Genomic DNA, 51,741 nt, shown 5'->3' on the forward strand with positions numbered 1-51,741 from the left:
GGGACAACATTTTCAGGCAGAAGGTGGTGTGTGTGTGTGGAATGAGCTGCCAGAGGAAGTGGTCGAGGCTGGTACAATTACATCATTTCAAAGGCATCTGGATGGGTATACGTATAGGAAGAGTTTGGAGGGAGATGGGCCGGGTGCTGGCAGGTGGGACTAGATTGGGTCGGGATATCTGTTCGACCGAGGGTGTGTTTGTGTGCTGTACATCTCTATGACTCGATGACTGGAAGTGTCAGTCTGAGTCAATCCGTTGTCTAGCTACGGGCAAGGTGACTCCATTGGATGATGTGAACCCAGCTGATGACCCCTTTGGCCAAAGCTAGAGAACATTCTGGAAGATCAGGGAAAAGAAGGATATGAACACACACCTGGATGCCAGTCCCTTAGCGAAGCCTTGACTGCGATCTGCAGCAGAGCTCTGACCATGTGCTCCAAACTTGTTGATAAAAGCCCAGGGAGTGAGGGGGGCAAGCCATTCACCCCAGCAAGTCCACACTCAGCCTCTGATGAGCATCCCATCCAGGCCCAACCACTATCCTCTCAGCCTGCATTCCCCAAAGCCAATCCAGCGAACCTGCACATCTTTGGGCTGTGGGAGGAAAGCAAAGCACCCGCAGTAGCCCATGGAGAGAAGGTGCAAACTCGACACAAACAGAAAGCCAAGGGAGGAATCAAAGTCAGGTCCCCGATGCTGCGAGGCAGCAGTGCTACCCACTGAGCCACCATGCCAGCCCCAGGAGATTCTCAGCAGGTTTTCAGCCATTGTGTCTGTGCTGTCTGTTTCAGGGAATTCAGCTTTAATCCTGCAGATCCCCAAAAGAGCTGCGTAAGGCGACAGGGAACCCCTCACCCTATCAACTGAATGCAGATAAGCAGTTGTTGGCAAAGCAGATTAAGGACAGACAAGGAAGAGTCAGACACCCAGATGGGATTTGAACCCAGAACCCCTGGCTTAGGAGGCCAGTGCCTTATCCATTAGGCCACTGGAGCTGCACAGTTCCATGCAGCATGGCAGACTTTAAATACTGCGCCCTGACCTCTCATTGTGTGTTTTTGTGGATTTTCTCCTCTCAATGCACTGTGAGGATCCAAGATGGTGGTGATCTCGGACGATGGTGTTGCAGAGCTCGGCACCACAGCACAAGCGCCCAATCCGTTCCATCGCGATATCCTAGGAGTCTGAAAATGTTGTGGAGTCCCAGGACATTGTGAAAAATCAACTTTCCTGCGTTTCCTTCGTCCAGAGATGTTGAAGACGGATGGGGCAGTCAGTGTCCGAGGCCAGGCCCCCGGCCCAGCCTGCAGGATCCTTGGGCTCGATTGCCTACCAGGCCCTGGCCAAATCTCGCGCGATCTTGGTTAAGCAGATAGAGGAGAAGCTGGCCCCGATCTCTATCGTGCTGCAGAAGCATGAACAGCAGCTGGGAGACCTGGAAAAGAGGACGGATGAGGTTGGACACAGAGGCACAGCGGTGGAAGCTGATACCGCTTCCTCTAAGGATAGGATCCAAGCATCGGAGGCTGAGGGCTGACCATACAGAGGTTTATAAAATCATGAGGAACATGAATAGGGTAAACAGCCAAGGTCTTTTCCCTGGGGTGTGGGAGTCCAGAACTAGAGGGCTTAGGTTTAGGTGAGAGGGGAAAAGATATAAAGAGACCAAAGGGACAACATTTTCAGGCAGAAGGTGGTGTGTGTGTGTGGAATGAGCTGCCAGAGGAAGTGGTCGAGGCTGGTACAATTACATCATTTCAAAGGCATCTGGATGGGTATACGTATAGGAAGAGTTTGGAGGGAGATGGGCCGGGTGCTGGCAGGTGGGACTAGATTGGGTCGGGATATCTGTTCGACCGAGGGTGTGTTTGTGTGCTGTACATCTCTATGACTCGATGACTGGAAGTGTCAGTCTGAGTCAATCCGTTGTCTAGCTACGGGCAAGGTGACTCCATTGGATGATGTGTGAACCCAGCTGATGACCCCTTTGGCCAAAGCTAGAGAACATTCTGGAAGATCAGGGAAAAGAAGGATATGAACACACACCTGGATGCCAGTCCCTTAGCGAAGCCTTGACTGCGATCTGCAGCAGAGCTCTGACCATGTGCTCCAAACTTGTTGATAAAAGCCCGAGAGTGAGGGGGGCAAGCCATTCACCCCAGCAAGTCCACACTCAGCCTCTGATGAGCATCCCATCCAGGCCCAACCACTATCCTCTCAGCCTGCATTCCCCAAAGCCAATCCAGCGAACCTGCACATCTTTGGGCTGTGGGAGGAAAGCAAAGCACCCGCAGTAGCCCATGGAGAGAAGGTGCAAACTCGACACAAACAGAAAGCCAAGGGAGGAATCAAAGTCAGGTCCCCGATGCTGCGAGGCAGCAGTGCTACCCACTGAGCCACCATGCCAGCCCCAGGAGATTCTCAGCAGGTTTTCAGCCATTGTGTCTGTGCTGTCTGTTTCAGGGAATTCAGCTTTAATCCTGCAGATCCCCAAAAGAGCTGCGTAAGGCGACAGGGAACACCTCACCCTATCAACTGAATGCAGATAAGCAGTTGTTGGCAAAGCAGATTAAGGACAGACAAGGAAGAGTCAGACACCCCAGATGGGATTTGAACCCAGAACCCTGGCTTAGGAGGCCAGTGCCTTATCCATTAGGCCACTGGAGCTGCATAGTTACATGCAGCATGGCAGACTTTAAATACTGCGCCCTGACCTCTCATTGTGTGTTTTGTGGATTTTCTCCTCTCAATGCACTGTGAGGATCCAAGATGGTGGTGATCTCGGACGATGGTGTTGCAGAGCTCGGCACCACAGCACAAGCGCCCAATCCGTTCCATCGCGATATCCTAGGAGTCTGAAAATGTTGTGGAGTCCCAGGACATTGTGAAAAATCAACTTTCCTGCGTTTCCTTCGTCCAGAGATGTTGAAGACGGATGGGGCAGTGTCCGAGGCCAGGCCCCCGGCCCAGCCTGCAGGATCCTTGGGCTCGATTGCCTACCAGGCGCTGGCCAAATCTCGCGCGATCTTGGTTAAGCAGATAGAGGAGAAGCTGGCCCCGATCTCTATCGTGCTGCAGAAGCATGAACAGCAGCTGGGAGACCTGGAAAAGAGGACGGATGAGGTTGGACACAGAGGCACAGCGGTGGAAGCTGATACCGCTTCCTCTAAGGATAGGATCCAAGCATCGGAGGCTGAGGGCTGACCATACAGAGGTTTATAAAATCATGAGGAACATGAATAGGGTAAACAGCCAAGGTCTTTTCCCTGGGGTGTGGGAGTCCAGAACTAGAGGGCTTAGGTTTAGGGTGAGAGGGAAAAGATATAAAAGAGACCAAAGGGACAACATTTTCAGGCAGAAGGTGGTGTGTGTGTGTGTGGAATGAGCTGCCAGAGGAAGTGGTCGAGGCTGGTACAATTACATCATTTCAAAGGCATCTGGATGGGTATACGTATAGGAAGAGTTTGGAGGGAGATGGGCCGGGTGCTGGCAGGTGGGACTAGATTGGGTCGGGATATCTGTTCGACCGAGGGTGTGTTTGTGTGCTGTACATCTCTATGACTCGATGACTGGAAGTGTCAGTCTGAGTCAATCCGTTGTCTAGCTACGGGCAAGGTGACTCCATTGGATGATGTGAACCCAGCTGATGACCCCTTTGGCCAAAGCTAGAGAACATTCTGGAAGATCAGGGAAAAGAAGGATATGAACACACACCTGGATGCCAGTCCCTTAGCGAAGCCTTGACTGCGATCTGCAGCAGAGCTCTGACCATGTGCTCCAAACTTGTTGATAAAAGCCCGAGAGTGAGGGGGGCAAGCCATTCACCCAGCAAGTCCACACTCAGCCTCTGATGAGCATCCCATCCAGGCCCAACCACTATCCTCTCAGCCTGCATTCCCCAAAGCCAATCCAGCGAACCTGCACATCTTTGGGCTGTGGGAGGAAAGCAAAGCACCCGCAGTAGCCCATGGAGAGAAGGTGCAAACTCGACACAAACAGAAAGCCAAGGGAGGAATCAAAGTCAGGTCCCCGATGCTGCGAGGCAGCAGTGCTACCCACTGAGCCACCATGCCAGCCCCAGGAGATTCTCAGCAGGTTTTCAGCCATTGTGTCTGTGCTGTCTGTTTCAGGGAATTCAGCTTTAATCCTGCAGATCCCCAAAAGAGCTGCGTAAGGCGACAGGGAACCTCACCCTATAAACAATGAATGCAGATAAGCAGTTGTTGGCAAAGCAGATTAAGGACAGACAAGGAAGAGTCAGACACCCCAGATGGGATTTGAACCCAGAACCCCTGGCTTAGGAGGCCAGTGCCTTATCCATTAGGCCACTGGAGCTGCACAGTTCCATGCAGCATGGCAGACTTTAAAAATACTGCGCCCTGACCTCTCATTGTGTGTTTTTGTGGATTTTCTCCTCTCAATGCACTGTGAGGATCCAAGATGGTGGTGATCTCGGACGATGGTGTTGCAGAGCTCGGCACCACAGCACAAGCGCCCAATCCGTTCCATCGCGATATCCTAGGAGTCTGAAAATGTTGTGGAGTCCCAGGACATTGTGAAAAATCAACTTTCCTGCGTTTCCTTCGTCCAGAGATGTTGAAGACGGATGGGGCAGTGTCCGAGGCCAGGCCCCCGGCCAGCCTGCAGGATCCTTGGGCTCGATTGCCTACCAGGCCCTGGCCAAATCTCGCGCGATCTTGGTTAAGCAGATAGAGGAGAAGCTGGCCCCGATCTCTATCGTGCTGCAGAAGCATGAACAGCAGCTGGGAGACCTGGAAAAGAGGACGGATGAGGTTGGACACAGAGGCACAGCGGTGCGGTGGAAGCTGATACCGCTTCCTCTAAGGATAGGATCCAAGCATCGGAGGCTGAGGGCTGACCATACAGAGGTTTATAAAATCATGAGGAACATGAATAGGGTAAACAGCCAAGGTCTTTTCCCTGGGGTGTGGGAGTCCAGAACTAGAGGGCTTAGGTTTAGGGTGAGAGGGAAAAGATATAAAAGAGACCAAAGGGACAACATTTTCAGGCAGAAGGTGGGGTGTGTGTGTGGAATGAGCTGCCAGAGGAAGTGGTCGAGGCTGGTACAATTACATCATTTCAAAGGCATCTGGATGGGTATACGTATAGGAAGAGTTTGGAGGGAGATGGGCCGGGTGCTGGCAGGTGGGACTAGATTGGGTCGGGATATCTGTTCGACCGAGGGTGTGTTTTGTGTGCTGTACATCTCTATGACTCGATGACTGGAAGTGTCAGTCTGAGTCAATCCGTTGTCTAGCTACGGGCAAGGTGACTCCATTGGATGATGTGAACCCAGCTGATGACCCCTTTGGCCAAAGCTAGAGAACATTCTGGAAGATCAGGGAAAAGAAGGATATGAACACACACCTGGATGCCAGTCCCTTAGCGAAGCCTTGACTGCGATCTGCAGCAGAGCTCTGACCATGTGCTCCAAACTTGTTGATAAAAGCCCGAGAGTGAGGGGGGCAAGCCATTCACCCCAGCAAGTACACACTCAGCCTCTGATGAGCATCCCATCCAGGCCCAACCACTATCCTCTCAGCCTGCATTCCCCAAAGCCAATCCAGCGAACCTGCACATCTTTGGGCTGTGGGAGGAAAGCAAAGCACCCGCAGTAGCCCATGGAGAGAAGGTGCAAACTCGACACAAACAGAAAGCCAAGGGAGGAATCAAAGTCAGGTCCCCGATGCTGCGAGGCAGCAGTGCTACCCACTGAGCCACCATGCCAGCCCAGGAGATTCTCAGCAGGTTTTCAGCCATTGTGTCTGTGCTGTCTGTTTCAGGGAATTCAGCTTTAATCCTGCAGATCCCAAAAGAGCTGCGTAAGGCGACACCTCACCCTATCAACTGAATGCAGATAAGCAGTTGTTGGCAAAGCAGATTAAGGACAGACAAGGAAGAGTCAGACACCCCAGATGGGATTTGAACCCAGAACCCTGGCTTAGGAGGCCAGTGCCTTATCCATTAGGCCACTGGAGCTGCACAGTTCCATGCAGCATGGCAGACTTTAAATACTGCGCCCTGACCTCTCATTGTGTGTTTTTGTGGATTTTCTCCTCTCAATGCACTGTGAGGATCCAAGATGGTGGTGATCTCGGACGATGGTGTTGCAGAGCTCGGCACCACAGCACAAGCGCCCAATCCGTTCCATCGCGATATCCTAGGAGTCTGAAAATGTTGTGGAGTCCCAGGACATTGTGAAAAATCAACTTTCCTGCGTTTCCTTCGTCCAGAGATGTTGAAGACGGATGGGGCAGTGTCCGAGGCCAGGCCCCCGGCCCAGCCTGCAGGATCCTTGGGCTCGATTGCCTACCAGGCCCTGGCCAAATCTCGCGCGATCTTGGTTAAGCAGATAGAGGAGAAGCTGGCCCCGATCTCTATCGTGCTGCAGAAGCATGAACAGCAGCTGGGAGACCTGGAAAAGAGGACGGATGAGGTTGGACACAGAGGCACAGCGGTGGAAGCTGATACCGCTTCCTCTAAGGATAGGATCCAAGCATCGGAGGCTGAGGGCTGACCATACAGAGGTTTATAAAATCATGAGGAACATGAATAGGGTAAACAGCCAAGGTCTTTTCCCTGGGTGTGGAGTCCAGAACTAGAGGGCTTAGGTTTAGGGTGAGAGGGAAAAGATATAAAAGAGACCAAAGGGACAACATTTTCAGGCAGAAGGTGGTGTGTGTGTGTGGAATGAGCTGCCAGAGGAAGTGGTCGAGGCTGGTACAATTACATCATTTCAAAGGCATCTGGATGGGTATACGTATAGGAAGAGTTTGGAGGGAGATGGGCCGGGTGCTGGCAGGTGGGACTAGATTGGGTCGGGATATCTGTTCGACCGAGGGTGTGTTTGTGTGCTGTACATCTCTATGACTCGATGACTGGAAGTGTCAGTCTGAGTCAATCCGTTGTCTAGCTACGGGCAAGGTGACTCCATTGGATGATGTGAACCCAGCTGATGACCCCTTTGGCCAAAGCTAGAGAACATTCTGGAAGATCAGGGAAAAGAAGGATATGAACACACACCTGGATGCCAGTCCCTTAGCGAAGCCTTGACTGCGATCTGCAGCAGAGCTCTGACCATGTGCTCCAAACTTGTTGATAAAAGCCCGAGAGTGAGGGGGGCAAGCCATTCACCCCAGCAAGTCCACACTCAGCCTCTGATGAGCATCCCATCCAGGCCCAACCACTATCCTCTCAGCCTGCATTCCCCAAAGCCAATCCAGCGAACCTGCACATCTTTGGGCTGTGGGAGGAAAGCAAAGCACCCGCAGTAGCCCATGGAGAGAAGGTGCAAACTCGACACAAACAGAAAGCCAAGGGAGGAATCAAAGTCAGGTCCCCGATGCTGCGAGGCAGCAGTGCTACCCACTGAGCCACCATGCCAGCCCCAGGAGATTCTCAGCAGGTTTTCAGCCATTGTGTCTGTGCTGTCTGTTTCAGGGAATTCAGCTTTAATCCTGCAGATCCCCAAAAGAGCTGCGTAAGGCGACAGGGAACACCTCACCCTATCAACTGAATGCAGATAAGCAGTTGTTGGCAAAGCAGATTAAGGACAGACAAGGAAGAGTCAGACACCCCAGATGGGATTTGAACCCAGAACCCCTGGCTTAGGAGGCCAGTGCCTTATCCATTAGGCCACTGGAGCTGCACAGTTCATGCAGCATGGCAGACTTTAAATACTGCGCCCTGACCTCTCATTGTGTGTTTTTGTGGATTTTCTCCTCTCAATGCACTGTGAGGATCCAAGATGGTGGTGATCTCGGACGATGGTGTTGCAGAGCTCGGCACCACAGCACAAGCGCCCAATCCGTTCCATCGCGATATCCTAGGAGTCTGAAAATGTTGTGGAGTCCCAGGACATTGTGAAAAATCAACTTTCCTGCGTTTCCTTCGTCCAGAGATGTTGAAGACGGATGGGGCAGTGTCCGAGGCCAGGCCCCCGGCCCAGCCTGCAGGATCCTTGGGCTCGATTGCCTACCAGGCCCTGGCCAAATCTCGCGCGATCTTGGTTAAGCAGATAGAGGAGAAGCTGGCCCCGATCTCTATCGTGCTGCAGAAGCATGAACAGCAGCTGGGAGACCTGGAAAAGAGGACGGATGAGGTTGGACACAGAGGCACAGCGGTGGAAGCTGATACCGCTTCCTCTAAGGATAGGATCCAAGCATCGGAGGCTGAGGGCTGACCATACAGAGGTTTATAAAATCATGAGGAACATGAATAGGGTAAACAGCCAAGGTCTTTTCCCTGGGGTGTGGGAGTCCAGAACTAGAGGGCTTAGGTTTAGGGTGAGAGGGAAAAGATATAAAAGAGACCAAAGGGACAACATTTTCAGGCAGAAGGTGGTGTGTGTGTGTGGAATGAGCTGCCAGAGGAAGTGGTCGAGGCTGGTACAATTACATCATTTCAAAGGCATCTGGATGGGTATACGTATAGGAAGAGTTTGGAGGGAGATGGGCCGGGTGCTGGCAGGTGGGACTAGATTGGGTCGGGATATCTGTTCGACCGAGGGTGTGTTTGTGTGCTGTACATCTCTATGACTCGATGACTGGAAGTGTCAGTCTGAGTCAATCCGTTGTCTAGCTACGGGCAAGGTGACTCCATTGGATGATGTGAACCCAGCTGATGACCCCTTTGGCCAAAGCTAGAGAACATTCTGGAAGATCAGGGAAAAGAAGGATATGAACACACACCTGGATGCCAGTCCCTTAGCGAAGCCTTGACTGCGATCTGCAGCAGAGCTCTGACCATGTGCTCCAAACTTGTTGATAAAAGCCCGAGAGTGAGGGGGGCAAGCCATTCACCCCAGCAAGTCCACACTCAGCCTCTGATGAGCATCCCATCCAGGCCCAACCACTATCCTCTCAGCCTGCATTCCCCAAAGCCAATCCAGCGAACCTGCACATCTTTGGGCTGTGGGAGGAAAGCAAAGCACCCGCAGTAGCCCATGGAGAGAAGGTGCAAACTCGACACAAACAGAAAGCCAAGGGAGGAATCAAAGTCAGGTCCCCGATGCTGCGAGGCAGCAGTGCTACCCACTGAGCCACCATGCCAGCCCCAGGAGATTCTCAGCAGGTTTTCAGCCATTGTGTCTGTGCTGTCTGTTTCAGGGAATTCAGCTTTAATCCTGCAGATCCCCAAAAGAGCTGCGTAAGGCGACAGGGACACCTCACCCTATCAACTGAATGCAGATAAGCAGTTGTTGGCAAAGCAGATTAAGGACAGACAAGGAAGAGTCAGACACCCCAGATGGGATTTGAACCCAGAACCCCTGGCTTAGGAGGCCAGTGCCTTATCCATTAGGCCACTGGAGCTGCACAGTTCCATGCAGCATGGCAGACTTTAAATACTGCGCCCTGACCTCTCATTGTGTGTTTTTGTGGATTTTCTCCTCTCAATGCACTGTGAGGATCCAAGATGGTGGTGATCTCGGACGATGGTGTTGCAGAGCTCGGCACCACAGCACAAGCGCCCAATCCGTTCCATCGCGATATCCTAGGAGTCTGAAAATGTTGTGGAGTCCCAGGACATTGTGAAAAATCAACTTTCCTGCGTTTCCTTCGTCCAGAGATGTTGAAGACGGATGGGGCAGTGTCCGAGGCCAGGCCCCCGGCCCAGCCTGCAGGATCCTTGGGCTCGATTGCCTACCAGGCCCTGGCCAAATCTCGCGCGATCTTGGTTAAGCAGATAGAGGAGAAGCTGGCCCCGATCTCTATCGTGCTGCAGAAGCATGAACAGCAGCTGGGAGACCTGGAAAAGAGGACGGATGAGGTTGGACACAGAGGCACAGCGGTGGAAGCTGATACCGCTTCCTCTAAGGATAGGATCCAAGCATCGGAGGCTGAGGGCTGACCATACAGAGGTTTATAAAATCATGAGGAACATGAATAGGGTAAACAGCCAAGGTCTTTTCCCTGGGGTGTGGGAGTCCAGAACTAGAGGGCTTAGGTTTAGGGTGAGAGGGAAAAGATATAAAAGAGACCAAAGGGACAACATTTTCAGGCAGAAGGTGGTGTGTGTGTGTGGAATGAGCTGCCAGAGGAAGTGGTCGAGGCTGGTACAATTACATCATTTCAAAGGCATCTGGATGGGTATACGTATAGGAAGAGTTTGGAGGGAGATGGGCCGGGTGCTGGCAGGTGGGACTAGATTGGGTCGGGATATCTGTTCGACCGAGGGTGTGTTTGTGTGCTGTACATCTCTATGACTCGATGACTGGAAGTGTCAGTCTGAGTCAATCCGTTGTCTAGCTACGGGCAAGGTGACTCCATTGGATGATGTGAACCCAGCTGATGACCCCTTTGGCCAAAGCTAGAGAACATTCTGGAAGATCAGGGAAAAGAAGGATATGAACACACACCTGGATGCCAGTCCCTTAGCGAAGCCTTGACTGCGATCTGCAGCAGAGCTCTGACCATGTGCTCCAAACTTGTTGATAAAAGCCCGAGAGTGAGGGGGGCAAGCCATTCACCCCAGCAAGTCCACACTCAGCCTCTGATGAGCATCCCATCCAGGCCCAACCACTATCCTCTCAGCCTGCATTCCCCAAAGCCAATCCAGCGAACCTGCACATCTTTGGGCTGTGGGAGGAAAGCAAAGCACCCGCAGTAGCCCATGGAGAGAAGGTGCAAACTCGACACAAACAGAAAGCCAAGGGAGGAATCAAAGTCAGGTCCCCGATGCTGCGAGGCAGCAGTGCTACCCACTGAGCCACCATGCCAGCCCCAGGAGATTCTCAGCAGGTTTTCAGCCATTGTGTCTGTGCTGTCTGTTTCAGGGAATTCAGCTTTAATCCTGCAGATCCCCAAAAGAGCTGCGTAAGGCGACACCTCACCCTATCAACTGAATGCAGATAAGCAGTTGTTGGCAAAGCAGATTAAGGACAGACAAGGAAGAGTCAGACACCCCAGATGGGATTTGAACCCAGAACCCCTGGCTTAGGAGGCCAGTGCCTTATCCATTAGGCCACTGGAGCTGCACAGTTCCATGCAGCATGGCAGACTTTAAATACTGCGCCCTGACCTCTCATTGTGTGTTTTTGTGGATTTTCTCCTCTCAATGCACTGTGAGGATCCAAGATGGTGGTGATCTCGGACGATGGTGTTGCAGAGCTCGGCACCACAGCACAAGCGCCCAATCCGTTCCATCGCGATATCCTAGGAGTCTGAAAATGTTGTGGAGTCCCAGGACATTGTGAAAAATCAACTTTCCTGCGTTTCCTTCGTCCAGAGATGTTGAAGACGGATGGGGCAGTGTCCGAGGCCAGGCCCCCGGCCCAGCCTGCAGGATCCTTGGGCTCGATTGCCTACCAGGCCCTGGCCAAATCTCGCGCGATCTTGGTTAAGCAGATAGAGGAGAAGCTGGCCCCGATCTCTATCGTGCTGCAGAAGCATGAACAGCAGCTGGGAGACCTGGAAAAGAGGACGGATGAGGTTGGACACAGAGGCACAGCGGTGGAAGCTGATACCGCTTCCTCTAAGGATAGGATCCAAGCATCGGAGGCTGAGGGCTGACCATACAGAGGTTTATAAAATCATGAGGAACATGAATAGGGTAAACAGCCAAGGTCTTTTCCCTGGGGTGTGGGAGTCCAGAACTAGAGGGCTTAGGTTTAGGGTGAGAGGGAAAAGATATAAAAGAGACCAAAGGGACAACATTTTCAGGCAGAAGGTGGTGTGTGTGTGTGGAATGAGCTGCCAGAGGAAGTGGTCGAGGCTGGTACAATTACATCATTTCAAAGGCATCTGGATGGGTATACGTATAGGAAGAGTTTGGAGGGAGATGGGCCGGGTGCTGGCAGGTGGGACTAGATTGGGTCGGGATATCTGTTCGACCGAGGGTGTGTTTGTGTGCTGTACATCTCTATGACTCGATGACTGGAAGTGTCAGTCTGAGTCAATCCGTTGTCTAGCTACGGGCAAGGTGACTCCATTGGATGATGTGAACCCAGCTGATGACCCCTTTGGCCAAAGCTAGAGAACATTCTGGAAGATCAGGGAAAAGAAGGATATGAACACACACCTGGATGCCAGTCCCTTAGCGAAGCCTTGACTGCGATCTGCAGCAGAGCTCTGACCATGTGCTCCAAACTTGTTGATAAAAGCCCGAGAGTGAGGGGGGCAAGCCATTCACCCCAGCAAGTCCACACTCAGCCTCTGATGAGCATCCCATCCAGGCCCAACCACTATCCTCTCAGCCTGCATTCCCCAAAGCCAATCCAGCGAACCTGCACATCTTTGGGCTGTGGGAGGAAAGCAAAGCACCCGCAGTAGCCCATGGAGAGAAGGTGCAAACTCGACACAAACAGAAAGCCAAGGGAGGAATCAAAGTCAGGTCCCCGATGCTGCGAGGCAGCAGTGCTACCCACTGAGCCACCATGCCAGCCCCAGGAGATTCTCAGCAGGTTTTCAGCCATTGTGTCTGTGCTGTCTGTTTCAGGGAATTCAGCTTTAATCCTGCAGATCCCCAAAAGAGCTGCGTAAGGCGACAGGGAACACCTCACCCTATCAACTGAATGCAGATAAGCAGTTGTTGGCAAAGCAGATTAAGGACAGACAAGGAAGAGTCAGACACCCCAGATGGGATTTGAACCCAGAACCCCTGGCTTAGGAGGCCAGTGCCTTATCCATTAGGCCACTGGAGCTGCACAGTTCCATGCAGCATGGCAGACTTTAAATACTGCGCCCTGACCTCTCATTGTGTGTTTTTGTGGATTTTCTCCTCTCAATGCACTGTGAGGATCCAAGATGGTGGTGATCTCGGACGATGGTGTTGCAGAGCTCGGCACCACAGCACAAGCGCCCAATCCGTTCCATCGCGATATCCTAGGAGTCTGAAAATGTTGTGGAGTCCCAGGACATTGTGAAAAATCAACTTTCCTGCGTTTCCTTCGTCCAGAGATGTTGAAGACGGATGGGGCAGTGTCCGAGGCCAGGCCCCCGGCCAGCCTGCAGGATCCTTGGGCTCGATTGCCTACCAGGCCCTGGCCAAATCTCGCGCGATCTTGGTTAAGCAGATAGAGGAGAAGCTGGCCCCGATCTCTATCGTGCTGCAGAAGCATGAACAGCAGCTGGGAGACCTGGAAAAGAGGACGGATGAGGTTGGACACAGAGGCACAGCGGTGGAAGCTGATACCGCTTCCTCTAAGGATAGGATCCAAGCATCGGAGGCTGAGGGCTGACCATACAGAGGTTTATAAAATCATGAGGAACATGAATAGGGTAAACAGCCAAGGTCTTTTCCCTGGGGTGTGGGAGTCCAGAACTAGAGGGCTTAGGTTTAGGGTGAGAGGGAAAAGATATAAAAGAGACCAAAGGGACAACATTTTCAGGCAGAAGGTGGTGTGTGTGTGTGGAATGAGCTGCCAGAGGAAGTGGTCGAGGCTGGTACAATTACATCATTTCAAAGGCATCTGGATGGGTATACGTATAGGAAGAGTTTGGAGGGAGATGGGCCGGGTGCTGGCAGGTGGGACTAGATTGGGTCGGGATATCTGTTCGACCGAGGGTGTGTTTGTGTGCTGTACATCTCTATGACTCGATGACTGGAAGTGTCAGTCTGAGTCAATCCGTTGTCTAGCTACGGGCAAGGTGACTCCATTGGATGATGTGAACCCAGCTGATGACCCCTTTGGCCAAAGCTAGAGAACATTCTGGAAGATCAGGGAAAAGAAGGATATGAACACACACCTGGATGCCAGTCCCTTAGCGAAGCCTTGACTGCGATCTGCAGCAGAGCTCTGACCATGTGCTCCAAACTTGTTGATAAAAGCCCGAGAGTGAGGGGGGCAAGCCATTCACCCCAGCAAGTCCACACTCAGCCTCTGATGAGCATCCCATCCAGGCCCAACCACTATCCTCTCAGCCTGCATTCCCCAAAGCCAATCCAGCGAACCTGCACATCTTTGGGCTGTGGGAGGAAAGCAAAGCACCCGCAGTAGCCCATGGAGAGAAGGTGCAAACTCGACACAAACAGAAAGCCAAGGGAGGAATCAAAGTCAGGTCCCCGATGCTGCGAGGCAGCAGTGCTACCCACTGAGCCACCATGCCAGCCCCAGGAGATTCTCAGCAGGTTTTCAGCCATTGTGTCTGTGCTGTCTGTTTCAGGGAATTCAGCTTTAATCCTGCAGATCCCCAAAAGAGCTGCGTAAGGCGACAGGGAACACCTCACCCTATCAACTGAATGCAGATAAGCAGTTGTTGGCAAAGCAGATTAAGGACAGACAAGGAAGAGTCAGACACCCCAGATGGGATTTGAACCCAGAACCCCTGGCTTAGGAGGCCAGTGCCTTATCCATTAGGCCACTGGAGCTGCACAGTTCCATGCAGCATGGCAGACTTTAAATACTGCGCCCTGACCTCTCATTGTGTGTTTTTGTGGATTTTCTCCTCTCAATGCACTGTGAGGATCCAAGATGGTGGTGATCTCGGACGATGGTGTTGCAGAGCTCGGCACCACAGCACAAGCGCCCAATCCGTTCCATCGCGATATCCTAGGAGTCTGAAAATGTTGTGGAGTCCCAGGACATTGTGAAAAATCAACTTTCCTGCGTTTCCTTCGTCCAGAGATGTTGAAGACGGATGGGGCAGTGTCCGAGGCCAGGCCCCCGGCCCAGCCTGCAGGATCCTTGGGCTCGATTGCCTACCAGGCCCTGGCCAAATCTCGCGCGATCTTGGTTAAGCAGATAGAGGAGAAGCTGGCCCCGATCTCTATCGTGCTGCAGAAGCATGAACAGCAGCTGGGAGACCTGGAAAAGAGGACGGATGAGGTTGGACACAGAGGCACAGCGGTGGAAGCTGATACCGCTTCCTCTAAGGATAGGATCCAAGCATCGGAGGCTGAGGGCTGACCATACAGAGGTTTATAAAATCATGAGGAACATGAATAGGGTAAACAGCCAAGGTCTTTTCCCTGGGGTGTGGGAGTCCAGAACTAGAGGGCTTAGGTTTAGGGTGAGAGGGAAAAGATATAAAAGAGACCAAAGGGACAACATTTTCAGGCAGAAGGTGGTGTGTGTGTGTGGAATGAGCTGCCAGAGGAAGTGGTCGAGGCTGGTACAATTACATCATTTCAAAGGCATCTGGATGGGTATACGTATAGGAAGAGTTTGGAGGGAGATGGGCCGGGTGCTGGCAGGTGGGACTAGATTGGGTCGGGATATCTGTTCGACCGAGGGTGTGTTTGTGTGCTGTACATCTCTATGACTCGATGACTGGAAGTGTCAGTCTGAGTCAATCCGTTGTCTAGCTACGGGCAAGGTGACTCCATTGGATGATGTGAACCCAGCTGATGACCCCTTTGGCCAAAGCTAGAGAACATTCTGGAAGATCAGGGAAAAGAAGGATATGAACACACACCTGGATGCCAGTCCCTTAGCGAAGCCTTGACTGCGATCTGCAGCAGAGCTCTGACCATGTGCTCCAAACTTGTTGATAAAAGCCCGAGAGTGAGGGGGGCAAGCCATTCACCCCAGCAAGTCCACACTCAGCCTCTGATGAGCATCCCATCCAGGCCCAACCACTATCCTCTCAGCCTGCATTCCCCAAAGCCAATCCAGCGAACCTGCACATCTTTGGGCTGTGGGAGGAAAGCAAAGCACCCGCAGTAGCCCATGGAGAGAAGGTGCAAACTCGACACAAACAGAAAGCCAAGGGAGGAATCAAAGTCAGGTCCCCGATGCTGCGAGGCAGCAGTGCTACCCACTGAGCCACCATGCCAGCCCCAGGAGATTCTCAGCAGGTTTTCAGCCATTGTGTCTGTGCTGTCTGTTTCAGGGAATTCAGCTTTAATCCTGCAGATCCCCAAAAGAGCTGCGTAAGGCGACAGGGAACACCTCACCCTATCAACTGAATGCAGATAAGCAGTTGTTGGCAAAGCAGATTAAGGACAGACAAGGAAGAGTCAGACACCCCAGATGGGATTTGAACCCAGAACCCCTGGCTTAGGAGGCCAGTGCCTTATCCATTAGGCCACTGGAGCTGCACAGTTCCATGCAGCATGGCAGACTTTAAATACTGCGCCCTGACCTCTCATTGTGTGTTTTTGTGGATTTTCTCCTCTCAATGCACTGTGAGGATCCAAGATGGTGGTGATCTCGGACGATGGTGTTGCAGAGCTCGGCACCACAGCACAAGCGCCCAATCCGTTCCATCGCGATATCCTAGGAGTCTGAAAATGTTGTGGAGTCCCAGGACATTGTGAAAAATCAACTTTCCTGCGTTTCCTTCGTCCAGAGATGTTGAAGACGGATGGGGCAGTGTCCGAGGCCAGGCCCCCGGCCCAGCCTGCAGGATCCTTGGGCTCGATTGCCTACCAGGCCCTGGCCAAATCTCGCGCGATCTTGGTTAAGCAGATAGAGGAGAAGCTGGCCCCGATCTCTATCGTGCTGCAGAAGCATGAACAGCAGCTGGGAGACCTGGAAAAGAGGACGGATGAGGTTGGACACAGAGGCACAGCGGTGGAAGCTGATACCGCTTCCTCTAAGGATAGGATCCAAGCATCGGAGGCTGAGGGCTGACCATACAGAGGTTTATAAAATCATGAGGAACATGAATAGGGTAAACAGCCAAGGTCTTTTCCCTGGGGTGTGGGAGTCCAGAACTAGAGGGCTTAGGTTTAGGGTGAGAGGGAAAAGATATAAAAGAGACCAAAGGGACAACATTTTCAGGCAGAAGGTGGTGTGTGTGTGTGGAATGAGCTGCCAGAGGAAGTGGTCGAGGCTGGTACAATTACATCATTTCAAAGGCATCTGGATGGGTATACGTATAGGAAGAGTTTGGAGGGAGATGGGCCGGGTGCTGGCAGGTGGGACTAGATTGGGTCGGGATATCTGTTCGACCGAGGGTGTGTTTGTGTGCTGTACATCTCTATGACTCGATGACTGGAAGTGTCAGTCTGAGTCAATCCGTTGTCTAGCTACGGGCAAGGTGACTCCATTGGATGATGTGAACCCAGCTGATGACCCCTTTGGCCAAAGCTAGAGAACATTCTGGAAGATCAGGGAAAAGAAGGATATGAACACACACCTGGATGCCAGTCCCTTAGCGAAGCCTTGACTGCGATCTGCAGCAGAGCTCTGACCATGTGCTCCAAACTTGTTGATAAAAGCCCGAGAGTGAGGGGGGCAAGCCATTCACCCCAGCAAGTCCACACTCAGCCTCTGATGAGCATCCCATCCAGGCCCAACCACTATCCTCTCAGCCTGCATTCCCCAAAGCCAATCCAGCGAACCTGCACATCTTTGGGCTGTGGGAGGAAAGCAAAGCACCCGCAGTAGCCCATGGAGAGAAGGTGCAAACTCGACACAAACAGAAAGCCAAGGGAGGAATCAAAGTCAGGTCCCCGATGCTGCGAGGCAGCAGTGCTACCCACTGAGCCACCATGCCAGCCCCAGGAGATTCTCAGCAGGTTTTCAGCCATTGTGTCTGTGCTGTCTGTTTCAGGGAATTCAGCTTTAATCCTGCAGATCCCCAAAAGAGCTGCGTAAGGCGACAGGGAACACCCACCCTATCAACTGAATGCAGATAAGCAGTTGTTGGCAAAGCAGATTAAGGACAGACAAGGAAGAGTCAGACACCCCAGATGGGATTTGAACCCAGAACCCCTGGCTTAGGAGGCCAGTGCCTTATCCATTAGGCCACTGGAGCTGCACAGTTCCATGCAGCATGGCAGACTTTAAATACTGCGCCCTGACCTCTCATTGTGTGTTTTTGTGGATTTTCTCCTCTCAATGCACTGTGAGGATCCAAGATGGTGGTGATCTCGGACGATGGTGTTGCAGAGCTCGGCACCACAGCACAAGCGCCCAATCCGTTCCATCGCGATATCCTAGGAGTCTGAAAATGTTGTGGAGTCCCAGGACATTGTGAAAAATCAACTTTCCTGCGTTTCCTTCGTCCAGAGATGTTGAAGACGGATGGGGCAGTGTCCGAGGCCAGGCCCCCGGCCCAGCCTGCAGGATCCTTGGGCTCGATTGCCTACCAGGCCCTGGCCAAATCTCGCGCGATCTTGGTTAAGCAGATAGAGGAGAAGCTGGCCCCGATCTCTATCGTGCTGCAGAAGCATGAACAGCAGCTGGGAGACCTGGAAAAGAGGACGGATGAGGTTGGACACAGAGGCACAGCGGTGGAAGCTGATACCGCTTCCTCTAAGGATAGGATCCAAGCATCGGAGGCTGAGGGCTGACCATACAGAGGTTTATAAAATCATGAGGAACATGAATAGGGTAAACAGCCAAGGTCTTTTCCCTGGGGTGTGGGAGTCCAGAACTAGAGGGCTTAGGTTTAGGGTGAGAGGGAAAAGATATAAAAGAGACCAAAGGGACAACATTTTCAGGCAGAAGGTGGTGTGTGTGTGTGGAATGAGCTGCCAGAGGAAGTGGTCGAGGCTGGTACAATTACATCATTTCAAAGGCATCTGGATGGGTATACGTATAGGAAGAGTTTGGAGGGAGATGGGCCGGGTGCTGGCAGGTGGGACTAGATTGGGTCGGGATATCTGTTCGACCGAGGGTGTGTTTGTGTGCTGTACATCTCTATGACTCGATGACTGGAAGTGTCAGTCTGAGTCAATCCGTTGTCTAGCTACGGGCAAGGTGACTCCATTGGATGATGTGAACCCAGCTGATGACCCCTTTGGCCAAAGCTAGAGAACATTCTGGAAGATCAGGGAAAAGAAGGATATGAACACACACCTGGATGCCAGTCCCTTAGCGAAGCCTTGACTGCGATCTGCAGCAGAGCTCTGACCATGTGCTCCAAACTTGTTGATAAAAGCCCGAGAGTGAGGGGGGCAAGCCATTCACCCCAGCAAGTCCACACTCAGCCTCTGATGAGCATCCCATCCAGGCCCAACCACTATCCTCTCAGCCTGCATTCCCCAAAGCCAATCCAGCGAACCTGCACATCTTTGGGCTGTGGGAGGAAAGCAAAGCACCCGCAGTAGCCCATGGAGAGAAGGTGCAAACTCGACACAAACAGAAAGCCAAGGGAGGAATCAAAGTCAGGTCCCCGATGCTGCGAGGCAGCAGTGCTACCCACTGAGCCACCATGCCAGCCCCAGGAGATTCTCAGCAGGTTTTCAGCCATTGTGTCTGTGCTGTCTGTTTCAGGGAATTCAGCTTTAATCCTGCAGATCCCCAAAAGAGCTGCGTAAGGCGACAGGGAACACCTCACCCTATCAACTGAATGCAGATAAGCAGTTGTTGGCAAAGCAGATTAAGGACAGACAAGGAAGAGTCAGACACCCCAGATGGGATTTGAACCCAGAACCCCTGGCTTAGGAGGCCAGTGCCTTATCCATTAGGCCACTGGAGCTGCACAGTTCCATGCAGCATGGCAGACTTTAAATACTGCGCCCTGACCTCTCATTGTGTGTTTTTGTGGATTTTCTCCTCTCAATGCACTGTGAGGATCCAAGATGGTGGTGATCTCGGACGATGGTGTTGCAGAGCTCGGCACCACAGCACAAGCGCCCAATCCGTTCCATCGCGATATCCTAGGAGTCTGAAAATGTTGTGGAGTCCCAGGACATTGTGAAAAATCAACTTTCCTGCGTTTCCTTCGTCCAGAGATGTTGAAGACGGATGGGGCAGTGTCCGAGGCCAGGCCCCCGGCCCAGCCTGCAGGATCCTTGGGCTCGATTGCCTACCAGGCCCTGGCCAAATCTCGCGCGATCTTGGTTAAGCAGATAGAGGAGAAGCTGGCCCCGATCTCTATCGTGCTGCAGAAGCATGAACAGCAGCTGGGAGACCTGGAAAAGAGGACGGATGAGGTTGGACACAGAGGCACAGCGGTGGAAGCTGATACCGCTTCCTCTAAGGATAGGATCCAAGCATCGGAGGCTGAGGGCTGACCATACAGAGGTTTATAAAATCATGAGGAACATGAATAGGGTAAACAGCCAAGGTCTTTTCCCTGGGGTGTGGGAGTCCAGAACTAGAGGGCTTAGGTTTAGGGTGAGAGGGAAAAGATATAAAAGAGACCAAAGGGACAACATTTTCAGGCAGAAGGTGGTGTGTGTGTGTGGAATGAGCTGCCAGAGGAAGTGGTCGAGGCTGGTACAATTACATCATTTCAAAGGCATCTGGATGGGTATACGTATAGGAAGAGTTTGGAGGGAGATGGGCCGGGTGCTGGCAGGTGGGACTAGATTGGGTCGGGATATCTGTTCGACCGAGGGTGTGTTTGTGTGCTGTACATCTCTATGACTCGATGACTGGAAGTGTCAGTCTGAGTCAATCCGTTGTCTAGCTACGGGCAAGGTGACTCCATTGGATGATGTGAACCCAGCTGATGACCCCTTTGGCCAAAGCTAGAGAACATTCTGGAAGATCAGGGAAAAGAAGGATATGAACACACACCTGGATGCCAGTCCCTTAGCGAAGCCTTGACTGCGATCTGCAGCAGAGCTCTGACCATGTGCTCCAAACTTGTTGATAAAAGCCCGAGAGTGAGGGGGGCAAGCCATTCACCCCAGCAAGTCCACACTCAGCCTCTGATGAGCATCCCATCCAGGCCCAACCACTATCCTCTCAGCCTGCATTCCCCAAAGCCAATCCAGCGAACCTGCACATCTTTGGGCTGTGGGAGGAAAGCAAAGCACCCGCAGTAGCCCATGGAGAGAAGGTGCAAACTCGACACAAACAGAAAGCCAAGGGAGGAATCAAAGTCAGGTCCCCGATGCTGCGAGGCAGCAGTGCTACCCACTGAGCCACCATGCCAGCCCCAGGAGATTCTCAGCAGGTTTTCAGCCATTGTGTCTGTGCTGTCTGTTTCAGGGAATTCAGCTTTAATCCTGCAGATCCCCAAAAGAGCTGCGTAAGGCGACACCTCACCCTATCAACTGAATGCAGATAAGCAGTTGTTGGCAAAGCAGATTAAGGACAGACAAGGAAGAGTCAGACACCCCAGATGGGATTTGAACCCAGAACCCCTGGCTTAGGAGGCCAGTGCCTTATCCATTAGGCCACTGGAGCTGCACAGTTCCATGCAGCATGGCAGACTTTAAATACTGCGCCCTGACCTCTCATTGTGTGTTTTTGTGGATTTTCTCCTCTCAATGCACTGTGAGGATCCAAGATGGTGGTGATCTCGGACGATGGTGTTGCAGAGCTCGGCACCACAGCACAAGCGCCCAATCCGTTCCATCGCGATATCCTAGGAGTCTGAAAATGTTGTGGAGTCCCAGGACATTGTGAAAAATCAACTTTCCTGCGTTTCCTTCGTCCAGAGATGTTGAAGACGGATGGGGCAGTGTCCGAGGCCAGGCCCCCGGCCCAGCCTGCAGGATCCTTGGGCTCGATTGCCTACCAGGCCCTGGCCAAATCTCGCGCGATCTTGGTTAAGCAGATAGAGGAGAAGCTGGCCCCGATCTCTATCGTGCTGCAGAAGCATGAACAGCAGCTGGGAGACCTGGAAAAGAGGACGGATGAGGTTGGACACAGAGGCACAGCGGTGGAAGCTGATACCGCTTCCTCTAAGGATAGGATCCAAGCATCGGAGGCTGAGGGCTGACCATACAGAGGTTTATAAAATCATGAGGAACATGAATAGGGTAAACAGCCAAGGTCTTTTCCCTGGGGTGTGGGAGTCCAGAACTAGAGGGCTTAGGTTTAGGGTGAGAGGGAAAAGATATAAAAGAGACCAAAGGGACAACATTTTCAGGCAGAAGGTGGTGTGTGTGTGTGGAATGAGCTGCCAGAGGAAGTGGTCGAGGCTGGTACAATTACATCATTTCAAAGGCATCTGGATGGGTATACGTATAGGAAGAGTTTGGAGGGAGATGGGCCGGGTGCTGGCAGGTGGGACTAGATTGGGTCGGGATATCTGTTCGACCGAGGGTGTGTTTGTGTGCTGTACATCTCTATGACTCGATGACTGGAAGTGTCAGTCTGAGTCAATCCGTTGTCTAGCTACGGGCAAGGTGACTCCATTGGATGATGTGAACCCAGCTGATGACCCCTTTGGCCAAAGCTAGAGAACATTCTGGAAGATCAGGGAAAAGAAGGATATGAACACACACCTGGATGCCAGTCCCTTAGCGAAGCCTTGACTGCGATCTGCAGCAGAGCTCTGACCATGTGCTCCAAACTTGTTGATAAAAGCCCGAGAGTGAGGGGGGCAAGCCATTCACCCCAGCAAGTCCACACTCAGCCTCTGATGAGCATCCCATCCAGGCCCAACCACTATCCTCTCAGCCTGCATTCCCCAAAGCCAATCCAGCGAACCTGCACATCTTTGGGCTGTGGGAGGAAAGCAAAGCACCCGCAGTAGCCCATGGAGAGAAGGTGCAAACTCGACACAAACAGAAAGCCAAGGGAGGAATCAAAGTCAGGTCCCCGATGCTGCGAGGCAGCAGTGCTACCCACTGAGCCACCATGCCAGCCCCAGGAGATTCTCAGCAGGTTTTCAGCCATTGTGTCTGTGCTGTCTGTTTCAGGGAATTCAGCTTTAATCCTGCAGATCCCCAAAAGAGCTGCGTAAGGCGACAGGGAACACCTCACCCTATCAACTGAATGCAGATAAGCAGTTGTTGGCAAAGCAGATTAAGGACAGACAAGGAAGAGTCAGACACCCCAGATGGGATTTGAACCCAGAACCCCTGGCTTAGGAGGCCAGTGCCTTATCCATTAGGCCACTGGAGCTGCACAGTTCCATGCAGCATGGCAGACTTTAAATACTGCGCCCTGACCTCTCATTGTGTGTTTTTGTGGATTTTCTCCTCTCAATGCACTGTGAGGATCCAAGATGGTGGTGATCTCGGACGATGGTGTTGCAGAGCTCGGCACCACAGCACAAGCGCCCAATCCGTTCCATCGCGATATCCTAGGAGTCTGAAAATGTTGTGGAGTCCCAGGACATTGTGAAAAATCAACTTTCCTGCGTTTCCTTCGTCCAGAGATGTTGAAGACGGATGGGGCAGTGTCCGAGGCCAGGCCCCCGGCCCAGCCTGCAGGATCCTTGGGCTCGATTGCCTACCAGGCCCTGGCCAAATCTCGCGCGATCTTGGTTAAGCAGATAGAGGAGAAGCTGGCCCCGATCTCTATCGTGCTGCAGAAGCATGAACAGCAGCTGGGAGACCTGGAAAAGAGGACGGATGAGGTTGGACACAGAGGCACAGCGGTGGAAGCTGATACCGCTTCCTCTAAGGATAGGATCCAAGCATCGGAGGCTGAGGGCTGACCATACAGAGGTTTATAAAATCATGAGGAACATGAATAGGGTAAACAGCCAAGGTCTTTTCCCTGGGGTGTGGGAGTCCAGAACTAGAGGGCTTAGGTTTAGGGTGAGAGGGAAAAGATATAAAAGAGACCAAAGGGACAACATTTTCAGGCAGAAGGTGGTGTGTGTGTGTGGAATGAGCTGCCAGAGGAAGTGGTCGAGGCTGGTACAATTACATCATTTCAAAGGCATCTGGATGGGTATACGTATAGGAAGAGTTTGGAGGGAGATGGGCCGGGTGCTGGCAGGTGGGACTAGATTGGGTCGGGATATCTGTTCGACCGAGGGTGTGTTTGTGTGCTGTACATCTCTATGACTCGATGACTGGAAGTGTCAGTCTGAGTCAATCCGTTGTCTAGCTACGGGCAAGGTGACTCCATTGGATGATGTGAACCCAGCTGATGACCCCTTTGGCCAAAGCTAGAGAACATTCTGGAAGATCAGGGAAAAGAAGGATATGAACACACACCTGGATGCCAGTCCCTTAGCGAAGCCTTGACTGCGATCTGCAGCAGAGCTCTGACCATGTGCTCCAAACTTGTTGATAAAAGCCCGAGAGTGAGGGGGGCAAGCCATTCACCCCAGCAAGTCCACACTCAGCCTCTGATGAGCATCCCATCCAGGCCCAACCACTATCCTCTCAGCCTGCATTCCCCAAAGCCAATCCAGCGAACCTGCACATCTTTGGGCTGTGGGAGGAAAGCAAAGCACCCGCAGTAGCCCATGGAGAGAAGGTGCAAACTCGACACAAACAGAAAGCCAAGGGAGGAATCAAAGTCAGGTCCCCGATGCTGCGAGGCAGCAGTGCTACCCACTGAGCCACCATGCCAGCCCCAGGAGATTCTCAGCAGGTTTTCAGCCATTGTGTCTGTGCTGTCTGTTTCAGGGAATTCAGCTTTAATCCTGCAGATCCCCAAAAGAGCTGCGTAAGGCGACACCTCACCCTATCAACTGAATGCAGATAAGCAGTTGTTGGCAAAGCAGATTAAGGACAGACAAGGAAGAGTCAGACACCCCAGATGGGATTTGAACCCAGAACCCCTGGCTTAGGAGGCCAGTGCCTTATCCATTAGGCCACTGGAGCTGCACAGTTCCATGCAGCATGGCAGACTTTAAATACTGCGCCCTGACCTCTCATTGTGTGTTTTTGTGGATTTTCTCCTCTCAATGCACTGTGAGGATCCAAGATGGTGGTGATCTCGGACGATGGTGTTGCAGAGCTCGGCACCACAGCACAAGCGCCCAATCCGTTCCATCGCGATATCCTAGGAGTCTGAAAATGTTGTGGAGTCCCAGGACATTGTGAAAAATCAACTTTCCTGCGTTTCCTTCGTCCAGAGATGTTGAAGACGGATGGGGCAGTGTCCGAGGCCAGGCCCCCGGCCCAGCCTGCAGGATCCTTGGGCTCGATTGCCTACCAGGCCCTGGCCAAATCTCGCGCGATCTTGGTTAAGCAGATAGAGGAGAAGCTGGCCCCGATCTCTATCGTGCTGCAGAAGCATGAACAGCAGCTGGGAGACCTGGAAAAGAGGACGGATGAGGTTGGACACAGAGGCACAGCGGTGGAAGCTGATACCGCTTCCTCTAAGGATAGGATCCAAGCATCGGAGGCTGAGGGCTGACCATACAGAGGTTTATAAAATCATGAGGAACATGAATAGGGTAAACAGCCAAGGTCTTTTCCCTGGGGTGTGGGAGTCCAGAACTAGAGGGCTTAGGTTTAGGGTGAGAGGGAAAAGATATAAAAGAGACCAAAGGGACAACATTTTCAGGCAGAAGGTGGTGTGTGTGTGTGGAATGAGCTGCCAGAGGAAGTGGTCGAGGCTGGTACAATTACATCATTTCAAAGGCATCTGGATGGGTATACGTATAGGAAGAGTTTGGAGGGAGATGGGCCGGGTGCTGGCAGGTGGGACTAGATTGGGTCGGGATATCTGTTCGACCGAGGGTGTGTTTGTGTGCTGTACATCTCTATGACTCGATGACTGGAAGTGTCAGTCTGAGTCAATCCGTTGTCTAGCTACGGGCAAGGTGACTCCATTGGATGATGTGAACCCAGCTGATGACCCCTTTGGCCAAAGCTAGAGAACATTCTGGAAGATCAGGGAAAAGAAGGATATGAACACACACCTGGATGCCAGTCCCTTAGCGAAGCCTTGACTGCGATCTGCAGCAGAGCTCTGACCATGTGCTCCAAACTTGTTGATAAAAGCCCGAGAGTGAGGGGGGCAAGCCATTCACCCCAGCAAGTCCACACTCAGCCTCTGATGAGCATCCCATCCAGGCCCAACCACTATCCTCTCAGCCTGCATTCCCCAAAGCCAATCCAGCGAACCTGCACATCTTTGGGCTGTGGGAGGAAAGCAAAGCACCCGCAGTAGCCCATGGAGAGAAGGTGCAAACTCGACACAAACAGAAAGCCAAGGGAGGAATCAAAGTCAGGTCCCCGATGCTGCGAGGCAGCAGTGCTACCCACTGAGCCACCATGCCAGCCCCAGGAGATTCTCAGCAGGTTTTCAGCCATTGTGTCTGTGCTGTCTGTTTCAGGGAATTCAGCTTTAATCCTGCAGATCCCCAAAAGAGCTGCGTAAGGCGACAGGGAACACCTCACCCTATCAACTGAATGCAGATAAGCAGTTGTTGGCAAAGCAGATTAAGGACAGACAAGGAAGAGTCAGACACCCCAGATGGGATTTGAACCCAGAACCCCTGGCTTAGGAGGCCAGTGCCTTATCCATTAGGCCACTGGAGCTGCACAGTTCCATGCAGCATGGCAGACTTTAAATACTGCGCCCTGACCTCTCATTGTGTGTTTTTGTGGATTTTCTCCTCTCAATGCACTGTGAGGATCCAAGATGGTGGTGATCTCGGACGATGGTGTTGCAGAGCTCGGCACCACAGCACAAGCGCCCAATCCGTTCCATCGCGATATCCTAGGAGTCTGAAAATGTTGTGGAGTCCCAGGACATTGTGAAAAATCAACTTTCCTGCGTTTCCTTCGTCCAGAGATGTTGAAGACGGATGGGGCAGTGTCCGAGGCCAGGCCCCCGGCCCAGCCTGCAGGATCCTTGGGCTCGATTGCCTACCAGGCCCTGGCCAAATCTCGCGCGATCTTGGTTAAGCAGATAGAGGAGAAGCTGGCCCCGATCTCTATCGTGCTGCAGAAGCATGAACAGCAGCTGGGAGACCTGGAAAAGAGGACGGATGAGGTTGGACACAGAGGCACAGCGGTGGAAGCTGATACCGCTTCCTCTAAGGATAGGATCCAAGCATCGGAGGCTGAGGGCTGACCATACAGAGGTTTATAAAATCATGAGGAACATGAATAGGGTAAACAGCCAAGGTCTTTTCCCTGGGGTGTGGGAGTCCAGAACTAGAGGGCTTAGGTTTAGGGTGAGAGGGAAAAGATATAAAAGAGACCAAAGGGACAACATTTTCAGGCAGAAGGTGGTGTGTGTGTGTGGAATGAGCTGCCAGAGGAAGTGGTCGAGGCTGGTACAATTACATCATTTCAAAGGCATCTGGATGGGTATACGTATAGGAAGAGTTTGGAGGGAGATGGGCCGGGTGCTGGCAGGTGGGACTAGATTGGGTCGGGATATCTGTTCGACCGAGGGTGTGTTTGTGTGCTGTACATCTCTATGACTCGATGACTGGAAGTGTCAGTCTGAGTCAATCCGTTGTCTAGCTACGGGCAAGGTGACTCCATTGGATGATGTGAACCCAGCTGATGACCCCTTTGGCCAAAGCTAGAGAACATTCTGGAAGATCAGGGAAAAGAAGGATATGAACACACACCTGGATGCCAGTCCCTTAGCGAAGCCTTGACTGCGATCTGCAGCAGAGCTCTGACCATGTGCTCCAAACTTGTTGATAAAAGCCCGAGAGTGAGGGGGGCAAGCCATTCACCCCAGCAAGTCCACACTCAGCCTCTGATGAGCATCCCATCCAGGCCCAACCACTATCCTCTCAGCCTGCATTCCCCAAAGCCAATCCAGCGAACCTGCACATCTTTGGGCTGTGGGAGGAAAGCAAAGCACCCGCAGTAGCCCATGGAGAGAAGGTGCAAACTCGACACAAACAGAAAGCCAAGGGAGGAATCAAAGTCAGGTCCCCGATGCTGCGAGGCAGCAGTGCTACCCACTGAGCCACCATGCCAGCCCCAGGAGATTCTCAGCAGGTTTTCAGCCATTGTGTCTGTGCTGTCTGTTTCAGGGAATTCAGCTTTAATCCTGCAGATCCCCAAAAGAGCTGCGTAAGGCGACACCTCACCCTATCAACTGAATGCAGATAAGCAGTTGTTGGCAAAGCAGATTAAGGACAGACAAGGAAGAGTCAGACACCCCAGATGGGATTTGAACCCAGAACCCCTGGCTTAGGAGGCCAGTGCCTTATCCATTAGGCCACTGGAGCTGCACAGTTCCATGCAGCATGGCAGACTTTAAATACTGCGCCCTGACCTCTCATTGTGTGTTTTTGTGGATTTTCTCCTCTCAATGCACTGTGAGGATCCAAGATGGTGGTGATCTCGGACGATGGTGTTGCAGAGCTCGGCACCACAGCACAAGCGCCCAATCCGTTCCATCGCGATATCCTAGGAGTCTGAAAATGTTGTGGAGTCCCAGGACATTGTGAAAAATCAACTTTCCTGCGTTTCCTTCGTCCAGAGATGTTGAAGACGGATGGGGCAGTGTCCGAGGCCAGGCCCCCGGCCCAGCCTGCAGGATCCTTGGGCTCGATTGCCTACCAGGCCCTGGCCAAATCTCGCGCGATCTTGGTTAAGCAGATAGAGGAGAAGCTGGCCCCGATCTCTATCGTGCTGCAGAAGCATGAACAGCAGCTGGGAGACCTGGAAAAGAGGACGGATGAGGTTGGACACAGAGGCACAGCGGTGGAAGCTGATACCGCTTCCTCTAAGGATAGGATCCAAGCATCGGAGGCTGAGGGCTGACCATACAGAGGTTTATAAAATCATGAGGAACATGAATAGGGTAAACAGCCAAGGTCTTTTCCCTGGGGTGTGGGAGTCCAGAACTAGAGGGCTTAGGTTTAGGGTGAGAGGGAAAAGATATAAAAGAGACCAAAGGGACAACATTTTCAGGCAGAAGGTGGTGTGTGTGTGTGGAATGAGCTGCCAGAGGAAGTGGTCGAGGCTGGTACAATTACATCATTTCAAAGGCATCTGGATGGGTATACGTATAGGAAGAGTTTGGAGGGAGATGGGCCGGGTGCTGGCAGGTGGGACTAGATTGGGTCGGGATATCTGTTCGACCGAGGGTGTGTTTGTGTGCTGTACATCTCTATGACTCGATGACTGGAAGTGTCAGTCTGAGTCAATCCGTTGTCTAGCTACGGGCAAGGTGACTCCATTGGATGATGTGAACCCAGCTGATGACCCCTTTGGCCAAAGCTAGAGAACATTCTGGAAGATCAGGGAAAAGAAGGATATGAACACACACCTGGATGCCAGTCCCTTAGCGAAGCCTTGACTGCGATCTGCAGCAGAGCTCTGACCATGTGCTCCAAACTTGTTGATAAAAGCCCGAGAGTGAGGGGGGCAAGCCATTCACCCCAGCAAGTCCACACTCAGCCTCTGATGAGCATCCCATCCAGGCCCAACCACTATCCTCTCAGCCTGCATTCCCCAAAGCCAATCCAGCGAACTTGCACATCTTTGGGCTGTGGGAGGAAAGCAAAGCACCCGCAGTAGCCCATGGAGAGAAGGTGCAAACTCGACACAAACAGAAAGCCAAGGGAGGAATCAAAGTCAGGTCCCCGATGCTGCGAGGCAGCAGTGCTACCCACTGAGCCACCATGCCAGCCCCAGGAGATTCTCAGCAGGTTTTCAGCCATTGTGTCTGTGCTGTCTGTTTCAGGGAATTCAGCTTTAATCCTGCAGATCCCCAAAAGAGCTGCGTAAGGCGACACCTCACCCTATCAACTGAATGCAGATAAGCAGTTTTTGGCAAAGCAGATTAAGGACAGACAAGGAAGAGTCAGACACCCCAGATGGGATTTGAACCCAGAACCCCTGGCTTAGGAGGCCAGTGCCTTATCCATTAGGCCACTGGAGCTGCACAGTTCCATGCAGCATGGCAGACTTTAAATACTGCGCCCTGACCTCTCATTGTGTGTTTTTGTGGATTTTCTCCTCTCAATGCACTGTGAGGATCCAAGATGGTGGTGATCTCGGACGATGGTGTTGCAGAGCTCGGCACCACAGCACAAGCGCCCAATCCGTTCCATCGCGATATCCTAGGAGTCTGAAAATGTTGTGGAGTCCCAGGACATTGTGAAAAATCAACTTTCCTGCGTTTCCTTCGTCCAGAGATGTTGAAGACGGATGGGGCAGTGTCCGAGGCCAGGCCCCCGGCCCAGCCTGCAGGATCCTTGGGCTCGATTGCCTACCAGGCCCTGGCCAAATCTCGCGCGATCTTGGTTAAGCAGATAGAGGAGAAGCTGGCCCCGATCTCTATCGTGCTGCAGAAGCATGAACAGCAGCTGGGAGACCTGGAAAAGAGGACGGATGAGGTTGGACACAGAGGCACAGCGGTGGAAGCTGATACCGCTTCCTCTAAGGATAGGATCCAAGCATCGGAGGCTGAGGGCTGACCATACAGAGGTTTATAAAATCATGAGGAACATGAATAGGGTAAACAGCCAAGGTCTTTTCCCTGGGGTGTGGGAGTCCAGAACTAGAGGGCTTAGGTTTAGGGTGAGAGGGAAAAGATATAAAAGAGACCAAAGGGACAACATTTTCAGGCAGAAGGTGGTGTGTGTGTGTGGAATGAGCTGCCAGAGGAAGTGGTCGAGGCTGGTACAATTACATCATTTCAAAGGCATCTGGATGGGTATACGTATAGGAAGAGTTTGGAGGGAGATGGGCCGGGTGCTGGCAGGTGGGACTAGATTGGGGTCGGGATATCTGTTCGACCGAGGGTGTGTTTGTGTGCTGTACATCTCTATGACTCGATGACTGGAAGTGTCAGTCTGAGTCAATCCGTTGTCTAGCTACGGGCAAGGTGACTCCATTGGATGATGTGAACCCAGCTGATGACCCCTTTGGCCAAAGCTAGAGAACATTCTGGAAGATCAGGGAAAAGAAGGATATGAACACACACCTGGATGCCAGTCCCTTAGCGAAGCCTTGACTGCGATCTGCAGCAGAGCTCTGACCATGTGCTCCAAACTTGTTCATAAAAGCCCGAGAGTGAGGGGGCAAGCCATTCACCCCAGCAAGTCCACACTCAGCCTCTGATGAGCATCCCATCCAGGCCCAACCACTATCCTCTCAGCCTGCATTCCCCAAAGCCAATCCAGCGAACCTGCACATCTTTGGGCTGTGGGAGGAAAGCAAAGCACCCGCAGTAGCCCATGGAGAGAAGGTGCAAACTCGACACAAACAGAAAGCCAAGGGAGGAATCAAAGTCAGGTCCCCGATGCTGCGAGGCAGCAGTGCTACCCACTGAGCCACCATGCCAGCCCCAGGAGATTCTCAGCAGGTTTTCAGCCATTGTGTCTGTGCTGTCTGTTTCAGGGAATTCAGCTTTAATCCTGCAGATCCCCAAAAGAGCTGCGTAAGGCGACACCTCACCCTATCAACTGAATGCAGATAAGCAGTTGTTGGCAAAGCAGATTAAGGACAGACAAGGAAGAGTCAGACACCCCAGATGGGATTTGAACCCAGAACCCCTGGCTTAGGAGGCCAGTGCCTTATCCATTAGGCCACTGGAGCTGCACAGTTCCATGCAGCATGGCAGACTTTAAATACTGCGCCCTGACCTCTCATTGTGTGTTTTTGTGGATTTTCTCCTCTCAATGCACTGTGAGGATCCAAGATGGTGGTGATCTCGGACGATGGTGTTGCAGAGCTCGGCACCACAGCACAAGCGCCCAATCCGTTCCATCGCGATATCCTAGGAGTCTGAAAATGTTGTGGAGTCCCAGGACATTGTGAAAAATCAACTTTCCTGCGTTTCCTTCGTCCAGAGATGTTGAAGACGGATGGGGCAGTGTCCGAGGCCAGGCCCCCGGCCCAGCCTGCAGGATCCTTGGGCTCGATTGCCTACCAGGCCCTGGCCAAATCTCGCGCGATCTTGGTTAAGCAGATAGAGGAGAAGCTGGCCCCGATCTCTATCGTGCTGCAGAAGCATGAACAGCAGCTGGGAGACCTGGAAAAGAGGACGGATGAGGTTGGACACAGAGGCACAGCGGTGGAAGCTGATACCGCTTCCTCTAAGGATAGGATCCAAGCATCGGAGGCTGAGGGCTGACCATACAGAGGTTTATAAAATCATGAGGAACATGAATAGGGTAAACAGCCAAGGTCTTTTCCCTGGGGTGTGGGAGTCCAGAACTAGAGGGCTTAGGTTTAGGGTGAGAGGGAAAAGATATAAAAGAGACCAAAGGGACAACATTTTCAGGCAGAAGGTGGTGTGTGTGTGTGGAATGAGCTGCCAGAGGAAGTGGTCGAGGCTGGTACAATTACATCATTTCAAAGGCATCTGGATGGGTATACGTATAGGAAGAGTTTGGAGGGAGATGGGCCGGGTGCTGGCAGGTGGGACTAGATTGGGTCGGGATATCTGTTCGACCGAGGGTGTGTTTGTGTGCTGTACATCTCTATGACTCGATGACTGGAAGTGTCAGTCTGAGTCAATCCGTTGTCTAGCTACGGGCAAGGTGACTCCATTGGATGATGTGAACCCAGCTGATGACCCCTTTGGCCAAAGCTAGAGAACATTCTGGAAGATCAGGGAAAAGAAGGATATGAACACACACCTGGATGCCAGTCCCTTAGCGAAGCCTTGACTGCGATCTGCAGCAGAGCTCTGACCATGTGCTCCAAACTTGTTGATAAAAGCCCGAGAGTGAGGGGGGCAAGCCATTCACCCCAGCAAGTCCACACTCAGCCTCTGATGAGCATCCCATCCAGGCCCAACCACTATCCTCTCAGCCTGCATTCCCCAAAGCCAATCCAGCGAACCTGCACATCTTTGGGCTGTGGGAGGAAAGCAAAGCACCCGCAGTAGCCCATGGAGAGAAGGTGCAAACTCGACACAAACAGAAAGCCAAGGGAGGAATCAAAGTCAGGTCCCCGATGCTGCGAGGCAGCAGTGCTACCCACTGAGCCACCATGCCAGCCCCAGGAGATTCTCAGCAGGTTTTCAGCCATTGTGTCTGTGCTGTCTGTTTCAGGGAATTCAGCTTTAATCCTGCAGATCCCCAAAAGAGCTGCGTAAGGCGACAGGGAACACCTCACCCTATCAACTGAATGCAGATAAGCAGTTGTTGGCAAAGCAGATTAAGGACAGACAAGGAAGAGTCAGACACCCCAGATGGGATTTGAACCCAGAACCCCTGGCTTAGGAGGCCAGTGCCTTATCCATTAGGCCACTGGAGCTGCACAGTTCCATGCAGCATGGCAGACTTTAAATACTGCGCCCTGACCTCTCATTGTGTGTTTTTGTGGATTTTCTCCTCTCAATGCACTGTGAGGATCCAAGATGGTGGTGATCTCGGACGATGGTGTTGCAGAGCTCGGCACCACAGCACAAGCGCCCAATCCGTTCCATCGCGATATCCTAGGAGTCTGAAAATGTTGTGGAGTCCCAGGACATTGTGAAAAATCAACTTTCCTGCGTTTCCTTCGTCCAGAGATGTTGAAGACGGATGGGGCAGTGTCCGAGGCCAGGCCCCCGGCCCAGCCTGCAGGATCCTTGGGCTCGATTGCCTACCAGGCCCTGGCCAAATCTCGCGCGATCTTGGTTAAGCAGATAGAGGAGAAGCTGGCCCCGATCTCTATCGTGCTGCAGAAGCATGAACAGCAGCTGGGAGACCTGGAAAAGAGGACGGATGAGGTTGGACACAGAGGCACAGCGGTGGAAGCTGATACCGCTTCCTCTAAGGATAGGATCCAAGCATCGGAGGCTGAGGGCTGACCATACAGAGGTTTATAAAATCATGAGGAACATGAATAGGGTAAACAGCCAAGGTCTTTTCCCTGGGGTGTGGGAGTCCAGAACTAGAGGGCTTAGGTTTAGGGTGAGAGGGAAAAGATATAAAAGAGACCAAAGGGACAACATTTTCAGGCAGAAGGTGGTGTGTGTGTGTGGAATGAGCTGCCAGAGGAAGTGGTCGAGGCTGGTACAATTACATCATTTCAAAGGCATCTGGATGGGTATACGTATAGGAAGAGTTTGGAGGGAGATGGGCCGGGTGCTGGCAGGTGGGACTAGATTGGGTCGGGATATCTGTTCGACCGAGGGTGTGTTTGTGTGCTGTACATCTCTATGACTCGATGACTGGAAGTGTCAGTCTGAGTCAATCCGTTGTCTAGCTACGGGCAAGGTGACTCCATTGGATGATGTGAACCCAGCTGATGACCCCTTTGGCCAAAGCTAGAGAACATTCTGGAAGATCAGGGAAAAGAAGGATATGAACACACACCTGGATGCCAGTCCCTTAGCGAAGCCTTGACTGCGATCTGCAGCAGAGCTCTGACCATGTGCTCCAAACTTGTTGATAAAAGCCCGAGAGTGAGGGGGGCAAGCCATTCACCCCAGCAAGTCCACACTCAGCCTCTGATGAGCATCCCATCCAGGCCCAACCACTATCCTCTCAGCCTGCATTCCCCAAAGCCAATCCAGCGAACCTGCACATCTTTGGGCTGTGGGAGGAAAGCAAAGCACCCGCAGTAGCCCATGGAGAGAAGGTGCAAACTCGACACAAACAGAAAGCCAAGGGAGGAATCAAAGTCAGGTCCCCGATGCTGCGAGGCAGCAGTGCTACCCACTGAGCCACCATGCCAGCCCCAGGAGATTCTCAGCAGGTTTTCAGCCATTGTGTCTGTGCTGTCTGTTTCAGGGAATTCAGCTTTAATCCTGCAGATCCCCAAAAGAGCTGCGTAAGGCGACAGGGAACACCTCACCCTATCAACTGAATGCAGATAAGCAGTTGTTGGCAAAGCAGATTAAGGACAGACAAGGAAGAGTCAGACACCCCAGATGGGATTTGAACCCAGAACCCCTGGCTTAGGAGGCCAGTGCCTTATCCATTAGGCCACTGGAGCTGCACAGTTCCATGCAGCATGGCAGACTTTAAATACTGCGCCCTGACCTCTCATTGTGTGTTTTGTGGATTTTCTCCTCTCAATGCACTGTGAGGATCCAAGATGGTGGTGATCTCGGACGATGGTGTTGCAGAGCTCGGCACCACAGCACAAGCGCCCAATCCGTTCCATCGCGATATCCTAGGAGTCTGAAAATGTTGTGGAGTCCCAGGACATTGTGAAAAATCAACTTTCCTGCGTTTCCTTCGTCCAGAGATGTTGAAGACGGATGGGGCAGTGTCCGAGGCCAGGCCCCCGGCCCAGCCTGCAGGATCCTTGGGCTCGATTGCCTACCAGGCCCTGGCCAAATCTCGCGCGATCTTGGTTAAGCAGATAGAGGAGAAGCTGGCCCCGATCTCTATCGTGCTGCAGAAGCATGAACAGCAGCTGGGAGACCTGGAAAAGAGGACGGATGAGGTTGGACACAGAGGCACAGCGGTGGAAGCTGATACCGCTTCCTCTAAGGATAGGATCCAAGCATCGGAGGCTGAGGGCTGACCATACAGAGGTTTATAAAATCATGAGGAACATGAATAGGGTAAACAGCCAAGGTCTTTTCCCTGGGGTGTGGGAGTCCAGAACTAGAGGGCTTAGGTTTAGGGTGAGAGGGAAAAGATATAAAAGAGACCAAAGGGACAACATTTTCAGGCAGAAGGTGGTGTGTGTGTGTGGAATGAGCTGCCAGAGGAAGTGGTCGAGGCTGGTACAATTACATCATTTCAAAGGCATCTGGATGGGTATACGTATAGGAAGAGTTTGGAGGGAGATGGGCCGGGTGCTGGCAGGTGGGACTAGATTGGGTCGGGATATCTGTTCGACCGAGGGTGTGTTTGTGTGCTGTACATCTATATGACTCGATGACTGGAAGTGTCAGTCTGAGTCAATCCGTTGTCTAGCTACGGGCAAGGTGACTCCATTGGATGATGTGAACCCAGCTGATGACCCCTTTGGCCAAAGCTAGAGAACATTCTGGAAGATCAGGGAAAAGAAGGATATGAACACACACCTGGATGCCAGTCCCTTAGCGAAGCCTTGACTGCGATCTGCAGCAGAGCTCTGACCATGTGCTCCAAACTTGTTGATAAAAGCCCGAGAGTGAGGGGGGGCAAGCCATTCACCCCAGCAAGTCCACACTCAGCCTCTGATGAGCATCCCATCCAGGCCCAACCACTATCCTCTCAGCCTGCATTCCCCAAAGCCAATCCAGCGAACCTGCACATCTTTGGGCTGTGGGAGGAAAGCAAAGCACCCGCAGTAGCCCATGGAGAGAAGGTGCAAACTCGACACAAACAGAAAGCCAAGGGAGGAATCAAAGTCAGGTCCCCGATGCTGCGAGGCAGCAGTGCTACCCACTGAGCCACCATGCCAGCCCAGGAGATTCTCAGCAGGTTTTCAGCCATTGTGTCTGTGCTGTCTGTTTCAGGGAATTCAGCTTTAATCCTGCAGATCCCCAAAAGAGCTGCGTAAGGCGACACCTCACCCTATCAACTGAATGCAGATAAGCAGTTGTTGGCAAAGCAGATTAAGGACAGACAAGGAAGAGTCAGACACCCCAGATGGGATTTGAACCCAGAACCCCTGGCTTAGGAGCCAGTGCCTTATCCATTAGGCCACTGGAGCTGCACAGTTCCATGCAGCATGGCAGACTTTAAATACTGCGCCCTGACCTCTCATTGTGTGTTTTTGTGGATTTTCTCCTCTCAATGCACTGTGAGGATCCAAGATGGTGGTGATCTCGGACGATGGTGTTGCAGAGCTCGGCACCACAGCACAAGCGCACAATCCGTTCCATCGCGATATCCTAGGAGTCTGAAAATGTTGTGGAGTCCCAGGACATTGTGAAAAATCAACTTTCCTGCGTTTCCTTCGTCCAGAGATGTTGAAGACGGATGGGGCAGTGTCCGAGGCCAGGCCCCCGGCCCAGCCTGCAGGATCCTTGGGCTCGATTGCCTACCAGGCCCTGGCCAAATCTCGCGCGATCTTGGTTAAGCAGATAGAGGAGAAGCTGGCCCCGATCTCTATCGTGCTGCAGAAGCATGAACAGCAGCTGGGAGACCTGGAAAAGAGGACGGATGAGGTTGGACACAGAGGCACAGCGGTGGAAGCTGATACCGCTTCCTCTAAGGATAGGATCCAAGCATCGGAGGCTGAGGGCTGACCATACAGAGGTTTATAAAATCATGAGGAACATGAATAGGGTAAACAGCCAAGGTCTTTTCCCTGGGGTGTGGGAGTCCAGAACTAGAGGGCTTTAGGTTTAGGGTGAGAGGGAAAAGATATAAAAGAGACCAAAGGGACAACATTTTCAGGCAGAAGGTGGTGTGTGTGTGTGGAATGAGCTGCCAGAGGAAGTGGTCGAGGCTGGTACAATTACATCATTTCAAAGGCATCTGGATGGGTATACGTATAGGAAGAGTTTGGAGGGAGATGGGCCGGGTGCTGGCAGGTGGGACTAGATTGGGTCGGGATATCTGTTCGACCGAGGGTGTGTTTGTGTGCTGTACATCTCTATGACTCGATGACTGGAAGTGTCAGTCTGAGTCAATCCGTTGTCTAGCTACGGGCAAGGTGACTCCATTGGATGATGTGAACCCAGCTGATGACCCTTTGGCCAAAGCTAGAGAACATTCTGGAAGATCAGGGAAAAGAAGGATATGAACACACACCTGGATGCCAGTCCCTTAGCGAAGCCTTGACTGCGATCTGCAGCAGAGCTCTGACCATGTGCTCCAAACTTGTTGATAAAAGCCCGAGAGTGAGGGGGGGCAAGCCATTCACCCCAGCAAGTCCACACTCAGCCTCTGATGAGCATCCCATCCAGGCCCAACCACTATCCTCTCAGCCTGCATTCCCCAAAGCCAATCCAGCGAACCTGCACATCTTTGGGCTGTGGGAGGAAAGCAAAGCACCCGCAGTAGCCCATGGAGAGAAGGTGCAAACTCGACACAAACAGAAAGCCAAGGGAGGAATCAAAGTCAGGTCCCCGATGCTGCGAGGCAGCAGTGCTACCCACTGAGCCACCATGCCAGCCCCAGGAGATTCTCAGCAGGTTTTCAGCCATTGTGTCTGTGCTGTCTGTTTCAGGGAATTCAGCTTTAATCCTGCAGATCCCCAAAAGAGCTGCGTAAGGCGACAGGGAACACCCCACCCTATCAACTGAATGCAGATAAGCAGTTGTTGGCAAAGCAGATTAAGGACAGACAAGGAAGAGTCAGACACCCCAGATGGGATTTGAACCCAGAACCCCTGGCTTAGGAGGCCAGTGCCTTATCCATTAGGCCACTGGAGCTGCACAGTTCCATGCAGCATGGCAGACTTTAAATACTGCGCCCTGACCTCTCATTGTGTGTTTTTGTGGATTTTCTCCTCTCAATGCACTGTGAGGATCCAAGATGGTGGTGATCTCGGACGATGGTGTTGCAGAGCTCGGCACCACAGCACAAGCGCCCAATCCGTTCCATCGCGATATCCTAGGAGTCTGAAAATGTTGTGGAGTCCCAGGACATTGTGAAAAATCAACTTTCCTGCGTTTCCTTCGTCCAGAGATGTTGAAGACGGATGGGGCAGTGTCCGAGGCCAGGCCCCCGGCCCAGCCTGCAGGATCCTTGGGCTCGATTGCCTACCAGGCCCTGGCCAAATCTCGCGCGATCTTGGTTAAGCAGATAGAGGAGAAGCTGGCCCCGATCTCTATCGTGCTGCAGAAGCATGAACAGCAGCTGGGAGACCTGGAAAAGAGGACGGATGAGGTTGGACACAGAGGCACAGCGGTGGAAGCTGATACCGCTTCCTCTAAGGATAGGATCCAAGCATCGGAGGCTGAGGGCTGACCATACAGAGGTTTATAAAATCATGAGGAACATGAATAGGGTAAACAGCCAAGGTCTTTTCCCTGGGGTGTGGGAGTCCAGAACTAGAGGGCTTAGGTTTAGGGTGAGAGGGAAAAGATATAAAAGAGACCAAAGGGACAACATTTTCAGGCAGAAGGTGGTGTGTGTGTGTGGAATGAGCTGCCAGAGGAAGTGGTCGAGGCTGGTACAATTACATCATTTCAAAGGCATCTGGATGGGTATACGTATAGGAAGAGTTTGGAGGGAGATGGGCCGGGTGCTGGCAGGTGGGACTAGATTGGGTCGGGATATCTGTTCGACCGAGGGTGTGTTTGTGTGCTGTACATCTCTATGACTCGATGACTGGAAGTGTCAGTCTGAGTCAATCCGTTGTCTAGCTACGGGCAAGGTGACTCCATTGGATGATGTGAACCCAGCTGATGACCCCTTTGGCCAAAGCTAGAGAACATTCTGGAAGATCAGGGAAAAGAAGGATATGAACACACACCTGGATGCCAGTCCCTTAGCGAAGCCTTGACTGCGATCTGCAGCAGAGCTCTGACCATGTGCTCCAAACTTGTTGATAAAAGCCCGAGAGTGAGGGGGGCAAGCCATTCACCCCAGCAAGTCCACACTCAGCCTCTGATGAGCATCCCATCCAGGCCCAACCACTATCCTCTCAGCCTGCATTCCCCAAAGCCAATCCAGCGAACCTGCACATCTTTGGGCTGTGGGAGGAAAGCAAAGCACCCGCAGTAGCCCATGGAGAGAAGGTGCAAACTCGACACAAACAGAAAGCCAAGGGAGGAATCAAAGTCAGGTCCCCGATGCTGCGAGGCAGCAGTGCTACCCACTGAGCCACCATGCCAGCCCCAGGAGATTCTCAGCAGGTTTTCAGCCATTGTGTCTGTGCTGTCTGTTTCAGGGAATTCAGCTTTAATCCTGCAGATCCCCAAAAGAGCTGCGTAAGGCGACAGGGAACACCTCACCCTATCAACTGAATGCAGATAAGCAGTTGTTGGCAAAGCAGATTAAGGACAGACAAGGAAGAGTCAGACACCCCAGATGGGATTTGAACCCAGAACCCCTGGCTTAGGAGGCCAGTGCCTTATCCATTAGGCCACTGGAGCTGCACAGTTCCATGCAGCATGGCAGACTTTAAATACTGCGCCCTGACCTCTCATTGTGTGTTTTTGTGGATTTTCTCCTCTCAATGCACTGTGAGGATCCAAGATGGTGGTGATCTCGGACGATGGTGTTGCAGAGCTCGGCACCACAGCACAAGCGCCCAATCCGTTCCATCGCGATATCCTAGGAGTCTGAAAATGTTGTGGAGTCCCAGGACATTGTGAAAAATCAACTTTCCTGCGTTTCCTTCGTCCAGAGATGTTGAAGACGGATGGGGCAGTGTCCGAGGCCAGGCCCCCGGCCCAGCCTGCAGGATCCTTGGGCTCGATTGCCTACCAGGCCCTGGCCAAATCTCGCGCGATCTTGGTTAAGCAGATAGAGGAGAAGCTGGCCCCGATCTCTATCGTGCTGCAGAAGCATGAACAGCAGCTGGGAGACCTGGAAAAGAGGACGGATGAGGTTGGACACAGAGGCACAGCGGTGGAAGCTGATACCGCTTCCTCTAAGGATAGGATCCAAGCATCGGAGGCTGAGGGCTGACCATACAGAGGTTTATAAAATCATGAGGAACATGAATAGGGTAAACAGCCAAGGTCTTTTCCCTGGGGTGTGGGAGTCCAGAACTAGAGGGCTTAGGTTTAGGGTGAGAGGGAAAAGATATAAAAGAGACCAAAGGGACAACATTTTCAGGCAGAAGGTGGTGTGTGTGTGTGGAATGAGCTGCCAGAGGAAGTGGTCGAGGCTGGTACAATTACATCATTTCAAAGGCATCTGGATGGGTATACGTATAGGAAGAGTTTGGAGGGAGATGGGCCGGGTGCTGGCAGGTGGGACTAGATTGGGTCGGGATATCTGTTCGACCGAGGGTGTGTTTGTGTGCTGTACATCTATATGACTCGATGACTGGAAGTGTCAGTCTGAGTCAATCCGTTGTCTAGCTACGGGCAAGGTGACTCCATTGGATGATGTGAACCCAGCTGATGACCCCTTTGGCCAAAGCTAGAGAACATTCTGGAAGATCAGGGAAAAGAAGGATATGAACACACACCTGGATGCCAGTCCCTTAGCGAAGCCTTGACTGCGATCTGCAGCAGAGCTCTGACCATGTGCTCCAAACTTGTTGATAAAAGCCCGAGAGTGAGGGGGGCAAGCCATTCACCCCAGCAAGTCCACACTCAGCCTCTGATGAGCATCCCATCCAGGCCCAACCACTATCCTCTCAGCCTGCATTCCCCAAAGCCAATCCAGCGAACCTGCACATCTTTGGGCTGTGGGAGGAAAGCAAAGCACCCGCAGTAGCCCATGGAGAGAAGGTGCAAACTCGACACAAACAGAAAGCCAAGGGAGGAATCAAAGTCAGGTCCCCGATGCTGCGAGGCAGCAGTGCTACCCACTGAGCCACCATGCCAGCCCCAGGAGATTCTCAGCAGGTTTCAGCCATTGTGTCTGTGCTGTCTGTTTCAGGGAATTCAGCTTTAATCCTGCAGATCCCCAAAAGAGCTGCGTAAGGCGACAGGGAACACCTCACCCTATCAACTGAATGCAGATAAGCAGTTGTTGGCAAAGCAGATTAAGGACAGACAAGGAAGAGTCAGACACCCCAGATGGGATTTGAACCCAGAACCCCTGGCTTAGGAGGCCAGTGCCTTATCCATTAGGCCACTGGAGCTGCACAGTTCCATGCAGCATGGCAGACTTTAAATACTGCGCCCTGACCTCTCATTGTGTGTTTTTGTGGATTTTCTCCTCTCAATGCACTGTGAGGATCCAAGATGGTGGTGATCTCGGACGATGGTGTTGCAGAGCTCGGCACCACAGCACAAGCGCCCAATCCGTTCCATCGCGATATCCTAGGAGTCTGAAAATGTTGTGGAGTCCCAGGACATTGTGAAAAATCAACTTTCCTGCGTTTCCTTCGTCCAGAGATGTTGAAGACGGATGGGGCAGTGTCCGAGGCCAGGCCCCCGGCCCAGCCTGCAGGATCCTTGGGCTCGATTGCCTACCAGGCCCTGGCCAAATCTCGCGCGATCTTGGTTAAGCAGATAGAGGAGAAGCTGGCCCCGATCTCTATCGTGCTGCAGAAGCATGAACAGCAGCTGGGAGACCTGGAAAAGAGGACGGATGAGGTTGGACACAGAGGCACAGCGGTGGAAGCTGATACCGCTTCCTCTAAGGATAGGATCCAAGCATCGGAGGCTGAGGGCTGACCATACAGAGGTTTATAAAATCATGAGGAACATGAATAGGGTAAACAGCCAAGGTCTTTTCCCTGGGGTGTGGGAGTCCAGAACTAGAGGGCTTAGGTTTAGGGTGAGAGGGAAAAGATATAAAAGAGACCAAAGGGACAACATTTTCAGGCAGAAGGTGGTGTGTGTGTGTGGAATGAGCTGCCAGAGGAAGTGGTCGAGGCTGGTACAATTACATCATTTCAAAGGCATCTGGATGGGTATACGTATAGGAAGAGTTTGGAGGGAGATGGGCCGGGTGCTGGCAGGTGGGACTAGATTGGGTCGGGATATCTGTTCGACCGAGGGTGTGTTTGTGTGCTGTACATCTCTATGACTCGATGACTGGAAGTGTCAGTCTGAGTCAATCCGTTGTCTAGCTACGGGCAAGGTGACTCCATTGGATGATGTGAACCCAGCTGATGACCCCTTTGGCCAAAGCTAGAGAACATTCTGGAAGATCAGGGAAAAGAAGGATATGAACACACACCTGGATGCCAGTCCCTTAGCGAAGCCTTGACTGCGATCTGCAGCAGAGCTCTGACCATGTGCTCCAAACTTGTTGATAAAAGCCCGAGAGTGAGGGGGCAAGCCATTCACCCCAGCAAGTCCACACTCAGCCTCTGATGAGCATCCCATCCAGGCCCAACCACTATCCTCTCAGCCTGCATTCCCCAAAGCCAATCCAGCGAACCTGCACATCTTTGGGCTGTGGGAGGAAAGCAAAGCACCCGCAGTAGCCCATGGAGAGAAGGTGCAAACTCGACACAAACAGAAAGCCAAGGGAGGAATCAAAGTCAGGTCCCCGATGCTGCGAGGCAGCAGTGCTACCCACTGAGCCACCATGCCAGCCCCAGGAGATTCTCAGCAGGTTTTCAGCCATTGTGTCTGTGCTGTCTGTTTCAGGGAATTCAGCTTTAATCCTGCAGATCCCCAAAAGAGCTGCGTAAGGCGACAGGGAACACCTCACCCTAACAACTGAATGCAGATAAGCAGTTGTTGGCAAAGCAGATTAAGGACAGACAAGGAAGAGTCAGACACCCCAGATGGGATTTGAACCCAGAACCCCTGGCTTAGGAGGCCAGTGCATTATCCATTAGGCCACTGGAGCTGCACAGTTCCATGCAGCATGGCAGACTTTAAATACTGCGCCCTGACCTCTCATTGTGTGTTTTTGTGGATTTTCTCCTCTCAATGCACTGTGAGGATCCAAGATGGTGGTGATCTCGGACGATGGTGTTGCAGAGCTCGGCACCACAGCACAAGCGCCCAATCCGTTCCATCGCGATATCCTAGGAGTCTGAAAATGTTGTGGAGTCCCAGGACATTGTGAAAAATCAACTTTCCTGCGTTTTCCTTCGTCCAGAGATGTTGAAGACGGATGGGGCAGTGTCCGAGGCCAGGCCCCCGGCCCAGCCTGCAGGATCCTTGGGCTCGATTGCCTACCAGGCCCTGGCCAAATCTCGCGCGATCTTGGTTAAGCAGATAGAGGAGAAGCTGGCCCCGATCTCTATCGTGCTGCAGAAGCATGAACAGCAGCTGGGAGACCTGGAAAAGAGGACGGATGAGGTTGGACACAGAGGCACAGCGGTGGAAGCTGATACCGCTTCCTCTAAGGATAGGATCCAAGCATCGGAGGCTGAGGGCTGACCATACAGAGGTTTATAAAATCATGAGGAACATGAATAGGGTAAACAGCCAAGGTCTTTTCCCTGGGGTGTGGGAGTCCAGAACTAGAGGGCTTAGGTTTAGGGTGAGAGGGAAAAGATATAAAAGAGACCAAAGGGACAACATTTTCAGGCAGAAGGTGGTGTGTGTGTGTGGAATGAGCTGCCAGAGGAAGTGGTCGAGGCTGGTACAATTACATCATTTCAAAGGCATCTGGATGGGTATACGTATAGGAAGAGTTTGGAGGGAGATGGGCCGGGTGCTGGCAGGTGGGACTAGATTGGGTCGGGATATCTGTTCGACCGAGGGTGTGTTTGTGTGCTGTACATCTCTATGACTCGATGACTGGAAGTGTCAGTCTGAGTCAATCCGTTGTCTAGCTACGGGCAAGGTGACTCCATTGGATGATGTGAACCCAGCTGATGACCCCTTTGGCCAAAGCTAGAGAACATTCTGGAAGATCAGGGAAAAGAAGGATATGAACACACACACCTGGATGCCAGTCCCTTAGCGAAGCCTTGACTGCGATCTGCAGCAGAGCTCTGACCATGTGCTCCAAACTTGTTGATAAAAGCCCGAGAGTGAGGGGGCAAGCCATTCACCCCAGCAAGTCCACACTCAGCCTCTGATGAGCATCCCATCCAGGCCCAACCACTATCCTCTCAGCCTGCATTCCCCAAAGCCAATCCAGCGAACCTGCACATCTTTGGGCTGTGGGAGGAAAGCAAAGCACCCGCAGTAGCCCATGGAGAGAAGGTGCAAACTCGACACAAACAGAAAGCCAAGGGAGGAATCAAAGTCAGGTCCCCGATGCTGCGAGGCAGCAGTGCTACCCACTGAGCCACCATGCCAGCCCCAGGAGATTCTCAGCAGGTTTTCAGCCATTGTGTCTGTGCTGTCTGTTTCAGGGAATTCAGCTTTAATCCTGCAGATCCCCAAAAGAGCTGCGTAAGGCGACAGGGAACACCTCACCCTATCAACTGAATGCAGATAAGCAGTTGTTGGCAAAGCAGATTAAGGACAGACAAGGAAGAGTCAGACACGCCAGATGGGATTTGAACCCAGAACCCCTGGCTTAGGAGGCCAGTGCCTTATCCATTAGGCCACTGGAGCTGAACAGTTCCATGCAGCATGGCAGACTTTAAATACTGCGCCCTGACCTCTCATTGTGTGTTTTTGTGGATTTTCTCCTCTCAATGCACTGTGAGGATCCAAGATGGTGGTGATCTCGGACGATGGTGTTGCAGAGCTCGGCACCACAGCACAAGCGCCCAATCCGTTCCATCGCGATATCCTAGGAGTCTGAAAATGTTGTGGAGTCCCAGGACATTGTGAAAAATCAACTTTCCTGCGTTTCCTTCGTCCAGAGATGTTGAAGACGGATGGGGGCAGTGTCCGAGGCCAGGCCCCCGGCCCAGCCTGCAGGATCCTTGGGCTCGATTGCCTACCAGGCCCTGGCCAAATCTCGCGCGATCTTGGTTAAGCAGATAGAGGAGAAGCTGGCCCCGATCTCTATCGTGCTGCAGAAGCATGAACAGCAGCTGGGAGACCTGGAAAAGAGGACGGATGAGGTTGGACACAGAGGCACAGCGGTGGAAGCTGATACCGCTTCCTCTAAGGATAGGATCCAAGCATCGGAGGCTGAGGGCTGACCATACAGAGGTTTATAAAATCATGAGGAACATGAATAGGGTAAACAGCCAAGGTCTTTTCCCTGGGGTGTGGGAGTCCAGAACTAGAGGGCTTAGGTTTAGGGTGAGAGGGAAAAGATATAAAAGAGACCAAAGGGACAACATTTTCAGGCAGAAGGTGGTGTGTGTGTGTGGAATGAGCTGCCAGAGGAAGTGGTCGAGGCTGGTACAATTACATCATTTCAAAGGCATCTGGATGGGTATACGTATAGGAAGAGTTTGGAGGGAGATGGGCCGGGTGCTGGCAGGTGGGACTAGATTGGGTCGGGATATCTGTTCGACCGAGGGTGTGTTTGTGTGCTGTACATCTATATGACTCGATGACTGGAAGTGTCAGTCTGAGTCAATCCGTTGTCTAGCTACGGGCAAGGTGACTCCATTGGATGATGTGAACCCAGCTGATGACCCCTTTGGCCAAAGCTAGAGAACATTCTGGAAGATCAGGGAAAAGAAGGATATGAACACACACCTGGATGCCAGTCCCTTAGCGAAGCCTTGACTGCGATCTGCAGCAGAGCTCTGACCATGTGCTCCAAACTTGTTGATAAAAGCCCGAGAGTGAGGGGGGCAAGCCATTCACCCCAGCAAGTCCACACTCAGCCTCTGATGAGCATCCCATCCAGGCCCAACCACTATCCTCTCAGCCTGCATTCCCCAAAGCCAATCCAGCGAACCTGCACATCTTTGGGCTGTGGGAGGAAAGCAAAGCACCCGCAGTAGCCCATGGAGAGAAGGTGCAAACTCGACACAAACAGAAAGCCAAGGGAGGAATCAAAGTCAGGTCCCCGATGCTGCGAGGCAGCAGTGCTACCCACTGAGCCACCATGCCAGCCCCAGGAGATTCTCAGCAGGTTTTCAGCCATTGTGTCTGTGCTGTCTGTTTCAGGGAATTCAGCTTTAATCCTGCAGATCCCCAAAAGAGCTGCGTAAGGCGACACCTCACCCTATCAACTGAATGCAGATAAGCAGTTGTTGGCAAAGCAGATTAAGGACAGACAAGGAAGAGTCAGACACCCCAGATGGGATTTGAACCCAGAACCCCTGGCTTAGGAGGCCAGTGCCTTATCCATTAGGCCACTGGAGCTGCACAGTTCCATGCAGCATGGCAGACTTTAAATACTGCGCCCTGACCTCTCATTGTGTGTTTTTGTGGATTTTCTCCTCTCAATGCACTGTGAGGATCCAAGATGGTGGTGATCTCGGACGATGGTGTTGCAGAGCTCGGCACCACAGCACAAGCGCCCAATCCGTTCCATCGCGATATCCTAGGAGTCTGAAAATGTTGTGGAGTCCCAGGACATTGTGAAAAATCAACTTTCCTGCGTTTCCTTCGTCCAGAGATGTTGAAGACGGATGGGGCAGTGTCCGAGGCCAGGCCCCCGGCCCAGCCTGCAGGATCCTTGGGCTCGATTGCCTACCAGGCCCTGGCCAAATCTCGCGCGATCTTGGTTAAGCAGATAGAGGAGAAGCTGGCCCCGATCTCTATCGTGCTGCAGAAGCATGAACAGCAGCTGGGAGACCTGGAAAAGAGGACGGATGAGGTTGGACACAGAGGCACAGCGGTGGAAGCTGATACCGCTTCCTCTAAGGATAGGATCCAAGCATCGGAGGCTGAGGGCTGACCATACAGAGGTTTATAAAATCATGAGGAACATGAATAGGGTAAACAGCCAAGGTCTTTTCCCTGGGGTGTGGGAGTCCAGAACTAGAGGGCTTAGGTTTAGGGTGAGAGGGAAAAGATATAAAAGAGACCAAAGGGACAACATTTTCAGGCAGAAGGTGGTGTGTGTGTGTGGAATGAGCTGCCAGAGGAAGTGGTCGAGGCTGGTACAATTACATCATTTCAAAGGCATCTGGATGGGTATACGTATAGGAAGAGTTTGGAGGGAGATGGGCCGGGTGCTGGCAGGTGGGACTAGATTGGGTCGGGATATCTGTTCGACCGAGGGTGTGTTTGTGTGCTGTACATCTCTATGACTCGATGACTGGAAGTGTCAGTCTGAGTCAATCCGTTGTCTAGCTACGGGCAAGGTGACTCCATTGGATGATGTGAACCCAGCTGATGACCCCTTTGGCCAAAGCTAGAGAACATTCTGGAAGATCAGGGAAAAGAAGGATATGAACACACACCTGGATGCCAGTCCCTTAGCGAAGCCTTGACTGCGATCTGCAGCAGAGCTCTGACCATGTGCTCCAAACTTGTTGATAAAAGCCCGAGAGTGAGGGGGGCAAGCCATTCACCCCAGCAAGTCCACACTCAGCCTCTGATGAGCATCCCATCCAGGCCCAACCACTATCCTCTCAGCCTGCATTCCCCAAAGCCAATCCAGCGAACCTGCACATCTTTGGGCTGTGGGAGGAAAGCAAAGCACCCGCAGTAGCCCATGGAGAGAAGGTGCAAACTCGACACAAACAGAAAGCCAAGGGAGGAATCAAAGTCAGGTCCCCGATGCTGCGAGGCAGCAGTGCTACCCACTGAGCCACCATGCCAGCCCCAGGAGATTCTCAGCAGGTTTTCAGCCATTGTGTCTGTGCTGTCTGTTTCAGGGAATTCAGCTTTAATCCTGCAGATCCCCAAAAGAGCTGCGTAAGGCGACAGGGAACACCTCACCCTATCAACTGAATGCAGATAAGCAGTTGTTGGCAAAGCAGATTAAGGACAGACAAGGAAGAGTCAGACACCCCAGATGGGATTTGAACCCAGAACCCCTGGCTTAGGAGGCCAGTGCCTTATCCATTAGGCCACTGGAGCTGCACAGTTCCATGCAGCATGGCAGACTTTAAATACTGCGCCCTGACCTCTCATTGTGTGTTTTTGTGGATTTTCTCCTCTCAATGCACTGTGAGGATCCAAGATGGTGGTGATCTCGGACGATGGTGTTGCAGAGCTCGGCACCACAGCACAAGCGCCCAATCCGTTCCATCGCGATATCCTAGGAGTCTGAAAATGTTGTGGAGTCCCAGGACATTGTGAAAAATCAACTTTCCTGCGTTTCCTTCGTCCAGAGATGTTGAAGACGGATGGGGCAGTGTCCGAGGCCAGGCCCCCGGCCCAGCCTGCAGGATCCTTGGGCTCGATTGCCTACCAGGCCCTGGCCAAATCTCGCGCGATCTTGGTTAAGCAGATAGAGGAGAAGCTGGCCCCGATCTCTATCGTGCTGCAGAAGCATGAACAGCAGCTGGGAGACCTGGAAAAGAGGACGGATGAGGTTGGACACAGAGGCACAGCGGTGGAAGCTGATACCGCTTCCTCTAAGGATAGGATCCAAGCATCGGAGGCTGAGGGCTGACCATACAGAGGTTTATAAAATCATGAGGAACATGAATAGGGTAAACAGCCAAGGTCTTTTCCCTGGGGTGTGGGAGTCCAGAACTAGAGGGCTTAGGTTTAGGGTGAGAGGGAAAAGATATAAAAGAGACCAAAGGGACAACATTTTCAGGCAGAAGGTGGTGTGTGTGTGTGGAATGAGCTGCCAGAGGAAGTGGTCGAGGCTGGTACAATTACATCATTTCAAAGGCATCTGGATGGGTATACGTATAGGAAGAGTTTGGAGGGAGATGGGCCGGGTGCTGGCAGGTGGGACTAGATTGGGTCGGGATATCTGTTCGACCGAGGGTGTGTTTGTGTGCTGTACATCTCTATGACTCGATGACTGGAAGTGTCAGTCTGAGTCAATCCGTTGTCTAGCTACGGGCAAGGTGACTCCATTGGATGATGTGAACCCAGCTGATGACCCTTTGGCCAAAGCTAGAGAACATTCTGGAAGATCAGGGAAAAGAAGGATATGAACACACACCTGGATGCCAGTCCCTTAGCGAAGCCTTGACTGCGATCTGCAGCAGAGCTCTGACCATGTGCTCCAAACTTGTTGATAAAAGCCCGAGAGTGAGGGGGGGCAAGCCATTCACCCCAGCAAGTCCACACTCAGCCTCTGATGAGCATCCCATCCAGGCCCAACCACTATCCTCTCAGCCTGCATTCCCCAAAGCCAATCCAGCGAACCTGCACATCTTTGGGCTGTGGGAGGAAAGCAAAGCACCCGCAGTAGCCCATGGAGAGAAGGTGCAAACTCGACACAAACAGAAAGCCAAGGGAGGAATCAAAGTCAGGTCCCCGATGCTGCGAGGCAGCAGTGCTACCCACTGAGCCACCATGCCAGCCCCAGGAGATTCTCAGCAGGTTTTCAGCCATTGTGTCTGTGCTGTCTGTTTCAGGGAATTCAGCTTTAATCCTGCAGATCCCCAAAAGAGCTGCGTAAGGCGACAGGGAACACCTCACCCTATCAACTGAATGCAGATAAGCAGTTGTTGGCAAAGCAGATTAAGGACAGACAAGGAAGAGTCAGACACCCCAGATGGGATTTGAACCCAGAACCCCTGGCTTAGGAGGCCAGTGCCTTATCCATTAGGCCACTGGAGCTGCACAGTTCCATGCAGCATGGCAGACTTTAAATACTGCGCCCTGACCTCTCATTGTGTGTTTTTGTGGATTTTCTCCTCTCAATGCACTGTGAGGATCCAAGATGGTGGTGATCTCGGACGATGGTGTTGCAGAGCTCGGCACCACAGCACAAGCGCCCAATCCGTTCCATCGCGATATCCTAGGAGTCTGAAAATGTTGTGGAGTCCCAGGACATTGTGAAAAATCAACTTTCCTGCGTTTCCTTCGTCCAGAGATGTTGAAGACGGATGGGGCAGTGTCCGAGGCCAGGCCCCCGGCCCAGCCTGCAGGATCCTTGGGCTCGATTGCCTACCAGGCCCTGGCCAAATCTCGCGCGATCTTGGTTAAGCAGATAGAGGAGAAGCTGGCCCCGATCTCTATCGTGCTGCAGAAGCATGAACAGCAGCTGGGAGACCTGGAAAAGAGGACGGATGAGGTTGGACACAGAGGCACAGCGGTGGAAGCTGATACCGCTTCCTCTAAGGATAGGATCCAAGCATCGGAGGCTGAGGGCTGACCATACAGAGGTTTATAAAATCATGAGGAACATGAATAGGGTAAACAGCCAAGGTCTTTTCCCTGGGGTGTGGGAGTCCAGAACTAGAGGGCTTAGGTTTAGGGTGAGAGGGAAAAGATATAAAAGAGACCAAAGGGACAACATTTTCAGGCAGAAGGTGGTGTGTGTGTGTGGAATGAGCTGCCAGAGGAAGTGGTCGAGGCTGGTACAATTACATCATTTCAAAGGCATCTGGATGGGTATACGTATAGGAAGAGTTTGGAGGGAGATGGGCCGGGTGCTGGCAGGTGGGACTAGATTGGGTCGGGATATCTGTTCGACCGAGGGTGTGTTTGTGTGCTGTACATCTCTATGACTCGATGACTGGAAGTGTCAGTCTGAGTCAATCCGTTGTCTAGCTACGGGCAAGGTGACTCCATTGGATGATGTGAACCCAGCTGATGACCCCTTTGGCCAAAGCTAGAGAACATTCTGGAAGATCAGGGAAAAGAAGGATATGAACACACACCTGGATGCCAGTCCCTTAGCGAAGCCTTGACTGCGATCTGCAGCAGAGCTCTGACCATGTGCTCCAAACTTGTTGATAAAAGCCCGAGAGTGAGGGGGGCAAGCCATTCACCCCAGCAAGTCCACACTCAGCCTCTGATGAGCATCCCATCCAGGCCCAACCACTATCCTCTCAGCCTGCATTCCCCAAAGCCAATCCAGCGAACCTGCACATCTTTGGGCTGTGGGAGGAAAGCAAAGCACCCGCAGTAGCCCATGGAGAGAAGGTGCAAACTCGACACAAACAGAAAGCCAAGGGAGGAATCAAAGTCAGGTCCCCGATGCTGCGAGGCAGCAGTGCTACCCACTGAGCCACCATGCCAGCCCCAGGAGATTCTCAGCAGGTTTTCAGCCATTGTGTCTGTGCTGTCTGTTTCAGGGAATTCAGCTTTAATCCTGCAGATCCCCAAAAGAGCTGCGTAAGGCGACAGGGACACCTCACCCTATCAACTGAATGCAGATAAGCAGTTGTTGGCAAAGCAGATTAAGGACAGACAAGGAAGAGTCAGACACGCCAGATGGGATTTGAACCCAGAACCCCTGGCTTAGGAGGCCAGTGCCTTATCCATTAGGCCACTGGAGCTGCACAGTTCCATGCAGCATGGCAGACTTTAAATACTGCGCCCTGACCTCTCATTGTGTGTTTTTTGTGGATTTTCTCCTCTCAATGCACTGTGAGGATCCAAGATGGTGGTGATCTCGGACGATGGTGTTGCAGAGCTCGGCACCACAGCACAAGCGCCCAATCCGTTCCATCGCGATATCCTAGGAGTCTGAAAATGTTGTGGAGTCCCAGGACATTGTGAAAAATCAACTTTCCTGCGTTTCCTTCGTCCAGAGATGTTGAAGACGGATGGGGCAGTGTCCGAGGCCAGGCCCCCGGCCCAGCCTGCAGGATCCTTGGGCTCGATTGCCTACCAGGCCCTGGCCAAATCTCGCGCGATCTTGGTTAAGCAGATAGAGGAGAAGCTGGCCCCGATCTCTATCGTGCTGCAGAAGCATGAACAGCAGCTGGGAGACCTGGAAAAGAGGACGGATGAGGTTGGACACAGAGGCACAGCGGTGGAAGCTGATACCGCTTCCTCTAAGGATAGGATCCAAGCATCGGAGGCTGAGGGCTGACCATACAGAGGTTTATAAAATCATGAGGAACATGAATAGGGTAAACAGCCAAGGTCTTTTCCCTGGGGTGTGGGAGTCCAGAACTAGAGGGCTTAGGTTTAGGGTGAGAGGGAAAAGATATAAAAGAGACCAAAGGGACAACATTTTCAGGCAGAAGGTGGTGTGTGTGTGTGGAATGAGCTGCCAGAGGAAGTGGTCGAGGCTGGTACAATTACATCATTTCAAAGG

The 51,741-nt window shown here is 52.4% G+C and overlaps 24 non-coding genes across 24 annotated transcripts; all 24 read right to left on the minus strand.

The window, feature by feature from the left end:
* Positions 1-4,263: 4,263 nt before the first annotated feature.
* trnar-ccu (transfer RNA arginine (anticodon CCU)) lies at positions 4,264-4,336 on the minus strand. Its single transcript has one exon. It is a non-coding gene; the product is annotated as a tRNA-Arg (tRNA).
* Positions 4,337-7,594: 3,258 nt separating this feature from the next.
* On the minus strand, positions 7,595-7,667 carry trnar-ccu (transfer RNA arginine (anticodon CCU)). The gene has a single exon. It is a non-coding gene; the product is annotated as a tRNA-Arg (tRNA).
* A 1,593-nt stretch (positions 7,668-9,260) lies between these two features.
* trnar-ccu (transfer RNA arginine (anticodon CCU)) lies at positions 9,261-9,333 on the minus strand. The gene has a single exon. It is a non-coding gene; the product is annotated as a tRNA-Arg (tRNA).
* A 1,588-nt stretch (positions 9,334-10,921) lies between these two features.
* trnar-ccu (transfer RNA arginine (anticodon CCU)) lies at positions 10,922-10,994 on the minus strand. Its single transcript has one exon. It is a non-coding gene; the product is annotated as a tRNA-Arg (tRNA).
* A 1,595-nt stretch (positions 10,995-12,589) lies between these two features.
* Positions 12,590-12,662, minus strand: trnar-ccu (transfer RNA arginine (anticodon CCU)). Its single transcript has one exon. It is a non-coding gene; the product is annotated as a tRNA-Arg (tRNA).
* Positions 12,663-14,256: 1,594 nt separating this feature from the next.
* Positions 14,257-14,329, minus strand: trnar-ccu (transfer RNA arginine (anticodon CCU)). The gene has a single exon. It is a non-coding gene; the product is annotated as a tRNA-Arg (tRNA).
* Positions 14,330-15,924: 1,595 nt separating this feature from the next.
* trnar-ccu (transfer RNA arginine (anticodon CCU)) lies at positions 15,925-15,997 on the minus strand. The gene has a single exon. It is a non-coding gene; the product is annotated as a tRNA-Arg (tRNA).
* A 1,594-nt stretch (positions 15,998-17,591) lies between these two features.
* trnar-ccu (transfer RNA arginine (anticodon CCU)) lies at positions 17,592-17,664 on the minus strand. Its single transcript has one exon. It is a non-coding gene; the product is annotated as a tRNA-Arg (tRNA).
* Positions 17,665-19,259: 1,595 nt separating this feature from the next.
* Positions 19,260-19,332, minus strand: trnar-ccu (transfer RNA arginine (anticodon CCU)). The gene has a single exon. It is a non-coding gene; the product is annotated as a tRNA-Arg (tRNA).
* A 1,588-nt stretch (positions 19,333-20,920) lies between these two features.
* trnar-ccu (transfer RNA arginine (anticodon CCU)) lies at positions 20,921-20,993 on the minus strand. Its single transcript has one exon. It is a non-coding gene; the product is annotated as a tRNA-Arg (tRNA).
* Positions 20,994-22,588: 1,595 nt separating this feature from the next.
* trnar-ccu (transfer RNA arginine (anticodon CCU)) lies at positions 22,589-22,661 on the minus strand. The gene has a single exon. It is a non-coding gene; the product is annotated as a tRNA-Arg (tRNA).
* A 1,588-nt stretch (positions 22,662-24,249) lies between these two features.
* trnar-ccu (transfer RNA arginine (anticodon CCU)) lies at positions 24,250-24,322 on the minus strand. Its single transcript has one exon. It is a non-coding gene; the product is annotated as a tRNA-Arg (tRNA).
* Positions 24,323-25,917: 1,595 nt separating this feature from the next.
* Positions 25,918-25,990, minus strand: trnar-ccu (transfer RNA arginine (anticodon CCU)). Its single transcript has one exon. It is a non-coding gene; the product is annotated as a tRNA-Arg (tRNA).
* A 1,588-nt stretch (positions 25,991-27,578) lies between these two features.
* trnar-ccu (transfer RNA arginine (anticodon CCU)) lies at positions 27,579-27,651 on the minus strand. The gene has a single exon. It is a non-coding gene; the product is annotated as a tRNA-Arg (tRNA).
* Positions 27,652-29,239: 1,588 nt separating this feature from the next.
* On the minus strand, positions 29,240-29,312 carry trnar-ccu (transfer RNA arginine (anticodon CCU)). The gene has a single exon. It is a non-coding gene; the product is annotated as a tRNA-Arg (tRNA).
* Positions 29,313-30,900: 1,588 nt separating this feature from the next.
* On the minus strand, positions 30,901-30,973 carry trnar-ccu (transfer RNA arginine (anticodon CCU)). Its single transcript has one exon. It is a non-coding gene; the product is annotated as a tRNA-Arg (tRNA).
* Positions 30,974-32,568: 1,595 nt separating this feature from the next.
* On the minus strand, positions 32,569-32,641 carry trnar-ccu (transfer RNA arginine (anticodon CCU)). Its single transcript has one exon. It is a non-coding gene; the product is annotated as a tRNA-Arg (tRNA).
* A 1,595-nt stretch (positions 32,642-34,236) lies between these two features.
* On the minus strand, positions 34,237-34,309 carry trnar-ccu (transfer RNA arginine (anticodon CCU)). The gene has a single exon. It is a non-coding gene; the product is annotated as a tRNA-Arg (tRNA).
* A 3,255-nt stretch (positions 34,310-37,564) lies between these two features.
* trnar-ccu (transfer RNA arginine (anticodon CCU)) lies at positions 37,565-37,637 on the minus strand. Its single transcript has one exon. It is a non-coding gene; the product is annotated as a tRNA-Arg (tRNA).
* Positions 37,638-39,232: 1,595 nt separating this feature from the next.
* On the minus strand, positions 39,233-39,305 carry trnar-ccu (transfer RNA arginine (anticodon CCU)). The gene has a single exon. It is a non-coding gene; the product is annotated as a tRNA-Arg (tRNA).
* Positions 39,306-40,899: 1,594 nt separating this feature from the next.
* Positions 40,900-40,972, minus strand: trnar-ccu (transfer RNA arginine (anticodon CCU)). Its single transcript has one exon. It is a non-coding gene; the product is annotated as a tRNA-Arg (tRNA).
* A 4,926-nt stretch (positions 40,973-45,898) lies between these two features.
* trnar-ccu (transfer RNA arginine (anticodon CCU)) lies at positions 45,899-45,971 on the minus strand. Its single transcript has one exon. It is a non-coding gene; the product is annotated as a tRNA-Arg (tRNA).
* A 1,595-nt stretch (positions 45,972-47,566) lies between these two features.
* trnar-ccu (transfer RNA arginine (anticodon CCU)) lies at positions 47,567-47,639 on the minus strand. The gene has a single exon. It is a non-coding gene; the product is annotated as a tRNA-Arg (tRNA).
* A 1,595-nt stretch (positions 47,640-49,234) lies between these two features.
* On the minus strand, positions 49,235-49,307 carry trnar-ccu (transfer RNA arginine (anticodon CCU)). The gene has a single exon. It is a non-coding gene; the product is annotated as a tRNA-Arg (tRNA).
* Positions 49,308-51,741: the final 2,434 nt, after the last annotated feature.

The sequence above is a fragment of the Hemiscyllium ocellatum genome, unplaced genomic scaffold, assembly GCF_020745735.1.
Source record: "Hemiscyllium ocellatum isolate sHemOce1 unplaced genomic scaffold, sHemOce1.pat.X.cur. scaffold_1593_pat_ctg1, whole genome shotgun sequence".
NCBI classification, from domain to species: Eukaryota; Metazoa; Chordata; class Chondrichthyes; order Orectolobiformes; family Hemiscylliidae; genus Hemiscyllium; species Hemiscyllium ocellatum.